General features: G+C 37.4%; 1 protein-coding gene across 1 annotated transcript in view; it reads left to right on the forward strand.

Moving 5' to 3' along the window:
- Positions 1–681, forward strand: part of LOC143627997 (uncharacterized) — a 30,391-nt gene extending 29,710 nt beyond the window's left edge. Inside the window, exon 3 of the mRNA XM_077097695.1 lies at positions 428–681. Coding sequence (XP_076953810.1) covers positions 428–681 — 254 coding nt within the window. The remainder of the gene's footprint in view (positions 1–427) is intronic.
- Positions 682–72,089: the final 71,408 nt, after the last annotated feature.

Here is a 72,089-nt window from a genome sequence, read left to right on the forward strand (position 1 = left end):
ATGACAGCTATTAACTCACTAAAAGACAAAAAACATTTAAAACCCACTTTCAAAAGGTATATAAGAGGGAGTGAAAGATGTTTTTCAACATTATTTTCCCTCTCTCTCTCTCTTTCCACTGATTGCTCTCAGAAAACCTAAACCGACTTATCGCATTCACAATAATCCTAACCCTAATTTATCAGCCCTTTCAATGCGACTCGGTAAGCTTTAATTAAATGTTTTCCAACCAAAATTAGGTGATAATGGGCTCTGATTATTCATGATTACTAAACCTCTGTTTGGTATGTAGGTAATAAACTTGTCGAATATCAAGTTCTTAATAACATTTCTTTCATTCTTTTTCAACTTTATAACTTGAAATTACTTAAAGTTGTGAACTTTAGGACTAATTTCTACTTTGAATGTGTTTGATTATGTGTTTCAGATATGGCAGATGAAGATCAACTGACCTATCCTTTTGAGCACAAGCACAATATGTGCGCTCTGTTGCAAATAACACCGGATAACGAAGAAGTGGCTTCGATAATAAGATGGCTGCAACGGTCGAATTTCAGTTTTGCTTTGACAGAGAATCCAGTGATTTACAGGAATCACTCCCTTGACTTTTGGATGTCAGCGAGGCTTTTTGATGATGTGAATGGGAGAAGAACGATGCCACAATGGCGAACCAAGAGATAAGGGTAAATGAAGCTGTGATTCGGAGGTGCTTACAGTTGAACGATGATAACCCCAACCCGATTCACCTTATAATAGAACAACTACAAATGGTGTTTGTTAAAGCTATGGGTTATCAGGGGAATATACATGATGGGCAATTCTAAAACGGAATGTTTCCCAATATTTACAAGTTTTTGATCAACCATATAATTCATGGTTTTGCTCCAAGAAAGGGTTCATGGACTCCAATGAGTTGGGATCTAGCCAACGCCACTATTTCTGTGTTATTTGATCAACCATTCAATTTCTCCAAGATGATCTTTGAAGGAATGGTACAAAATATGAAAAAGGCAACCAAGAAGAAATTTTTGGCTTATCCCAGGTCCTTATGGATTATTTTCAACCAGGAGTTGGAGGGATTACCTACGGTTGGAACAACACACGTTTTGCAGAACCCGGATACCTTCAAAAGAATTAAAAATCTGGCTAGTACAAGCAAATTCAATCCTAATGAAGTGTATGAAGATTTACCATGGTTGATTATTGATGATATTGAAACTCCTCATTTGAATGAGTTGTTGACTGATGAAGAGGAAGAGGAGAGTAATGATGGTGAAGGAGATAATGGAGATGATGATAATGATGATGCTGGAAATGCAGAAGGGGGTGATGCAAATTTTGATGACAATGTACAACCTCATGGGGAGTTTCAGGTTATCCCAATACCACCATCCACACCATTTGGTACTCCACCACAAACACCACCCTACCCACCATCACCAATTGACCACACTTATCAAACCCCACCACAAACACCACCTTTCTCTCCACAACCAAATGCCCAAACCACCCAATCCCCACCCACTCACACACCCATCTTAACCCTAAACCAAACCGAAACCACAACCCAAACCCCACCTCTAACCACAACCCAAACCCCACCTCAAACCAGAACCCAAACCCCACCTCAAACCACAACCCAAATCCCACCCCATACCCAAACCTCAAATCCTATACCAGAACCATTTCACATTTCACCATCCAATACCCCTCCCTCAAATTCCTTCCTATTACAAAGAAACTTCAACCATATTTGCCAAAATATTGATTTGAAGGGAGAAAACTCTGAATTAAGAAAGGAAAATGAGGTGTTGAAGGCTCAGTTGGCTCTTGCACAATCAATGATTCAAACCCTGGAGCAGGAGGTTGAGAAGACCTTAGATGCCCCAACTAATACTGCTGGTACTTATGTTGATGTGATGGTAGATGAGGTTGTTAAGTTAACTGATGATGTTGGTTTAACTTATATTTTAAATGCATATGAAAGTGATGATGAGGACAGTGGTCCAAGATCGATAGAGGAGGATGATTATGAGGCTGATTAGTCTGAAGGAGAAAAGCAGAATTATGATGTCAATGATGAGGTGCTGAATGCTGTGAATAGAGATGATGATGGGATGAGTGGAGAAAAGGAGACAGAGGATGGAGTTGAAAAGATAAACATTGATGAAAATGTGGCTACCACTAATGTTGCCACTAACATGCAGACTGATGTGTTGAAAGATGTGTTAACTGCAACAGAAGTACAAACTGATGTGATAAATGATGATGATGCTGCTACTGAGGAGCTAGTATTCACAGAACCTGAAGCTGATCAAGCAAGCTCCAAGAGGGTAGAGCATGATGAGGAGATGGATAAATTGGATAAAGACATTGATGACTTTCCCTCGGAAACTGAAAGTGAGATGAAAAGAAGACTTGATAAGGGGAAAGCCATTATTGAAGAGGAGGAGGAGGAGGAGGAGGAGGAGGAGAATGAGACTGAGGAAGAGAATGTTGAAGAGGAGAAGAAGATGAAAACAATGTTGCTGCCAAGAGGCTTGAAAAGGTTGTACAAGAAACAAGGGAAAGGGAACACATTGCCTAAACCTATCAAAGAAGGAATTGGCAGAGCAGGAAACACTCATTGAGCAAGCCAACATTGCCAATGTTATTAATGAAGAAGAGGCTGATGATCAAGGGGTGATAGAAACTTTGATAAACTTGAAGAAGGCTGAGGAAATTGACAATTCTCTAGCCATTGTTGTAAGTATGTTTTCACAATCAACAAGACAACCTCAAAAGGAACCTGAAAAGGAACATGAGAGGAAAACTGAACAAACACTTGAAGAGATGATGGCAAAAGCTTCTAAGATCCGTGATAATGTAAGCAGATTTGAGAAATTTTATTCAAGGAAGAGAAAAGCTTATGATCAGGCTGAAGAAGCTGAATCAGTGAAGAAGGGGAAAGGGTATGAGAAGAACCAATGCTTTGTTGAAATCCCTGATGAGCAAGCAATTCCATTAAGGCCAATCCCTCTACAAACTTTGAGGCTTGATGAAGTAGTTCAAGGAGTTCCTAATATTCCAGTTCCTGATATTCCAACTCCTAATGAACCTAAAATTGATGCTGTGAATGAAACAACAGAGGAGGAGGATGAATCTGATGATGAGGATAATGACACTGATCAGGGTCAAGTAAATGAAAATGTTGATGTTGTGTCCCCACAAGTAACAATGACTGAAGATCAAAGGGCAAACATTCAGCAGAGTTTGATTTATGCTAAAAGAAAAATCCTTTGGTAATCAAATTGATTAGTAATGGCTTTAGTTTTGAAGATCTAGTCTCTTTGAATGATGATGAGCCGCAAAGAAAGTTGAATAAAGAGAGGGAGTTCATTGACAAACAAATGCAACAAAAGAATAAAGACAGTCAAAAGTATAGAGATTATTTGAGGCATCATGGATTCTCTGAAAAGGACTTGATTCACTTCAAATTTGAGAAAATGAGAGAGGCATACAACACAATCAGGAAAGCTGTGGAAAGAGAAGAAAAGGAAAGTCTTGTGAAAGAATTAGCTTTGACTGAGATGATTAATGAATTTAGAAAGAAGTATATTGGCAAGTGTGGATACTCACTGGATAAGGGGATGGCACCAGAGATGGTAAATAGGTTAATAAAAGCTGCTGTTGAGTCACACTATAATAAGCTTCAAAAGAAAGATCAATTGGAAAGAATGCAACCTGAGCCTTCCACTGTACAGTCAAGGGGAGATCAACATGAACCCCAGTAAAGAAAAGAAAAATCATGACATTAAGAGAGAAACAAAGGGCAGAAAATGAAAAGAAAAGGTCAAAAATATCAAATGCCCATCACACACCAATCCCAGTGGAAGTGAAACCTAAACCTATGGATGAACCAACTGACCGATGGTAGAATGATGAGATGATCCAGATTTTGAGAAATATCATGGTGAATCAGAAAGGTATGAATGTGAAAGTGTTTGATAATTTGGGTAAAGCTCAACTCAAGGAACTCTTCTTTATACAAAAGGCTGAATGGGAAAGAGTTCTGTTGGAGGGTGTAAACCCAAGGAGTTTTATTGGAGGTAGGTTTGTACCGGTTGGACAACTATATAATGAAAGAATTATGGAAATGATTGATAGGTTGTTCAGAGAGGGTAATGAAAATTTGACTGAGTTAATCAACTTACCTGCTGAGAGGATTGTTGCTATGTTTAGAAAAACTTTTGGAGTCACAGGGCCCTCAAAACCAATGAAGTCAATACCAACCAGGCCCTCTGCTTCAAGAATGCATGCCTCAACAAGCAGAGGAGAGTCAAGCAGAGTAGGAGCACAAAGAGAAACAAGATCACAATCTGATGTGGATCTACCAATGACTATGTACTATGACTCAATCTCTCAAACATTGAAAGTAATTATGCTGAGTAGACAGCTGAGAGAGATTATATTCAGAGATGATTTTGAGGGAGCAATTGGAGAAGATGGCCAAACTTAATTTGTATGACTATCATGATACTAGGAAATTGACCGGAAGACAGCAGAATGAGCTCTCAAAGTATCTCAGAAATGAAGCTGAAAAGGGGTTCCCACTTCTTAATCAAAAGAAAAATGGAACTTAACCAACTATGAAATGACAAGAAGAGCTACAAGGATGAGGAACATCAGAAATGCTGAATATGAATTTGCATCCAGAGTCAAAAACAAGAATCCTTTGTCAAAAATGAACACATGCATCATCATTGGACGAAGAATGAGTCGTCCCAATTATGAGGTTCAGAAAAATGGCCGGAGAATGAAGGCAACTAAGTTCTACGAAATTCAGATGGACTCATTTTGGGAATCATCAAAACTGAAAAATATTTGACTTATTTGCACCGGGAGGATCTGAAGGACATTGTTGGATTAAGAATTCCTACAAACCACCCTCGCTATCATATCCTTTCAATTTTCCAGCAAAGAGCAGGTACAGTTCTAGTAGCAAGAAAACAAGCAGCCCACGGTGCAAGAAGAAGATAATTCATAGAATAGGGATTTCTTTGTAAAGTCTACGGACAGAATTTTGAATATGTAATAGTTTGACTTTTGATATGTAAAAGTTTGATTTTGATTTAATATGTATTTTGACTAAGTGTATGTAACGTTAGAAATGTTTTTGGACATCTGAGATGTTCCAATCTAGGGGGAGATTGTTGAGTCAAAGATTAGACCTAAAAGAAGTATAAGGAAGATTGGAATCTTCTCAACCTCCACAGAAATCGCTAAGTATATAACTGAGCACACTTGGACATCCGAACAAGGTTTTACTTGGCCGAGCATGATATTTTGCCTATCGGGCAGAGTTATCATCATGAAATCTTATTTAATGTATATCCAAGTAGGGTTCACTATGTCTAGAAAGATTGTTCTTCACTACCGAACATAGTTTGCTTACTAGCAAACCCTTGGCTGAACCAAGCTTTTGAAACCAAGTATTTGGAAGATCTAGCAAGGTATTCATTAATAAACAATGGTCCGAGCATGCTTGATGGAGGTTAATGAATTATCTAACCAATCGAGCAAGGTTCAAATCCAAGCAAGCTATAGTGTTACCAAGCACACCTTGCTTTGTTAAAAAGTTTCTAACAAAGAGTTGGATGGCCCTCAGAAAAAAAATTTGCTCGTTAGATCATATCGGGAAAAGTTTGATATGATTAAGAAGATTGAAGTCTGGTAGGTGAGTATTTTCTTAGGAAAATACTCTAAGTAAAGTCTACCCGAAGAACTGTTCCCGAGCACACTTCAAGGTTTCCAGGTCTACTCGTAAAGGACAAAATAGCACAAAGCCTACTCGGAGAAGAAAAATGTTACAAAGACTACCCGAAGACCTGTTTTACATTTAGTATAGTTTTGAATATTTAATTTGAATATGTACAAATCATTAGGGTTTCTCGAAGGAATAACAGTTGCCTTATGGTGGCTCGCCTATAAAAGGAATAATTTAGGGCACGCCTACCACGGACGATTGGCTGCATTACACTTTTCAGATAAGATCGAATATTCCTGATTGAGTGTGGCGGCTGTCCTAGATTATTACTGAAAATACATTCCCGACGAGAAACCCTAATCGATTAACATTTGTATGAATCAATTTATATAAATGGAAATCTTTTGAGTTATTGTTCGTGTCTGTTACTTTTATTAACTTCTTTAGCAACAAGCTTGTTTTGTATCTGATTCCGCCTTTAACAAACAAGAATCTTTCCTAATTTAGCAATTTGTCATTAACCCTCTTGTCAACAAATTTAATGAGTGGGTTATGACATTGTTGTGAGTATTGAGTGACTAATCGGGAACGACACTGAAATTATCACATTTGTTTGTAATGGAGTGAAGGGATTTACACATATTATAAAAAGGTGTCCCCGTGCCATGCTTTTTGTTAGGGTACGTTTGAATGTCCAAGAGTTATGTTGGGTTTTAGATCGGTTCAAGCAAAGTTATTAGATCTACTGTCAAGGTTAATACATGATTTGATGGGTTTTGGGTCATGGTTAGGGTAACGGTGGCCAATAGTGCGATACGATGAGTTGTCACTTCACGAGTTGAGTTTTGAGAGCAACGTCGAGGGTAACAAGACGATATGTTGCGATACGGGGTGATTCGCGTGACATGGGACGTAAATATGAAATTCGTATTAATTGTCAAAAGAAAGATCAGAATTAATCCATATAAATCTAAAATAAAAATAAGTAAAGAAATAAAATCACATGAATTAAAATTTGAAATTGAAAATGGAATGCTCATTTCCATAAAAAAAATTCACAAATTTTTGAATAACAATTTGAAAAAAAAATATCAAAGTTAATATAAGTAATGATATCGAATTGTAAATCATGCGTTCATGTACCACCATGACTCTTTGTATTTCCAATTCAAACCTTAAAAATAAATGAATAGATACAAAATAGAAAACAAATTGAAACTCGACAATTCATGTATCACCATGACTTTTCGAATAATCAATTTTAGTTCATAAATGAATATGTAACTAAAATAATCACATTGAAACTTGAGTATTCTCTTATTACGACACAAAATCAAAATGCGTAATTAAATCGAACTGAAAGCTGGGTATTCATGTATCACCACGACTTGGAAGACTTTCAGTTAAAACACATGGTAAAACATTGAGGGTCGGAGTCACACGTCGCATGAACCACCATGACTTGCGTGGCATCTTTAGTAGTGCAACCATATTCTTTTCACAAAGAGAACATGGGTACGTTTGAAAACTTAAAGTTGTGATTCATATGGCGTTGAAAGTGGTATGCTTTGGTTTAATAGAGTTCATGCGCTTTCCTAACTCTCTAGGTAAGGAACCGGGTCCCGCATCTGATTTGGATCAGAGCCGTGACTATAAGATAGGACATTAGACGTAGTGTTCTAGTTGTTTATAACTTATTTATATTTATTTAGTGTTGCATGATTAAAAATTATGTGTGCCTTATTTGATTGTTCAAAGAACTTACTTGTTACTATTTTACTGATGATTCAATTACTTCAATTACACAATCACACACAAGTCAAAGGCTTATGCCTAAAAACAAAGATTTTCCAAACATTTTCAATCATCTATTTTTATTGTGGTGTTACGATATTTCTTCTTCTTAAAGATGGTTCTATATGGCAGGTATGTAGTAAACTGTAAGGGGGCGTGCTTGTTTTCTGAAACTCTTGACAGCAAGGTAGTGAAACCTAAGTATAAATTCATAATAATAAATGAATATGTAACTAAAATAATCACATTGAAACTTGAGAATTCTCGTATTACGACACATAATCAAAACGCGTAATTAAATCAAACCAAAAGCTGGGTATTCATGTATCACCACAACTTGGCAGACTTTCAGTTAAAACACATGGTATAACATTGAGGGTCGGAGTCACACGTCGCATGAACCACCATGACTTGCATGACATCCTTTGGAGTGCAACCATATTCTTTTCTCAAAGAGAACATGGACATGTTTGAAAACTTAAAGTTGTGATTCATATGGCGTTGAAAGTGGTATGCTTTGGCTTAATAGAGTTCATGCCCTTTCATAACTCTCCAGGTAAGCAATCGGGTCTTACAGATTGGTATCAAAGCACATGTGACACTATTAAGTGACAATATTACCATTAATTCATTCAAACAACAAGTATACAAGTTTAGAAGTAAATGAAATATAAAGAAATACACATTTAGGCAATTTATCCATTTATGATGAATATTCTAAGTACTAATGTCATCGTCACGGCAACATCCTCCAAATAACGTACCTGTAGCATATATATAAAATAAAGTCAACTAACTGAATAGTTGGTGAGTTCACACAAGTTTTTGATATAAGTACATAAAAATCATGTAATTCCACGAACAAGTGTAAATGAGTGAGTAAGGTCCTTTCCAGTGGGGATTGTGCACCAACGTACTCAGATAAGCGCAAGTAATGTATTTTCCAATTGGTAACAACCAATGTACTCGGATCGGGGGTCCCTATTCCACTCATAACATCGAGGTCCTGAGTGAAAAGGGGGCGTATATCATACTTATTGAGGAAACCATGAGCAAGTAATCTTTGAGCAAGTAATAATTAAACACATAAGTCCATGTAGCGAATTGTAGTTTGTAAATAATGAATAAACGAAATTGTAATTTGGATAGGATATATATGCTACCCCCAAAAGTAGCAAAAGAGTAAAAAGGGGGTGTGAGATACTCACCTTTAAGATTGAAGACAACTTGAAATAGTTTAATGGGGCATTCAAAAGGTTTAACTATTTTAATAAACTTTCTTTACTTAAAACATTCATTAGTTTTTTTTTATTAGTTAAGTAACATAATACGAAAAGATGATGATAATGATAATAATAATAATAATAATAATAATAATAATAATAATAATAATAATAATAATAATAATAATAAAAGTAGTAGTAGTAGTAGTTAAATAATAATTCTAGTAAATTGCATGGGATACGTACATAAATATTTGATCTTGATGATGAATGTTTTAAATGAGTATGTAATACTAAAAGGGTGGTGAAAAGTATAATTGCATAGAAATGATTACATAAAATACATTAATGAAAATTGAGATTAATTAATAGTATTATAAAAATATGTAAATTTAAATAGAAGCAAAACCGAAAATTTAAAACGGGTCGGGTTTTCGGTTTTGAAAATTAACGAATGTTACAACTTGTGATTTGGATGAGTAATATGAATGTTTTTATAAGTATATGCTATTGTTTTTATAAATATATGATTTGGCTAATCTTGTTAGTTCTACCTAGGTTTGATGATAATAGTTCAACTTTGATGAGTATGATGGATTGTTTGATCAAAAGACTTGAATTGCTATAGTAAATTTTGAATTATATTTGAATTAGGTTGTGTTTAGTTACCGTGATTTTAGTAATACTACTTCATAAACCTCATGCTTTGATTGATTGATCTTTGCATGTTTGATTCTAGACTTTGTGCTTAGGGTTTCTTTGCGGTTGGTACAATCATAGGGTTTTGATAAGTGATTTAATTGATGAAAATCAGCGGGTAAACACCTTCACAGAGACCGAGAGGTGATAAGAAGTAAGGCCGTCTCAATGCCTTTGCATTCTCGGATTAGAATTGCGCGAGACTGAGTTATGGTCTTGTTAGGATTGGGTTTGTGAGCGATTAGTTGGTCTAATTTGTGTTAAACTAAATTGTTCCTCTATCGTTGTTTGGGTAGTATTCATTTCCATTAGGCTCGAGTGTCGTGGAGTCCGAGAGGAGAGTTGCATTAGAACACCTTAGCAATTGTTTTTTGGTTTGGTTTTAAAATCAATTAAGTGTAAGTTAGGGTTTGTTAGGATTGGGTTTGTGAGCGAACCTTAGTTGTGTCATCTTTAGATGTCGGTGCCGTGTGATCATTCAATCCATTTACTCTTCAGAACTTCAATTTGAGTCTTACCTACGTAGACATTTTCTTCATTGTCAGTTACAGTCAGTTAAGTCTCTAAGTTAGGAAAGTTTTGTCACTCAGTTCAGTTAGTTAAGTTAAAATTAATTATGTTAGTTTAAAGTAAACTGATTCAAGTAGTTTTTAATAATAAATTTAATTAAAATATTATTCTTAGGAAGGTCTTGTCTAGGGTTTAGTGATGAAAAGCTTTTTCACGTGTCAATGTGTTTGATACTCGGACTTCTTAGGTCTATGCTAATTACGATCGGTACACTTGCCGGTTGTGTGTGGTGTTATTAAGAATATCCGTTTTAATATTAAAGCTTACTTGTTATTCCCATAGAATGAAACACCCGTTAGACACACATCAAGTTTTTGGCGCCTTTGTCGGGGACACGGTTTGAGGTGTATTCAGAACGACTCGAGTTAGGACCAACCTTATTTTCTACTTGTATTTTTTGCTTCGCTTAGTGGTTAATTTAGTTTAGCTAATTTTAGTTTCTTTTGTTAATTTTAATAGTTGTATGCGACATACTCGATCTTTTGGACCACCAAAAGACGAAGTACTTCCCGTACCATAGAGAGAGTTGCGTGAGAGGTGTCGTACCAGTCCACTTTCCAGTTATTCTTCGTTTGTTGGTAATACATCTTCTTCTCTTACTTTTTATGAATTCATCGTTAGGGATAGGATTATGGCTGACGCACCACTAAATTGCAGACTGAGCCCGTCCAGTCGATGCGGGCGCGAGATCCAGCATCGCTCCACCAGCCATCGTAGTTAACAAGTATTGGCAGATTCCATCGAAAATTGTGAACACCATCTCACATTCTACTCAATTTCAGAGGTTGCTCAATGAAAACCCACATTATCATCTCACTCGCCATACACATATTTGCGACACTAACCATCTTGCCGGCGTATCTGAAGACGCCATCAAACTTCACGTTTTTCCATGCTCACTCGTTGATCATGTGAGAATGTGTCTTGACTCCTTCCCACAGGGCTCCATAGCTACTTAGGCCACCATGCAGACCCAGTTTCTTGAGAAATACGATCCTTCGACTAAGGCCGCTCGTTTGGGTAATCAGATTCATTCTTTTCAGATGGAGGACACCGAGAGTTTCTAGAGGCATGGGAGAGATTCAAAAATCTACTTGCTTTATGTTTGAACTATGTCCTGCAAGACTGGGCAGTTGTTGAGAAGTTCTATAACGGGGTGACGTGCGTGACGTAGAGTATGCTTGGCACGACAACGTGAGGTAATTTGTTGACCATGAAGGATACGGATGAGTGCATTTCTATGTTTAATGGGTTATACATGAGTGGATACCAGCAACCACAACCTAAGAGTTATAGGAGCGTCCATTCAACAATACGAGGTATGCATTCGGTCGAAACGAGCACCGCACTTGCTGAACAGGTTGAGGCGTTAGAGAAGATTGTGAAGGACTTGCAGGTGAAAAGCAAGTTGTGCTAGATTTGTAGAGGAGGGCATGATACTGTTCAGTGCCCCATAGGTTTTACAGGATAAGGAGTTTAACTTTGTTAGTAATCAGAACCAAAATCAAAATTCTTTCAATTCTTATAATTCGTGATGGAGAGGCAATCAAATTTCCAACTGAAGGAACGAAAATAATTACGGCTTCCTGCAGCGTCAGAGTCTATTCGAGGATTTCGGTGAGGGAGAGATCGGGGAGAAGAAGCCCAATTTAGATGAGATGATGGCACAACAGACACAGATGTTTCCACAACTCATGACTCGAGAGGATTCCTGTTACAAAGAGACCCAAGAGAAATTTCAGGAGCACGAGTCATTCATGATAAATTTCGGGAGCGTCATTTCAAAATCTTGAGCGGCAGATGGGACAAATAGCAAGTCTTCTGAATGAGAGGTCGCCGGGTACACTTCAGAGTAATACCGAGCAGAACCCGAAGGGATTCATAAAGACTCTGATGATGAGGAGCGGTGCAGGGGCACGCAATGAGCCAGTTATTCAGGAGATGAATAGAGGAATCGTCGAGGAGCATGCGATCGATGATGAGAAGTAGGTGGATGATGAGATTCAGATGTACTCTCCGTCAGCCAAGGTGCAACAGAGGCACAACCCAGCAAATACAGCATAGGCCGAGAAATTGCATTCATCCAACACACCAACAAGAGTCTATAAACCCAAAGTTACATACCTCGGGACACTCCGCAGGGATTGAGATGAGAAGCAGAATTCCCAATTTCTTGATCTTTTGAGGAAGCTTCACTTTAAAATTCTGTTCCTTGAGGCACTCACTCAAATGCCGAAATATGCAAAGTTCCTTAAGGATATTCTTTCGAATAAGGATAAGTTAGCTGAGGTCTCTTCCATCCCATTAATGCTACTTTCTCTGCAATCTTGCAGAGAAATTTACCAGAAAAGATGTCCGATCCTGGGAGTTTCACGATTCCCTGCATCTTGAGTGATGATACGGTTATTCATGCGCTTGAGGATTTTGGTGCCAGTATTAATCTCATGTCGTATTCGGTGTATCGCATATTGGGTTTAGGCGTGTCAAGGCCTACGAGGATGAGTATCCAGCTTGATGATCATTCTACGAAATACCCTCGAGGGGTGGTCAAGAACATACTCGTTCGTGTCTACAAGTTCATCTTCCTAGTGGACTTTGTCAACTTGGACATGAACGATGATGATAGTGTCCCGCTTATCTTAGGTCGACCATTCCCAGCCACTTCATAGGCGTTGATCGACGTCTGCGAGGGTAAGTTGATTTTAAGATTTGGGAATGAGAAAGTCACCTTTGATGTTCGACAGTTACTGAAACACCCCAAGTCTACGGATGACTCCTTATACTTCATCGATACAATCATGGAACATGTTGGGGAGTTTTTCAGCGAGATTTCTGGAGGATTTGCCTCTAACACCCAGATTCTTGATAGGGAGATTGAGATGGTTTCCATGACCAACCAGTCCTTGATGACGACACCGAGTTACATAGCCCTGAATCTTTTGAGTCAAAGATTTGATCTAAAAGAGATATATGGAAGATTGGAATCTTCTCAACCTCCTCAGAATTCGCTAAGTATGGATTCGGTCACACCTTAGACTTCCGAGCAAGGTTTTACTTAGCCGGGCATGATATTTTGTCTATCGGGCAAGGTTATCTTCAAGAACTATTCTTTAGTGGATATCCGGGCAGGGTTTGCAAGTTTGTGTATAACCGGGGAAGGTTCACTAGTTTGTACATACTCGGGCAAGGATCACTTTATCAAGCAAGACTGTTCTTCATAGCCAAGTAAGGTTTACTCCCGAGTAAGCTTTTGGCTAACCAAGATCATGAAGCCAAGTGATTGGAAGACCGGGAAAGGTATTCTTTAATAATACATTGGTCCAAGTAGGCTTGCTGAATAATGGAATATCTCAAGTTTAATCGGGTAGAGATCAACTCAAGCAAGGAATAGTGTTACCGGGCATACTTTGCTAATAAGCTATTTTCTAGTAAAGAATTGAAGGGACCATTAAAGAACAAGGTTGCTCGTAAGAGTTAGTCGGGCAAAGTCTGATAAAGTCAAGAAGATTGAAGTCTACTTGGTGAGTATTTTACTTAGTGAAATACTCTTTAAGTAAAGTCTACCCAGAAACTGATCCCGGGCACACATCTATGTTACCAAGTACTGAAGGAAGGCAGAGCACACAGTGTACTAAGAAAGTCATATTGTTACAAAGCCTACCCGGAAGACTTGTTTTACACTTAGAATAATTTTGAACATGTAATTTGAATATGTTTTAGCATTTAGGGTTTCTAGAAGGAATGATAGCTGTAAAGGAGGTGTCAGGCCTATAAAAGGAATAATTTAGGGCACGCCTCCAAAGGACGGATTCAGGAAATCACACTTTTAAGATAAGAAGGAATATTTCTGAGTGTGACAGCCGTCCTAGGAATCGTACAGATATAACTTTCCCTTCAAGAAACCCTAAATCGATTATCGTTTGTATGATGAATATTATATGAATGGAAATCTTTTGAGTGACTCTTGAGTGTGTTAGTTACTTTGATTTATTGTTAGCAACTACCCTATTTGTTATTGATTCCGCCTTTAACAAACAGTTATCTTTCTAAATATAGCAACCCGTCATTAACTCCCTTGTCAACGCATTTATTTATGCGTGTTATTACTTGATTTGTGTAAGATCTACCTGAAATCGAGGACCTAACGAGTGGTATCAGAGCTTGTTGTTGCTATTTTAGTAAGATACTTGTTACTGATTGAAGATTTGAAGAAAGATGACGTAAGCAGACCACTGTTCCATTGGAGAGTGACGTCAGCTGCTCTGTTCTTCATTTTTCTTCCAGATCTACAATCTCTTGGTGTTTTCTCTTCCTTATTTCAATTAAATCTTGAATTTTTATTTCTAAATCTTGTTCTAATCGCACCAGATACATCAGATCTAAACAACCGGTTCTGAGATCAGATTATTTTTAAAACTCTGTTTTTACAAATAACTGATTTTGATTTTCAAAATATCTGGTTATGAAGAACAATAAGTGTCTACTAACAAGATTCCTAGACTGTATGGGCAGGAAAATTTCACAAAATGGAAGCTCTTTTTGAAGCATCTGTTTGCTATAATGATGTTGATATGTGGAACTCAATCAGGAATGGTCCTCAAGACACCACTAAAGGTGCAAATACAGCTGCAACGGCAGCTGTGCGTTAGAGAATTAGGAAAGTGGATGACAGGGCCTTAGCCATGATAAATCTAGGTCTGTCATGGGAAATATTGACCAAAGTTGCACATCGTGCCACTACAAAGGCTATGTATGATGCAATTCTTAAAATGTTTAAGGGAAACACAGAGCTGAAGAACATCTAAAAGCAAAGGCTTAAGCAACAGTTGGAAAGGTTTAAGTATAAGGAAGGAGAGAGATTGAAGTCATTCTAGAAAGATTTCTAGCAATTGTGATTGAGTTGAGAACCACTGACTATGTCATGACTGATTATGACTTGAATACCAAGTTGCTCAACTCAATGCCTAAGGAATATTACACTGCCTGCAAGTTCATCCTTCAAAAGCCCAATTTCAAGATTTGAAAGTGGATGATGTAGTGTGCTTCCTTCAGGCTGCAGAGATAGAAATGATTGAAAATGATATGATAAATGAGGAGAAGGCATGTTTCCAGGTCACTAATGCTCTGATTGCACCCATGAGCAACTTGTCAAACAAAAACCAACAACACACCAAAGTCTTTTGTTGGTGGTAGCACAAGTCACCATAGTAACCAGCAAAGGTTCAATGTCCAGTTGATAGATGATAATGATTCTGTCTCCATGGCAAATGGGCATGTACCTTACACTGGTGGTGGAAATGGCCAAGGAAGTGAAACACATGCTTTATTCTCAATGTTTACAGAGTCATATAATGCTTTTGTTGCAAGAATCAAATTCATACAAGTGTGATACAAGATGACCTTAAGCCGATAGATGCTGATGATTTGGAGGATATGGATTTGAAATGGCAAGCAGCCATGGTAGCTTTTAGAAGCAAAAGGTTGTATACAACAGGACTAGTAGATCACTTTTATTAGGACCCAATGAAAGAATTGGTTTTGATAAGTCAAAAGCCATTTGCTATAACTGCCAACAGCCAGGTCACTTTGTAAGAGAGTGTAATATGCCAAGAAACTATCAAATGAACCAATTCCAAAATCAACCAAGAAACCAGCAGCATCAATATCAACAGAACCCGATGAGAAGCAACAATCCCAACAATAACAACTTCAACAACTATAATCCCAATTTCAACAACTTCTAGTCTCAAATGAACAATCACAATCAAATTGTGACACAGAATCAAGGTTTTCAAAGAAATGACAACCAAAATCTTCAAAATATTCCAAATAACTCAGTCCCAACCAATCAAAACCAACCCAGAAATCAATGAAATGTAGCTGTAACTACCCAGCATGAGGGTAATTTTGACTGGAGCAATCATGAAGAAGACATTGCTGATGACATCAAGAGAGCAATTGTGGCATTCATGGCCTTGATTGAGAAAGAAGCTGGATCAACATCTCAGGTACACTCTACTCCTACTTTTGATTTAAATGAAATTATCAATGACTTGAAAAAAAAATTAGGCAAGCTGGAAAGTGAGTGTTTTAAGAAACAAAGTATTATCAATGGGTATGAGGCAAGTGAGATGATAAGTGAAGAAAGAATGAAAAGTTTGGAAGAAGACTGTGTAATTAGTTACAGAGCTCAGAAAAGGTTTACAACAGAAATAGATGGGTTGAAGAAAATGATTGTTGAAGAAAAGGTGCAAAACACAAAACTGCAGGTTGAAGAACTTGGTTTCCACAGGAAACATCTAGGGTATTCTAAACCAAGTAAAAGAAGGAGACAAATACAAGGCAGTGCCACCACCATTCAACAACAACTTTATGCCAAAAGTTGATAAAGAGAAAAGAAATGCATATCTACAACAATTCAAAGATGTCTTTCAAGACAAAGAAGAGTTTGTGGATTTGTATAACAATGTTGAAGTGAATGAAGAAGGAGAACTTGTGGTAAAGAAAGATGTGAAAGAAAAAAAGTCAATTGGAGTTCAAGTCTCTGAAGATGACTTTGATTGTGTTGATTTGAATCAAGATGATTTAAGTGATTTGAGTGATCAAATTATGGATGAAGAGATTAAAGCTGCTGAAAGAGGAAGAAGGTACAAGAAACCTGATTCAATTAAGAAACTGCCACAACTTTCACCAGTGACACCGAAGATGAAGAAGATGAATGAAAGACTCAGAAGAGAACATGTATCCTTTGATATATGTGAGAGAAAGAAGGTAAACTACAATGCAGTCAAGCCACCTAGTATTGATGTATTGGAGTGGATAAGTAAAAACAAAAAGAAAAGATAAACTGAAGAAGTTAATATTGAGAACATTATCCCAGTTTACCCTGTTTTCTCAAGTCATGAGGTGTTTGACATTGGGGAAGTGGAAACATTGGAAGAATACGAAAAGAGGCAATCAAGACACAGAGAGAGTCAAGGTGAAGAACCACTGAATATGCAAAAAATTATCTTTGTAAAGAGCAAGACTGAAAGACAAGACATCAAAAGTGAGGAGTTTGTTCCTTTCTCAACTAATTTTGATAGTTTAAAAAATCAGAAGACAATTGGTGTCAAATAACCTAGACCAAGTGAAAGGTTCAGAAAAGGAAGTGATAATGAAAAATACAAAGGAATTGTTTGGTGCAAGAAATTTGATGAGTATGGCCATCACAGATATTCTCGTAATGACAGACTCAAATTCAAGCCTTTTCATGTCCCAGATAAAATAATGTATGGACAAGGCTTTGTTATGTACAAGCAAAAGTATGACAAATACCTAGGAAAAGGAAAGGTGTATGAGAAGTAAGCATTGAATGAGGATTGCCTAAAGTCATCAGTGAAATCCAAGAAACATTTGACCGAACAAGCTAAAAGGAGTAAATCTCCTATGAAGCTTGAGAAAGATGTCAAGAAGAACTTTCAGCCCTTGAGAATCATTCCCAAAAGAGATACACAATCAGTCAAATCTGATAGCTCTCAAGGAACACCAGATAGTGAGAAGAAAAGAATCAGAGGTATCTTTCATTGAAAGAAACCAACTGGTGATGAGTAGTTTCTGATGAAACATGGTTATGAACCTGAAGGATTCCTTTGGAAACCTAAGGTTAAAACTAAGGTGGTGACAGTTGCTGATGTAAGAGATTACTCAGAAAAGAAAGATTATGTGGTGCAAGAGTATGACACTGCATCAGAAGAATGACTAAGCTCAACCTCATTTGTTAAAACCCCAAGAGAGTGTGGTTATGAAACAGATAATTCAGACAATATAGAAGTCACTCATGAAGATCCTGAACCAACAACACTCATTTCCCATGCTACCACTGAAATTCAAGTTGATGAGTTGCAAGCTGAACTAGCTTGCACTTCATCACTCAACTAATCAAATTCTTTCTTTTGTGCAGGAACAATCCACTCCTCTGAATGACATATGGTACATGGATAGTGGTTGTTCTAGGCACATGACTTGTAACAGAAGGTCACTTGTTAATTATGAAGAAAAGTTTGAAGGTCTGTGGCTTTTGAGATTGATGAAAATGGTGGAAAGATTGTTGGAAAGGGAATTTTAACAAATGGAAAAGTTTCATTTGATAATGTGTTTCATGTTGAAGGTCTACAGTATAATCTGTTGAGCATATCACAAATGTGTGATAAGGGTTACAAAGTTGGGTTTGATGACTCATATTGTTTCATCCTAAAACCTGAATTTGTTATCCCATCAGAAATGATTATGATGATAGCCCCAAGAAATGGAAACTTATATGAGTTGAATATGCTGTTTCAAAGGGAGGTGCATGTTTTGTTTCCAAAGCCACTGAAAATGAGTCAAAATTATGGGATAGGAAATTGTGTCATGTGAATTTGAAGAACATGAATAGACTTATCAAAGGTGAGCATGCAATTGGCTTACCTACAAGAGAATTCAAATTGGAAGATCATTGTAGTTCATTCCAGAAAGGCAAACATCACAAATCCTCTCATAAGACAAAGCTCATCAATTCAATTGATCAAGTACTTGAATTAATTCACATGGATCTCTTTGGTCCTGTTAGTGTGCCAAGTATAGGGAAGAAGAGATATTGTCTTGTGATCATTGATAACTATTCAAGATATACGTGGGTTTATTTCCTAAGTACCAAGGATGAGACTGCAGAATTGATTAAGGGATGTATAACAATGATTGAGAACAAACTGAGTAAGAAGGTTAAAATGATGAGAAGTGACAATGGTACAGAGTTTAAAAATGGAGTTATGGAAGAATTTTTGTAGGAAAGGGAATAATTCAACAATTCTCAGCTCCTAGAACTCCTAAAAAAATGGTGTTGCAGAAAGAGGGAACAGAAGATTGATTGAAGCTGCAAGAACCATGTTAGCAGATGCTAATCTACCAGTTACATTTCGGGCTGAAGCCATAAATACAGCCTGCTATGTTCAGAATAGGGTACTAGTCAACAAAAGGCACAACAAAACTCCATATGAGATTTTCTTTAACAGAAAGCCTTATATCAAGTTTTTCAAACCTTTTGGATGCAAATGTTTTCTTCTAAACACTAGGATTCCTTTAAGTGGAAGGAATAGACTTTGAGGAAGTCTTTGCACCTGTTGCAAGACTTGAAGCTATCAGGGTTTTTCTTGAATATGCTGCCTCAAAGAACATTAAGGTTTTCCAGCTTTATGTTAAGTCTGCATTCCTAAATGGCAAGATTGATGAAGAGGTGTATGTTGCTCAACCTCCAGGTTTTGAGGATCCTTTGTATCCAAATAGGGTATATAACTTAAATAAAACGCTATATGGATTGCATCAAGCTCCTAGAGCTTGGTATGATAAGCTGTCAAATCATCTTCTTGAAAATGGTTTTCAAAGAGGAGCAATTGACAAGACACTCTTCTATAAAAGAAAGGGACCAAACTTGCTTCTGTTACAAGTTTATGTGGATGATATCATCTTTGGATCTACAAATGAACAAATGTGTATGGAATTTGAAGGGATAATGAAATCCAAGTACAGCATGAGCTCTATGGGAGAAATGAACTTCTTTCTTGGACTGCAAGTTCAACAGAAAGCTGAAGGGATTTTCATCTACCAAACAAAATATGTGCAGGACATTTTGAATAAGTTCAATTGTCATTAGTACAAAACAGCTTCAACTCCAATGGACACAAAAGAAAAGATGATTGCTGATGAAAAGGGGGAGCATGTGATCATGAATATAGAGCCAAAATTGGATCCCTGATGTACCTTACTGCAACAAGACCAGATATTATGTTTGTTGTATGTGTGTGTGCAAGATTCCAATCAAATCCAAAAGTCTCTCATATGAATGCTGTGAAGAGAATTTTTAGATATTCTAAGGGAAGACCAGACTTAGGAATTTGGTATCCAAAGAATCAGTCTTTTGATATGATTGCCTACACAGACAGTGATTATGATGGCTACAACATGAGCAGAAAGTCAACCTAAGGTGGATGTCAATTTCTAGGTGACAGGCTAATGTCATGGCAATGCGAGAAGCAGACCACTGTCTCAATCTCAACTGTAGAAGTTGAATACATTGCTGCATCTGCTTGCTGTGCACAAGTTCTATGGATTCAAAACTAGATGCTGGACTATGGTTTGAATTTTTTGAATACCCCTATTCTTATTGATAATATTGCTGCATATTTAACTGTTAAGAATCCAGTTCAACATTCTAAGACTAAGCACATTGAAATCAGACATCACTTCATAAGAGATTGTAGTGAAAAAGGTTTGATTGAAATGCCAAGAGTTGATACAAGTGATAATTTGGCAGACCTTTTCACCAAACCACTTGATAGAACCAGGTTCAACTTTCTTTTGAAAGCTGTTGAGTCAAGATTTAACGTAAGGATGATATATGGAAGATTGGAATCTGCTCAACCTCCTCAGAATTCTCTACGTATGGATCCGGGCACACCTTAGACCTCTGAGCAAGCTTTTACTTAGCCGGGCATGATATTTGGTCTATCGGGCAAGGTTATCTTCAAGAGTCTTCTTAAGTGATTATCTGAGCAGGGTTCACTAATTAGTGTATTACCGAGTAAGGTCTACTAGTTAGTATACTACCGGGCATGGATCACTTTGTCTAGCAAGTTAGTTCTTCATAGCCGAGTAAGGTTTATCTCCGATTAACCTCTTGGCTAACCAAGCTCATGAAACCAAGTGATTGGAAGACCGGGCAAGGTATTGATAATAATGATTGGTCCGGGCAAGCTTGATGAATATTGATAATAATGTTGTTTTGAGGATTCCCACTGTTTCATTCTAAAACCTGAATTTGTAATTCCACCTGAAATGATTATGATGATGGCACCAAGAAATGGCAACTTATATGAATTGAATATGAAAGAAGCTGTTTCAAGGGGAGATGCATGTTTTCTTTCCAAAGCCACTGAAAATTAATCAAAATTGTGGCATATGAAACTTTGTCATGTGAACTTAAAGAACATGAATAGACTTATCAAATGTGAGCATGTAATAGGCTTACCTACAAGAGAGTTCAAATTGGAAGATCATTGAAATTCATGCCACAAGGGAAAACAACACAAATCTACTCATAAGCAAAAGCTCATCAACTCAATTGATCAAGTACTTGAATTACTTCACATGGATCTCTTTGGTCATGTGAGTGTGCCAAGTATAGGAAAGAAAAGATATTGTCTAGTGATCATTGATGACTATTCAAGATATACTTGGGTTTGTTTTCTAAGTACAAAGGATGAGACTGCAGAGTTGATTATGGGTTGTGTAACAATGATTGAGAACAAATTGAATAAAAAGGTTAAAATGATGAGAAGTGACAATGGTACTGAGTTCAAGAATGGAATTATGCAAGAATTTTGTGCAGAAAGGGGAATACTACAACAATTCTCAGCTCTTAGAACTCCTGAACAAAATGGTGTTGCAGAAAGAAGAAACAGAACTCTTATTGAAGCTGCAAGAACCATGTTAGCAGATGCTAATTTACCTGTTACTTTTTGGGCTGAAACCATAAATACAACATGCTATGTTCATAACTGGGTACTTGTCAATAAGAGGCATAACAAGACACCTTATGAAATATTTCACAACAGAAAGCCTTATATCAAGTTTTTCAAGCCCTTTGGATGCAAATGTTTTCTTTTGAACACGAGGGACTATTTGAACAAGTTTCAAACAAAATCGCTATATTGTTTCTTTGTTGGATACTCTACACACTCAAAAGCATACAGAGTATATGTGAAAGACCATTTGAGTGTTATAAAATCATCTTACATCATCTTTAATGAGAATCAATTCAATACAGTTGATGGTGTAGCATGGTTGTTTGATCATGAGAAGTTGATAAGGTCTTTCAAGATTTATCCTGAAGACTTTGATGACTCTTTCTACAAGACCAGTGTAATAGAAGAGAAAAAGAAGAAAACATTGGACTTGGAAGAATTATGGAAGAAGGTTGCTAGAAAATAAAAGGAATATACATTTGTGGAGAATTCCTCAAGTGATAATGTTGATCAAAATCAAGAAACAATCACAATCCTTAACATAATCATACTGAGAACAATCAAGACAATCAAGAAGTACAGAATGATTCAGTTCAGAATGAGGGAAACACAAGTAACCTATTGAATGAAGTAGAATCTGCATCTACTGCAAGATTTCAATATCTGTTTCAAAGATTGAATTTAGAAAACAATAGTGCATATACTTCAGGACAACATAATGATGAAGCACTAGAATTTCATGATGCAGAAACTGATTTGATCATTGAAGAACCAGATCTCAATGAAACAAATCTTGACACAAATTTGTCTACAAATATGATAGTACAAACTCCTTATGTGGAAAAGAATCATCCTTCTGAAAACATCATTGAAGATTTGTATGAAAGAGTCACAAGAAGTCATTCTGGTATTGCAAACATCTGTCTTTACTCATGCTTTCTATCCCAAATAGAGCAAAAGAACAGGTCAGATCAGATGAAATCCCAACCCCACAAGAAGTCAAACCTGAACCAGAAGATGAACCTATTATCCCTTGGGAAAATAAAGAGATGATCAACATTCTGAGGGGCATCATGATTAATCAAATGGGGATGGATGAAGCCTCATTCAATGTCTTGGAGAAGGAAGACCTAAAAGATCTTTTCTATATACAAAAGGATGATTGGGAGAAGCTTTGAGGGAGAATGATAACAATAGAAGCTTTGTTGAAGGAATATTTGTTCCTACAGGACTGTCAAATAGTCCTGGGATAGCTAAGATGATGCTAGCTCTTAAAGAACAAGCAGGACAGGATGTTGTTGAACTGGCCAACCTCCCACCTAAAATGGTAACTTCAATATACATCAAAACCTTTAATTTGGAGCCTTGCAACCAAAGAAGTCCATTCCATTCAGGCCTCCAATCTCAAGAAGATATCCACAAGGTGGAAGAGGTGAATCAAGTAGATCTACACAACAAAGAACAATAAGACCACAATCTGATGTGGATCTTCCAAGAGAAATCTACTTTGATTCTGTAACTGAATCACGGAAGGTGATTATGGAAAGTAGGCAACTGAGAGACTTTGTTGTCAGAAGTGACTTTCATGAATACACTGAAGAGCAACTGGAAAGGATGGTCACTCTTAATTTGTATGATTATAGAAATAGAAACAGGATGGCTGGAAGACAAATGAATGAACTCTCAAAATTTTTAAAGCAAGAAGATGACAGAGGATTCCAGTTCTTAAAAGAGAAAAGAAGCTGGAAAACAATCCAACTTCAAAGGTTAAGAAGTACAGACAAGTTGAATAAAGTGGACAGTGCTGAAAGGTACTACAAGATGAATGTCAGAGACAAGAATCCAGTGTCAAACATGAACACATGCATAAGTCTTGAAAGAAGAATGACACGCCCCAACTACACAGTATAAAGAAATGGCATTATGACTGAAGTTGAATATAAAGAAAATGATGACCATTACCTGCTGAGAAACTCTGATGGAAAAGTACTGTGGATTATCAAGAAAGACGAAGACTTGACCTACTTGCATGATGAGGATCTGATGGATTTAAGGGATTTGCTCATACCAAAAAGTCATACTCACTACCGAATCCTTGATATCTTTAAAATGAAAGTTGCATCAGAAATAGTCAACCGAAGACAAGCCGCCCACAATGCAAGGAAGAGACAATATTCATAGAATAGGCTTTGTTATGTAATGTCTTCGGACAGAATTTTGAATATGTTACTTGTTTATGTTATGAATATGTACATTGATTATGATTTGATTTGTATTTTGACTAAGTGTACGTAACCTTAGAGGTGTTTTGGGACAGCTGAGGTGTTCCAATCTAGGGGGAGATTGTTGAGTCAATATTTGACCTAAGGAAGATATATGGAAGATTGGAATCTTCTCAACCTCCTCAGAATTCGCTAAGTATGGATCCGGGCACACCTTAGACTTACGAGCAAGCTTTTACTTAGCCGGGTACGATAATTTGTCTATCGGGCAAGGTTATCTTCAAGAAGTCTTCTTAAGTGATTATCTGAGCAGGGTTCACTAATTAGTGTATTACTGAGTAAGGTCTACTAGTTAGTATACTCCCGGGCATGGATCACTTTGTCTAGCAAGTTAGTTATTCATAGCCGAGTAAGGTTTATCTTCGATTAACCTATTAGCTAACCAAGCTCATGAAACCAAGTGATGGAAGACCGGGCAAGGTATTGATAATAATGATTAGTCCAGGCAAGCTTGATGAATATTGATATATCTTAAGTATCATCGGGCACAGTTCAACTCAAGCAAGGAACAGTGCTACCGAGCACACTTTGCTAATAAGTTATTTTTTAGCAAAGGAGTTGAAGGGACCAGTGAAGAACAAGGTTGCTCGTAAGGGTTTTTCGAGCAAAGTCTGGCAAAGTCAAGAAGATTGAAGTCTGCCCGGTGAGTATTTTACTTGGTAAAATACTCCTTTAGTAAAGTCTACCCGGAAACTGATCCAAGCACACTTCTATGTTACCAAGTCTTGAAGGATGGCAGTGTAAACAGCGTACTCGAGAAATGAACATTGTTACAAAGCATACCCGGAAGACTTGTTTTACACATAGAATATTTTGTGATTATGTAATTTGAATATGTATTTGTGTTTGGGGTTTCTAGTAGGAATGACAACTGTCTTAGGTTGGCAGGCCTATAAATAGATTGTTTTAGGGCACGCCGCCCAAGGACAAAGGAATCCCAGCCTTTACACCTTTTTGGATAAGAAAGAATATTATTGGGGGTGACGGTTGTCCTAGGATTCGTACGGATAAACCTTCCTTCAAGAAACCCTAAATAGATTATCGTTTGTATGAGTAATATTATATAAATGAAAATCTTTTGAGTGAATCTTGTTCGTGTTGGTTACCTTTGAATATTGATTAAGCAACCGTATGTTTGTTATTGATTACGCCTTTAACAAACGGTGATCTTTCTAAATATAGAAACCCGTCATTAACTCTCTTGTCGGGACATTAATTTGTGTGAGTTATGGCATGATTTGAGTAAGATCCAGCTGAAAACGAGGACCTGACAAATGGTATCAGAGCATGGCTGTTTTATCATGAGAAGTTGATTAGGTCTTTCAAGATTTATCCTGAAGACTTTGATGACTCTTTCTACAAGACCAGGGTAATTGAAAAGAAAAAGAAGAAAACATTGGACTTGGAAGAATTATGGAAGAAGGTTTCTAGAAAAGAAAAGGAATATACATTTGTGGAGAATTCCTCAAGTGTTAATGTTGATCAAAATCAAGAAAATAATCACAATCCTTAACATAATCATACTGAGAACAATCAAGACAATCAAGAAGTACAGAATGATTCAGTTCAGAATGAGGGAAACACAAGTAACCTATTGAATGAAGTAGAATCTGCATCTACTGCAAGATTTCAAGATCTGTTTCAAAGATTGAATTTAGAAAACAATGGTGCATCTACTTCAGGACAACATAATGATGAAGCACCATAATTTCATGATGCAGAAACTAATTTGATCATTGAAGAACCAGATCTCATTGAAACTAATCTTGACATAAATTTGTCTACATATATGATAGTACAAACTCCTTATGTCGAAAAGAATCATCCCTCTTAAATAATCATCGGAGATTTGCATGAAAGAGTCACAAGAAGTCATTCTAAGATTGCAAATATCTGTCTTTACTCATGCTTTCTATCCTAAATAGACCCAAAGAACATTGCTCAAGCACTAAAAGACAATAGTTGGGTGGAAGTAATGCAGGAAGAACTGGCACAGTTCAGAGATCTACATGTGTGGGATCATGTTGATAGGCCAATAGACAGATATGCAATAGGAACCAAATGGGTTTTTAGAAAACAAAAGTGATGAGAGGGGTTTTGTGATTAAGAATAAATCAAAACTTGTAGCACTGGGTCTTCAAGAAGAAGGAATAGACTTTGAGGAAGTCTTTGCACCTGTTGCAAGACATGACGCTATCACGATCTTTTTTGCATATGTTGCCTCAAAGAACATTAAGGTGTTCCAGCTTGATGTCAAGTCTGCATTCCTAAATGGAAAGATTGATGAAGAGGTATATGTAGCTCAACCTCCAGGTTTTGAGGATCCTTTGTATCCAAACAGCGTGTATAAGTTTAACAAAGCCCTATATGGATTGCATCAAGCTCCTAGAGCTTGGTATGATGAGCTGTTAAACCATCTTCTTGAAAATGGTTTTCAAAGTGGAGCCATTGACAAGACACTCTTCTACAAAAGAAAGGGATCAGATTTGCTTCTGTTACAAGTGTATGTGGATGACATCATCTTTGGATCTACAAATGAACAAATGTGCATGGAATTTGAAGGGGTAATGAAGTCCAAATACAACATGTGTTCTAAGGGAGAAATGAACTTCTTTCTTGGATTGCAAGTTCAACAGAAAGCTGAAGGGATCTTCATTCACCAAACTAAATATGTGCAGGACATCTTGAATAAGTCCAACTGTCATGAGTACAAAACTGCTTCAACTCCAATGGACACCAAAGAAAAGATGATTGCAGATGAAAAGGGGGAGCCTGTGGATGAACATGAATATAGAACCAAAATTGGATCTCTGATGTATCTGACTGCAACAAGACTAGATATCATGTTTGCTGTATGTGTGTGTGCAGGATTCCAATCAAGTCCAAAAGTCTCCCACATGAATGATGTTAAAAGAATATTCAGATATTTGATGGGAAGACCAGACTTAGGGATTTGGTATCCAAAGAACCAATCTATTGATTTGATTGCCTATACTGACAGTGATTATGATGGCTATAACATGAGCAGAAAGTCAACCTCAGGAGGTTGTCAATTTTTGGGTGAAAGGCTAGTGTCATGGCAATGCAATAAGCAGACTACTGTCTCAATCTCTACTACAGAAGCTGAATATGTTGCTGCATCTGCCTGCTGTGCACAAGTTCTACGGATTAAAAATCAGATGCTGGACTATGGTTTGAATTTTCTAACACCCCTATTCTTATTGACAACACTGCTGCATATTTTACTGTTAAGAATCCAGTTCAACATTCTAAAACTAAGCACATTGAAATCAGATACCACTTCATAAGAGATTGCAGTGAAAAGGGTTTAATTGAAATGCAAAGAGTTGATACAAGTGACAATTTGGCTGACCTATTCACCAAACCACTTGATAGAACCAGGTTCAACTTTCTTCTGAAAGCCCTGGGAATGATCAACTCTGATGAAATCTGATTAAGGATGTGTGCCTAGTTGTGTACCTCTATGTGCAAACTAATTATCCTGCTAGAGGTCACACACAATGAATGTTTAGTGAATATGTTTGATTATGTTGCTGAATATGTAAATTGTTATGTGCTTTAACTGATTATGTGTGAAAAATTAGACATGATTGTTTAATTGATAGGTTTGCATGTTTATCAGTTGATGTGCATTTGTGAAGTTAGAATAAGTGTTCTTGTTAAAATTTACTAGTTAGAGTAAGCTTATATGACATCACTGCTTAATTGCTTGAATATGTGTTTTATCTGATCCTTTGATGTTATTAGGATAGACTAAATCTTGAATGTTAGTATGGTTTGCTTATCTTGATAATGTTATGGTTGATTAAGATTTGATTATGTTAAAACTGTTTATGTCAAAATGAGTCATATGTCAAAATTAAATGATAAAAATGAAGTTTTCTAATGAATTTTGCATAAATACTTTATTTTGGTCAATACATGAGCAAGTTGATTAATGGTGTTGAGATACGATTAGATTATTCAGTTCAAGATTTTAAGAAGCTTAAAAGAAGGATTTTTAAAGAAAAGTTTCAAGTAGTTGTTTTTGATAAAAAAAATATGGCATTTGCACAGTTGAAAGGACATGCACTTGTGTATGTTTGGTCCTTAAATCTCTACAGATTCAAAGGATAGCCATTGACCTGAAAAACTGAATGCATTTGGGCAAACTATGTCAATAGCTCTGACTTTGAAATGACATATACTCACATGTATGTTTGGTCCTGTTGACCACTTGTAGTCAAATACGATAGCCATTTACCTGTCAATGAAGAGATATTGGGGTGATTGAGTATTGAACTATATTTATATGGGAAATGATAGTACATTGACTACTTAGCCAATCATATGGATTTAATAGGCTAAAATGACCTTAGTATAGTCATTAACATGTATGGATGCTTTCCCATGATGATGTAAAATCTAAGGTGATATAAACATAATGATCATGCTAATCTTTATGTGGAGATACATAGTTGTCTTTGCATGTCTCAATATAAATCCCTCCAAATGATAGGCAGAAAAGTGATTACCCAGTCATACACGCACTGTTGTTATTTGGTCAACCAAAAATGAAACATCTTTAAATATGACAAAGAACATGTGTTAAAAAATCTGAGAAAATATCAAAAACAAGGGGAAGAATGAATAAATCAACCAAAAATTGATAAGTGTTTTAAATATTTCATCAAACAAGAGGGTTACAACTAAGAACTACAAAGATGATAACAAAATCTGTCTCATCTTGAATGAAAGGCTTGTTATTTAACAGTAAGTCCAACGTTCAACCTCTATATATGTTTGAAAATCAAAAATACAAAAAGATCCAATAAGTTCTGTCATACAAAAACAATTTTTGACCAAATACAGGAGGTTGGAGTCAAATTGGGGTGATCTAGGTAAAGCCAAATAAGCTTTGAGAAGAGATATGAGGCATCACAGAATTGTGCTGACCATTAATGCATTATGCTACTAAATGAACCTTAATCATATCACCAAAGAGATGAAATTCATGATAAGTTTATACCTTCTATTAACCAATCTATGTTGTCATAATAATGCTGAGAATGAAGTATTGAGAAAGCTACTTAGTCAATATGATCTCATTCTTGAGATCTTTTCAGAAAGTGGAACAAACTGTTTTGAAGAGAAATACAACTGAAATTTGATCTCTAAATACACCATTTGCTCTTAAACTATGATATTTAATGAAAAATATATTTTGACAATTGGTTTAAGTCAAAAAGTGTTGCATTTTGCCTTTAATAGGTTGAATATATATTTCCGAGCAAGCTTAGTCATTTTTGACTAGGTTTATGATTTTCGGGAATGCTTTGAAGTGTTTACACTTTCCGGGTAGAGTACACTGTTGTACTAATTTCCCGAGCAAGCTTGAAGTCTTGAGATGAATATGTGTTATAGCAAACTTTTAACAAGAAATTCTTGTTCCGAGCAAGCTTTGCATTGTATATGTTGATTGTTATACCTAGCAAACTGTGTGAACTTTGTTTAAGTACACCAAGTAAGATTTGTGATTTGTGTGAATATGTTGTTAGGAAAGGTTTGATAACCTTTCCGGGCACGCTTAGATACTATTGTTTAAGTTTGTCATTTTTGGGTACGACTTGACATGTTGAAGTCTCTCGGGTAGACTAAAATGTTTAGTTTAGTTCACAGGCATACCTGATGATTGAATATGTGTATCCTAGTAAGCTTATTGCTAACTTAGGTGTTTCGGGCAAGCTATTTGAAATTCTAAACTGTAGAACACTTAACTGTTTATGTGGTTTAATTTCATTCCTAGCATGCTCTGTGATATTTGTGTTTATGTTTTCTTTGAGATTACAAGTGCTTCCGGGAAAACCTTGTTTTCCGGGCACACTTTATATTCTGGGTACACTTTTGTTCCCTCAATATACTTGGTAATTTCAAAACTTGACATTTCGAGTACACTGTGTGCTAGATATCATTTCAGGCACACTTTGTACTTTAGGAAGGTTATTCGGGTATACTTTGCATAAGAAGGTTGTTCGGGCACATTAAACATTGTGAAGATTGCTCGAGCGCACTATGCTTCCAAGTATGCTTGATTGAATATGTTTTTAATATGATTGATTGATTATGTTTCTTATTCCATTAGGGTTTATGCTAGATTGAGCTTTTAATTTAAAATTAAGAAATTAATATGGGTATCTTAATTGATTCCTAGTAAGGATGTTTATTTGATAGTTTATACTTGATTATTTGCCTTGTGATTAATTTCTCAATAAATCTAGTATTTCGGGTAAGCTTTCTTCACAGTATCTTGATTTAAATTACTTAGCTTGACCAAGCAAGGTTTGTAAGTATCAGAGATCGGGCAAACTTTGTAAATCTAATAATGAAAATCTTACCAAGCAAGGTTTGATGTTTTTATTTCAATCGGGTAAGCTTTGTGTAAGTGGAAGTTTACCGAGTAGACATTGCAAAGGTTTGCTTTTCCGAGTAAGGTTTGCTAAGCCTAAAGTGATAAAGAATTATGTGTTTCAAAAATGTTTTTAATACATCAAGTGGATAATGTTACTGTTTGACAGCTATTAACTCACTAAACGACAAAAAGCATTTAAAACCCACTTTCAAAAGGTATATAAGAGGGAGTTAGGCAAAATTTTTCAACATTATTTTTCCCTCTCTCCTTCCACTGCAACTGCTTACTCATAAATAAACCTAAACCGACTTATCGCATTCATTATCAATCCAAACCCTAATTTGAATTAGCCCTATAATTCTGACTTGGTAATCAATAATAATATGTTTTCCGATCACGATTAGACTATAATGGGATTTAATTATGTATCTGATTACTAATACTCTGTTTATGTGTTTAGGTTATAAACTTGTCAAAGAACATGTTCTTGATGATATTTCTCTCTTTCTTCTTCATTTTTATACCTTGAAATTACTTAAAGTATTGAACTTTATGACTAATTTCACATTGAATATGTTTGATTGTGTTGTTCAGATATGGTAGAAGAAGAAGAACAACCCAAATACTTCTTTGAGAAGAAGCATAATATGTGTTGTAACGCCCTGAAATTCGATTGGTAAACTAGGATCGTGAAATCATCGGAAACTATAGACTTTCGGATTCTGGACGATAAGTTCGGAACCCATATCATTGGAAAAAATCTGCTTTTATCATTTAAAATGTTTATTTTATAAAACGACATTTACGCCTGAAAAATATTAATTTTTATGCTTTCGAAAAATTAAATGTTCTTATTTAAAAAGATTTCAAATAATTATTCGGAAACTGGTTTTATAAAAGTTTTGCTGAAAAAGTTTTAGTTTGTTTAAAAACTTATGAACTCGACTAGTCTTGACCCGTCGGTAGCCTAAACCCGAACCCGAGTCACCCGAGTATTTAAGCGGAAAATCAAGTATTCTTACACCATCTCTTCCATTTCCACCAACACTTCCCACCCAAACACTCTCATTCTAGAGAGAGAAACTAGAGAGAGAAAGTCTTCAAACTTCAAATCCGAGTCCACAAATCTGTTTGTTGTTATTCTTGGTAAGATCTTCTTGAAAATCATCCATTTTCATAACCATTTTCGGCCTCAAATCGAGCAAAAACACCCATTTTCGTTTCTAGAGTTTTCGGGTCAAAAACCGTCTTGTTTTGGTGTCAAAATGCAGGCTTTTGTGTTTAAAATCACTAGGAATCGATAGCCCTTTCAATCCCGAGCATTTCCATGTCAAAAACTTCGATTTTGGGTCAAAAATCTGGAAAATCTGAAAAACCCGTAGGTTTCTCCGTCGCCCAGCTTGAAGGAGTCGAATCAGACTCATTCGATCGAACCAGTCGATCGAATCAGTCCAGTCGATCGAATCAGTCCAGTCGATCGAATCAGTCCAGTCGATCGAATAGGAAAGCAACCGAATGGTCTCCAACTCATTCGACCGAATGAGTTTCGTATTCGATCGAACGAGTGTCTATTCGATCGAACAAGTTCCATGTTCGACCGAACGAGTTTTTCCAACTGGTTCGACCAAATGTGTTTCTAGTTCGATCGAGCGTGTCACAGATTCGATCGAATGTGTGTCTATTCGATCGAACGTGTTCCTATTCGATCGAATCAAGCCAGAACCAAGCTGTTTCGTCTTTAAAACCCAGTTTTTGCTCGAGGCCGCGTAAGCTCGTTTTCTTAGACTTATAGCACGTTGTTAACCTTATATATATATGTTCAACTCTAGGCTAAGGAGATCTATTGTAGCACCATCCTAACCCGAGATCAAGGTGAGTTCATAGCCCCTATTTAAGCTTTTCAAAACTATGGGGTGGAAACATGGTAACTTTACACGTTTGGATAAAATCATTTATGCAAACCCTCTTTAAACTATAAACTTTTGGATTTCTACACACGTGCGGAAATCCACAAGCTTTTTAAGAATCTATAAACTTTGGAAAATCTATGAACATGGGGAAAACCCATCAACTTATGGAGATCTAAGAACATTGGAAATCAATGAGTATGGGAAATTCTATGAACATTGACATCATGGGAATGGGAATCATATTCATATCATCATAGTCATTGTGTCAGCATGGAAATCTAGAGATCAAAGCATCATGAGTTGAATTGGACGCGAGAGTCTATTCTACTCTCGGTAGAACTCGCGACCATGAGTGGCATTCTATTCTCGGTGGCACTCGTAACTCATGGGATTTCATACTAGTCTCGGTGAAATCCATAACTCTTGAGGACCTATACTAGTCTCGGTAGGGACCAAGGGAACCCAGGATTCTTTGGGGAGTCTATCCTACTCTCGGTAGAACCTAGCTGAGTCCTGAATGACAAAGAACGAGGTAGTCTTGGTTTAAGTCTTGCGTGGGATCAATCAAGTCTTGTGTGATCATTGAGTTTCATCTTCATTCATCATCATCATCATTTATTCACCATCATCTTGGATACTAGTAAACAGTGGGATCTTGGTGTTGGTTTATCTAGTAAACTTAGCATGCTCAAATCTATATGTCCTTATTTATGCTTAACTGCTATGTGCTACAAGTACCGTTGGGAGACCACAAATCTTTGAGTAATCTTATCACAAACGACTCTAATGGGAGAATAATAAGCCCGCTGAGAGTCCAGGAGAACATTTCATGTTTTACTTACTATAAAAACCTCTTTGGGAAAACCAAGAGACCTTTTCTTACAAACCATCTTAAAACCGGGTATTATATCCAAACATAGTAGTATAAGTTGTAGGAGTGGTGGGTTAGCCGCAGGTACACCCTATATATAAACCCCTACAACCTATACTAGTATGTTTGTGTATAAACTCTTTTTCTTTAAACCTATGAATTCACTCATCTACTTTATGTAGTTGACAGTTTGTTACATGTTTTCAGGAAATAATGCAGCAAGAAATCCCTAGCAAGTTTAGAGGCCTTAGAGAGATGAAGGCTAGTCTAGGAGTTATTTGGAAACTTGATATTTTGTATTAAAACAATTTGTTTCATGTTACCTGGATGGTGTAATATTTGACATTTTGGTTATGTTTATGCATTTAGACTTTTAAACTATTGTGCTCAACAATCACGACTTAGTCGCCGCGCCTCGATTATTCCGCCATCACGATCGGGGTGTGACAGATTGGTATCAGAGCCAGTGGTTATAGGGAATTAGGAAACCGACCTAGACTATAACCTAGGATCCTTGACTCTAGATAGCTCATGCATCACAATCACATGTCTACACTTATATACGTGCTGCGTGCTTATGTGTTGCATATTAACTGTTAATCTCTTGAGCCATGTCATTCTGTGTTCTTGGTATAATCTATGTCCTCTATTCTTAATCTTTGGCGTGTCATTGATTCTATTTAACACTCGTTTTTTTTTCGTTTTCGTTTTGTCAAGAATGCCTCCCAGACGTGCACCCGCCCCCTTGGACTCCGCTGATCTAGCCAACCTTATAGCCCAGCAGATCGCGGCTGTGTTACCAGGCATGGTAACAGCCATCAGCCAGGGGCTGAGGCAAGAAGGAACCTCTGGGGCCAACCAAATTCCAGCTCAGAACGCAAACGAACCAGCAAATAAGCCATACAAGGACTTCATGGCTACCAAACCCACCAGCTTCAGCGGTTCAGAAGGCGCCGTTGGTCTCCTCCAGTGGATCGAAAAGATGGAGGCTGCCTTTGTTATTAGCTCGTGCCCTGAGACACTGAAAGTCACGCACGCGGCAAGCATGTTGTCTAAACGCGCGCTGACCTGGTGGAACAACGAGATAAGAACCCGCGGGCGTGAGGCTGCCTTGGCCATGACCTGGTCGGAATTTGTAGCTTTGGTTACCCGCGAGTTCGTACCTCGCAGTGAGGTGCAGAAACTTGAAGCTGAGTTTTGGGTGCACAGAATGAAGGGCGCTGATCACCAAGGGTACACGGAGCGTTTTCACGAGCTCTCCCTTCTCGTACCACACCTGGTCACCCCTCCCTCCCGGGCTATTGAGCTTTACATCAATGGCCTACCTGACACTGTCCGTGGAATCGTTATCGGGGCTGACCCATCAACCCTACAAGCGGCCATTGAACTAGCTGCCCGACTGACCCAGGATCAGGTTAAGACTGGGGTCCTAGCCAAGGACACGGGCAAGGCCGCTGAGGGCTCATCCAAAAAGATCAACCGCATCAAAAAGCGTAAGGCTAGCAGTTACGCGATGGTTACTCCCGCAACCCCAATCAGCTCTGTCGCTCCTGCTCCCACCCCTTCTGGAAGGCCAAAGAGGGAGTACACTGGGGTTCACCCCAAGTGCGGCACTTGCCAATTTCATCACCCTGCCGGAACCCCGTGCTGGAAATGCACGAACTGTGGACGTTTGGGGCACCTAGCGGAACGCTGCAGATTTCAAGGTAATCAACTGGCAATACAGAGCAGCAGTTCCCAACCCAGCAACACTCGAGGCTGTTTCGAGTGTGGAGCCACGGACCACTTCAAGAGCAGGTGTCCTCGTCTTGCAAATCTTCCTCCGGCCCGAGGCCGAGCCTTTACTATTGGCGCTGCTGAAGCTCGCCAAAATCCTGACGTCATTACTGGTACGTTCGTTCTCAACAATCTCTGGGTTTCTATTCTATTTGACACGGGTGCAGATAGGAGTTTTATTTCTAGCGAGTTGGTCCCATTGCTTAATCTAGGAACCTCTGTCTTAGACCCCGCTTTCTCTGTCGAAATGGCAAACGGAGAGTCTACCCAAGTGAACAAAATCGTTCGCAATTGCACGCTTACGTTTGATCAGACGTCTCTTAACATTGACCTCATCCCTATGCAATTGGGAAGTTTTGATGTAATTGTTGGGATGGATTGGTTGTCCATCAACCACGCGGAAGTGGTGTGTGCTGAGAAGCTCATTCGCGTTCCTTGTTCTTCTGGCGAGTCCATAATTATTCAAGGAGAAAGATCAGGCAGATGTCTGAAATTAATCTCCTGCTTTAAAGCTCGGCGATGCCTTCGAAAGAAGTGTCTCGCCTTCCTAGCTCATGTCTCCATCAAGAAATCTTTGGGGAAGAAGCTCTCTGATGTCCCCGTTGTGCGTGAATTTCCAGACGTTTTTCCTAAAGACTTACCCGGACTACCTCCTAGCCGACAAGTCGAATTTCACATCGAATTAGTTCCCGGTGCAACCCCCGTGGCAAAATCTCCGTATCGTTTGGCTCCGTCAGAAATGCAGGAATTATCGAGCCAGCTACAGGAACTACTAGACAAGGGTTTTATTCACCCTAGTTCATCTCCATGGGGAGCCCCAGTCCTCTTCGTCAAGAAGAAGGACGGATCTTTCCGGATGTGCATAGACTATCGGGAGCTTAACAAACTCACGGTCAAGAATCGGTATCCATTACCAAGGATTGACGATCTTTTCGACCAGCTGCGAGGAGCCATTTACTTTTCCAAGATCGACCTACGCTCAGGTTATCACCAAGTACGCGTCATGGAGGACGACATCGCGAAAACCGCTTTCAGAACTCGTTATGGACACTACGAGTTCCTAGTCATGCCTTTTGGTTTGACGAATGCCCCTGCGGTGTTCATGGATCTCATGAATCGCGTTTGTCGTCCATACCTGGACCAGTTTGTTATCGTCTTCATTGACGATATTCTCGTTTATTCCCGCTCTAAAGCCGACCATGAGCTTCATCTCAGGCTTACCTTGGATCTGCTGAGGAAAGAGCAACTCTACGCCAAATTCTCCAAATGCGAATTCTGGCTAAGGGAAGTTCAATTCTTAGGTCACATCATTAACAAGGAAGGCATTCATGTCGACCCTACCAAGATTGAAGCCATCAAAAATTGGGGAGCGCCTACAACGCCAACCGAAATTCGTTCATTTCTTGGTTTAGCTGGGTACTACCGTCGATTCATCTCGAACTTTTCAAAGATCGTATTGCCTCTCACAATGTTAACTCAAAAAGGGGAACCATTCATTTGGAACCAAGAGCAAGAAGAGGCTTTCCAAACATTGAAACATAAACTCTGTCATGCACCAATCCTGTCACTTCCTGAGGGTAACGATGATTTTGTTGTTTATTGCGACGCCTCGAGCCAAGGTCTAGGCTGCGTCTTAATGCAACGCGGTAAGGTCATCGCTTACGCCTCGCGTCAACTCAAGAGTCATGAGAGGAATTATGTCACTCATGACTTGGAATTGGGTGCTGTGGTCTTTGCCTTAAAAATATGGAGACACTACCTATACGGTACGAAATGTGTCATCTTCACCGACCACAAGAGCCTACAACACATCCTCAACCAAAGGGAGCTAAACATGCGACAACGTCGATGGGTTGAACTCCTAAGTGACTACGACTGCGAAATCCGCTACCACCCTGGAAAGGCTAACGTAGTGGCTGACGCGTTAAGTCGCAAGGAAAGGACCCAGTTGCATGCGATCCGTATTCAGTCCAATCTTCCCTCCTTGGTTCTTGAAGCTCAAAAGCAAGCGATTGCTGGTGGTGATCTCAAAAATATGCTATCTTGCGGTGCCGAACGGAAGTTTGAAACCAAGTTTGATGGTATACTTTACTACTTAAATCGCATGTGGATTCCAAACTCTGAACCACTTCGAGAACTTATCCTGAACGAAGCGCACAAATCCAGATACTCTATTCACCCGGGCAGTGATAAAATGTATCAGAATCTCAAGTCTCACTTCTGGTGGCCGGGTATGAAGAAAGACATAGCTTTGTACGTCGGTAGATGTCTAACATGCTCGCGGATCAAGACTGAACATCAGAGACCATCTGGCCTGCTACAGCAACCGATCATACCGCAGTGGAAGTGGGACGAAGTCGCTATGGACTTCATTACCAAACTCCCGCGGACACCCAGCGGTTATGACACGATTTGGGTTATCGTGGATTACTTGACCAAGTCTGCCCACTTTCTCCCTGTCCGCGAGGACTACACTACGGAGAAGCTGGCGCGGATTTACATTCGTGAGATCGTAACCCGTCACGGTGTGCCTAAGGGCATCACGTCTGACCGTGACCCCTCTTTTGCGTCAAGGTTCTGGAAGTCATTTCAGAAAGCCTTTGGGACAAGTGTGAAACTTAGCTCTGCCTATCATCCTGAAACGGACGGACAGAGCGAAAGGACCATACAAACCCTGGAGGATATGCTCAGAGCCTGTATCCTTGAATTCGGTAGTAGCTGGGAGACTCACCTTCCTCTTGCAGAGTTCTCATATAATAACAGCTATCATGCTACCATCAAATGCGCACCATTCGAGGCACTCTATGGCAGGAAATGTCGTTCTCCACTGTGTTGGTCCGAGACCGGAGATTCTCAAATCCTCGGCCCGGAACTGATACAGGAAACCACTGACAGTATCGCCATCATCCAGCAAAGACTTAAGGACGCCCGCTGTCGACACAAGTATTACGCTGACAAACGCCGCAAACCTCTGGAGTTCCAAATAGGCGATCACGTAATGCTCAAAGTTTCCCCCTGGAAGGGCATTGTTCGCTTCGGGAAAAAGGGAAAGCTTGCTCCAAGGTACGTAGGACCTTTCAAGATCATCGAAAAGGTCGGACCCGTAGCCTATCGCTTGGAATTGCCTCCAGAACTCAGCCGTGTTCACAACGTTTTTCATGTGTCGCAACTCAAAAAGTGCCTCGTTGACGAGACCGCTCAAATCCCGATCGACACGGTTCGCATCGACGACAAACTACACTTTGTTGAGGAACCTGTCGAGATCCTAGATCGAGAAGTCAAAAGGACTAAGCGAAGCCGGATACCCATAGTCAAGGTACGTTGGAACAACCATCGTGGACCCGAGTTCACATGGGAGCGAGAGGATAAGATGAAGGAGGAATACCCTCATCTGTTCGCATAGTCATCATCTTTGTAATTCTAGAAATCTTGGAGTCTATGTAATCGTAATCATGTAATCAGGGACCAATATCAATCAATGAAGTATCATGTTGTTCCTATTTGCTTATAAATATTCTCTTATTTGCATAACACCAAGTTTGGCTACCCATGACTCGTGCTGGAAAACACAAGTTGTGCATACTTAATCATGTAAACATTGGGGTAAACTATGTATCATTGAGCCAAAATTTGTCATCATTCTAGCATTCATGAAGCATGGTTGTGTGTGTGTGTGTGGTGTCGTGTCGATTTTTCTAGCCGCACACAATGGAGTTTATACATTGATACAAGGTGAACTCGTAATTATAGTCCGGAATATAATTACATCAAGTTCACAGGTGTATACGTGTATAAACAATATGCTATTGTGTAACTATGAGTCATGAACTCAAGCTTCGTGTAGGGAATTAATCAATGAATGTTGAAGGAGTGGTGGGTTAGCCGCTGGTACACCCTATACATAAACCCCTTCGGCACAAGTTGATTATGTCTGAAGCGAGACTTGGAATTAGGGACTCATAGTTAGCGTGGCAGCTGTGAGGCGTTAAATTCAAGAGTTATTGAGGGAATTATTCATTGGAGATTGAAGGAGTGGTGGGTTAGCCGCTGGTACACCCTATATATAAACCCCTTCAATCCGAAATGAATATGTCTGATGTAAAGCTTGAAGGTGATGCCTTGTAGTGGAAAATAGTGTGTCGTCCTGTGTGTCATTGAACTAATAGGAGTCGAAAGAAACACCCAAGTGGAGTTGAGGGAGTGGTGGGTTAGCCGCTGGTACACCCTATATATAAACCCCTTCAACTTGATTTGGGTGGTATCCAAGACGAAAATTAGGGGTAGTGGCGCATAGTGGTCATCATGGGATCATTTGATCTAAAACATCATTGCATCAACTATACTAAGTTCTAAATTTCGGGACGAAATTCCTCTAAATTGGGGAGAATGTAACGCCCTGAAATTCGATTGGTAAACTAGGATCGTGAAATCATCGGAAACTATAGACTTTCGGATTCTGGACGATAAGTTCGGAACCCATATCATTGGAAAAATCTGCTTTTATCATTTAAAATGTTTATTTTATAAAACGACATTTACGCCTGAAAAATATTAATTTTTATGCTTTCGAAAAATTAAATGTTCTTATTTAAAAAGATTTCAAATAATTATTCGGAAACTGGTTTTATAAAAGTTTTGCTGAAAAAGTTTTAGTTTGTTTAAAAACTTATGAACTCGACTAGTCTTGACCCGTCGGTAGCCTAAACCCGAACCCGAGTCACCCGAGTATTTAAGCGGAAAATCAAGTATTCTTACACCATCTCTTCCATTTCCACCAACACTTCCTACCCAAACACTCTCATTCTAGAGAGAGAAACTAGAGAGAGAAAGTCTTCAAACTTCAAATCCGAGTCCACAAATCTGTTTGTTGTTATTCTTGGTAAGATCTTCTTGAAAATCATCCATTTTCATAACCATTTTCGGCCTCAAATCGAGCAAAAACACCCATTTTCGTTTCTAGAGTTTTCGGGTCAAAAACCGTCTTGTTTTGGTGTCAAAATGCAGGCTTTTGTGTTTAAAATCACTAGGAATCGATAGCCCTTTCAATCCCGAGCATTTCCATGTCAAAAACTTCGATTTTGGGTCAAAAATCTGGAAAATCTGAAAAACCCGTAGGTTTCTCCGTCGCCCAGCTTGAAGGAGTCGAATCAGACTCATTCGATCGAACCAGTCGATCGAATCAGTCCAGTCGATCGAATCAGTCCAGTCGATCGAATCAGTCCAGTCGATCGAATAGGAAAGCAACCGAATGGTCTCCAACTCATTCGACCGAATGAGTTTCGTATTCGATCGAACGAGTGTCTATTCGATCGAACAAGTTCCATGTTCGACCGAACGAGTTTTTCCAACTGGTTCGACCAAATGTGTTTCTAGTTCGATCGAGCGTGTCACAGATTCGATCGAATGTGTGTCTATTCGATCGAACGTGTTCCTATTCGATCGAATCAAGCCAGAACCAAGCTGTTTCGTCTTTAAAACCCAGTTTTTGCTCGAGGCCGCGTAAGCTCGTTTTCTTAGACTTATAGCACGTTGTTAACCTTATATATATATGTTCAACTCTAGGCTAAGGAGATCTATTGTAGCACCATCCTAACCCGAGATCAAGGTGAGTTCATAGCCCCTATTTAAGCTTTTCAAAACTATGGGGTGGAAACATGGTAACTTTACACGTTTGGATAAAATCATTTATGCAAACCCTCTTTAAACTATAAACTTTTGGATTTCTACACACGTGCGGAAATCCACAAGCTTTTTAAGAATCTATAAACTTTGGAAAATCTATGAACATGGGGAAAACCCATCAACTTATGGAGATCTAAGAACATTGGAAATCAATGAGTATGGGAAATTCTATGAACATTGACATCATGGGAATGGGAATCATATTCATATCATCATAGTCATTGTGTCAGCATGGAAATCTAGAGATCAAAGCATCATGAGTTGAATTGGACGCGAGAGTCTATTCTACTCTCGGTAGAACTCGCGACCATGAGTGGCATTCTATTCTCGGTGGCACTCGTAACTCATGGGATTTCATACTAGTCTCGGTGAAATCCATAACTCTTGAGGACCTATACTAGTCTCGGTAGGGACCAAGGGAACCCAGGATTCTTTGGGGAGTCTATCCTACTCTCGGTAGAACCTAGCTGAGTCCTGAATGACAAAGAACGAGGTAGTCTTGGTTTAAGTCTTGCGTGGGATCAATCAAGTCTTGTGTGATCATTGAGTTTCATCTTCATTCATCATCATCATCATTTATTCACCATCATCTTGGATACTAGTAAACAGTGGGATCTTGGTGTTGGTTTATCTAGTAAACTTAGCATGCTCAAATCTATATGTCCTTATTTATGCTTAACTGCTATGTGCTACAAGTACCGTTGGGAGACCACAAATCTTTGAGTAATCTTATCACAAACGACTCTAATGGGAGAATAATAAGCCCGCTGAGAGTCCAGGAGAACATTTCATGTTTTACTTACTATAAAAACCTCTTTGGGAAAACCAAGAGACCTTTTCTTACAAACCATCTTAAAACCGGGTATTATATCCAAACATAGTAGTATAAGTTGTAGGAGTGGTGGGTTAGCCGCAGGTACACCCTATATATAAACCCCTACAACCTATACTAGTATGTTTGTGTATAAACTCTTTTTCTTTAAACCTATGAATTCACTCATCTACTTTATGTAGTTGACAGTTTGTTACATGTTTTCAGGAAATAATGCAGCAAGAAATCCCTAGCAAGTTTAGAGGCCTTAGAGAGATGAAGGCTAGTCTAGGAGTTATTTGGAAACTTGATATTTTGTATTAAAACAATTTGTTTCATGTTACCTGGATGGTGTAATATTTGACATTTTGGTTATGTTTATGCATTTAGACTTTTAAACTATTGTGCTCAACAATCACGACTTAGTCGCCGCGCCTCGATTATTCCGCCATCACGATCGGGGTGTGACATGTGTGCACTATTGCAAGTCACACCTGACAACGAGCCGGTGGCGAGAATGATTACATGGATGGCTCGATCAAATGTCAGATTTGCTTTTACAGAATGCCCAATCATCTATAGAAATGATTCACTAGATTTCTGGAGATCTGCAAGATTTTTTTATGACATTAATGGGAAAAGGATCGAAGCAACAGTCGCAAACCATGAAATTCATGTGACAGAAAGAATGATTTGAAGATGTTTGCGGTTGAATGATGATGATCATAACCCAATAAACTTCAATGCAGCACACTTGATTAGGATATTTGAGCAGACGATGGGTTATCAGGGAACTATACATGATGGACAGTTTCAAAAGGGGATGTTCCCTATGCTGTATAGGTTTCTTATCCATCATGTGATACATGGGTTTGCCCCAAGGAAGGATCATGGACATTGATGAGTCATGATTTGGCAAATGCCACTGTTGGAATTATGTATGATCTACCCTTCAACTTTTCAAAGATGATATTTGAAGGATTGGTAGCAAAATTGAAGAAGGCCGAGAAGGACAGATTTTTACAATATCCAAGGTTTCTATAAATAATCTTCAACAGTGAATTACAAGATCTACCCACTGTTGGCATTACACACCTACTGCAGAATCCTGACACATACAGAAGAATCAGAAATCCGGGTGTTGCCAAAAGATTTGACTCAAACGTCCCATTTGAGATCATGCCATGGTTATTGGACCATCACTTGAATGTGATGTCAGTACCTGAGTTAAGCTCAGAGGAGGAAGGAGGAGAAGATGAGTCTGGAAGTGATATTGATGACTCTGATGGAGATGAAGGAGGGCTGGAGGAGCTATGATTGTTGATGCACATGGTCAGGGGGAGCAACCTGAGCAATCAGAACAACACATTCTAACACCACCACAATCGCCACCACTCATTGAACAACCCATTATACCATCACCACCACAAACTCCACCACATCAAACCACCAATCCCAACCTGATACGTCATGTCATATATCCCCAACACCACCACTTACAACACCACTCACTTACACATATTTATTTCAAAGAAATCTGGATTTAATGTTAGAAAATGCTGAAATGAAGAAAAGGACTGAGGAGGTGACAAATGATAATGTCATGTTCATAAAGAAGTTTGTCAGAGCTGAAATGAAGATTAAATCCCTGGAGCAGGAGGTTGAGAAGGCCTCAGATGCCCCAAAACAGGGGGAGAATGAGATGATGCCAACTGACACTGTTGAACATATTGAAACAGAGAAGGAGTTGGATACAAGTGTTGAAACTGTGGATGCTTTGAAATTGATTTTGAATGTTTATGAAAGTGTGGATGAGGATAGTGAGGAGAGGAGAATTGAAGAGATGGATTATGAAGCAGCAGCAATAGCATCATCTTTAAATAACACATATTTTTATGGATATGCCTTAACAGGCTCTTCTTCTGTAACCTTTTCTTTGCCTTTATCAATTCTTTTAGGCACTTCTTGTAACGATTCTGACGAAACCCGGTATACCCTAACCGGTAGACAATAGTTACGTCATATTTAATGTCGGGTACATGAATTACCATAGTAATTATACGAGAATACATGGTTCACTGTATTGATTGTACGTGAATATATAATTCATCGTATTGAATATGCGATTAAACGATTGATAGTTATTGAAACCCGAACGAATCGAGGGTTCAATTATAGACGATATCTATAATATTTAGTGATTTTACGAAGCATCAATGCTTCGGGATAAGTAAAGTACGGCACAGAAAAAGAATTTCGATTTAATGGTACGTCGGTACATTAAACGAAACCTTTAATACCAAACCAAGCAAGAGACGATCGATCAAGCCGAAAAAGATGCGCAATTATTAATAATATGATGTTTTAAGTTAATAAATGTCATGGTTTAAGTTTTTAAAGTTTTTAAATCGGTTTTATATAAATTTTATTTTTAAGACGAAAAAGACCGTTTTAGCCTCGTTTTAAGCCGACTTAAACATTTAAACGAAAAACGAACTGAACCAGATTATCCAAAGCATTATCCAGATTGCGGATATCCAAACATGTGGCTAAGAATGAAGAGGTGGGTCCCACCCCACCCCCTCAAACTTCCGATCGGACCATGGGTTCCCCATTCCTTTATCATTTTCTTTTTTCAAAACAACATGGCAGCATTCCATCTTCTCTTCCACTTTCATGAACTCAAAACCGATATTTGGAGCAAGAAAACCGAGGTAAAAACCGAGTTAATCACGTGTTCATCTTCGTTTCTTGAGGTTGTTTGCAAGAAAATGAGGTTTCAAAGATGAAAACCGATTCTTGCATGATCAAGTGATGTATACGGGTTATACAAGGGATCTTGGTCCAAGAAAGGAGTTAAACGAACCAAAAACGAATTTTTACGGTTTAAATCTTTGTTTTTGAATCATAACCGAAACTATAGTGTAAGAGGCTTGATCGTGAATGTAACTTGCTTGGTATTGTGGTATGTTGGTTGTAGGTTCTGTATTTAGTGGTAAATAAGGCGGAAAGATGAGTTTGTAGCTTGTAGTGGCGGAAAACAAAAGGTATATTCGGTTTATGTTCGGTTTTGGAGTTTTTGGACAGAGTGTTGATGGTTTAGAGTTGGGTCATGAAATTTTACAGGGATGTTCTACACATGAAAATAAGAGTTCTGTGAAATTTTGTTAATTTTTGGATAAAGGATGAATATTTGGTGAATTTAATGCTCGGTTTTGGCTAAAAATGGTGAAAAATAGTTAAATATCATGAAATATTCTGGGAAATTACAGATAAGCTTTTTATAACATGTATAAGTCACACACAAAATTTTAGGTCAGTTGGAGAAGTCTAAGTAGGCTTTTCGGTTAAACGGGTTCTAGGGTTTTCTAGCTCGGTTTTAGTGAAAAAGGCATTTAAAAAGGGATTTCGGTTCTGGAAAAATTACAGGGGACTAGGTGTATGGCAGGGGTCATCCAGGAAAAATTTGGGATTTTTCTAAGGTCGTTTGGTATTTACGACATATTTAGAGTTTAAATGGTGTTTAAAAATAGATAAATAAATTTAAAATATAAGAATTTATTCTGGAAATATTTTTATAAAATTCCCCGCTGTCAAAAAGTGATTTGTGCAAAATTTCAAGATCCGGGATTAAACGGATAATTATTGGTGCAAAAACAAACTTTTAAAGCTTAAAACGCGTAAACCGGTAAAGTTCGCATAAGCGAGCTGGCTGGTGTATAAAAACCGTAAAAATGAACTATTTTCATATAATTGAGTTAAACAAGTAAAAATAAATCATCCGAAAATAATTCGGATGATTTGGGTACCTTTTACCCGATTTAACAGTTTCCGGTACACTAATGACGGAAACGGGTCACGCGGCCAAACGGGGCGTCTAAACCGAGTTCTAAATTCACAACTATAATTAAATTATCAGTCAACAACTATTTTCGGGTCGTGTGTGACCAAGCTCATTTTTGAAACGTAAAAACGGATAACCGTGCTAGGCACGCAAAACGGGAAAAACGACTAATAATAATTTTGACCATTGAACTCTAAACGAAATCACAATCTGAGTCCGGAGAAGTGTTCTGGGTTAACATTGCCCCTGGAACGGTTACAGTACTGGGTTAACAGTGTCCCCAGATGTACCGGTTAACACGGTTAAAGTTATATTAATAATGAATGTATAGTAACGATCGTAGGGATCATATTACAGATTGGACGTGTTAACTGATAATGATTGTTGTTACCTGCTTGCATGTGCTAAGGTGAGTTTCACGAGCCCCTTTTTCTGAATTGTTTTCAAATATTTTCCCGGGGCGGAAGCATGTTACTACTGAAATGTTTAAGTACATACTGAACGCATGGATTTGCGTGGATTTATATATATTTTTTTGTACGGGAATCGTACGGAAATGTACTAAGATGGTAATTGTCTGAGTTGCTAACATTCTAAGGCCCCGGAACACGAGTGATTAACTGAAAGCCGGTAGAGTGTGGATAGTACTATTGGTCTGACAAACCCAACTGGTTCGGCATGGATTTGTTGATGTTTCCCAGCCAGTTGCACATGTCTATTTTGTTGTTATATATATTTTGCTATGTAATGTTAGACATAGCGGCTTGGGGCAGGTTCGTGGGCGGAGTATGCCACGGGGTTGTGTGTGGATAGTCAGAGGTTTCACTTGTGGGCTCAGCATAATTACATCGATAATATTATATTATGATATGGTTTTATCATGGTTTACTCAAATTGTGAAACTCACCAACTATTCGTAGTTGACCCGTTTTCTCACATGCTTTTCAGGTACAATTAAGATGAAGTGATTGCTTACGTGCTAAGTGCTTGATGTGTGTAAGATTTGCGTGTGGGATGTTAGGATACACTATATTACATAGAATTATGTATCGTATTGTATGATGTGTGTATATCTTAGACGGTAATGAATTATGAGATAATGTAATTTGAAGTATATTAATGTATTCAGTTTTCTTTATAAACAATGTGGTTGATATCAGAGGTGTCTGTTGCATCCCGTTTACGTTTCCTCTGCGGTTACCGGGTGTTACACTTCTTCCTCATCTTCATCAGGTTGTCTATAATCATCAATCTCCTTCTCAACTGCTTCTAATTCAGGGTCATACTCTACCCTCTTGGAGCTTTCTGGTTGTTCAGTTTGAGTGATTGGCTCCTCAGTAGCAGTACTTCTCTAAATGATTTCATCAGTGACCATATCAGTGGTAGTCACTATCTCTTCATCATTAGTCTTTTCAAGTTCATTCTCAAGTGCTTACCCTCTGTTCATCAGTCATCACAACTTGTGGGGACATAACATTAGTAGCTTTGACAGTTTTTCCTTGATTATTCTCAGGGTCATCATCATTATCATCTGAATCCTCAGACTCATCCTCTCCTTCAGTTAAATCATTCACTGCATCAATCTTTGGTTCATCAGAAGGTGGATGATCTGGTTCACTTCTGTTTGGCACATCAGGGACACCTTGAACTCTTTCACCTGGTTGCAAGGTTTGTAGTGGGACAGCCCTTATAGGACTAGCTTCATCTTCTGGTGTTTCAACAAAATACTTGTTCTTATCATCCCACTTGCCCCTCTTAGCAGCTTTTTCATGCTCAGGCTACTCATATGTCCTCTTTCTCCTCGTGTAGGTCTTGGCAAACCTATTGACTTTTTCAGCAAATTCTTCATGAAGTTTAGAAAGTCTTTCTCTTTTCTGGTTAAGTGTTTCATGAGGCTCAGGAACATTCACCCTTTCTGACCAGCTGTCAGTAGGATTCTTCTTCAGATCTTCTTTTACTTGCTCAGTCCATTTCTTCGCAGCCATTGAAGCAATGGCTCACCAATTTCTTCTTCAATAATCAGACCAGTATTCAGATTTGTTGGTTCAGCAGTTTTTGATTGTTGAAATCATATTGAAACTTGCTAACCACCATAGCCAATGATTTTTCAGCCTCCTCTTGCTTTCTCAGCTTAATCAAGGCTTCAATTACTTCTTGATCATCAGAAATATCTTTTGCAAGTTTGGCTTGTTTGATCAAGATCTCCTGTTCTGCAATTTCTTCAGGAGTCATGGACTGGGCTAGAATTTCCATATACCTTGTTTCTCTTAAGATGTTCTCTTGTTCTCTCAGAGCATTAGCATCAGCAGTATCATCATCTGTAAACAACACATCTTTTTCTAAATATGCCTCAACAGGCTCTTCTACACTGATTTTTGCCTTACCTTTCTCAATCCTCCTCCTTACATCCTCTGACTGTACATGGTCATCAATCTCCTTTTATAATGCTTCTAGCTCAGGATCATACTCTGCCCTCTTGGAGCTTTCTGGTTGTTCAGTTTGAGTGATGGGCTCCTCAATAGCAGTATCTCCTTCATTTAACACTTCAGTTTTCTCAAATCCAATCATGTCAGTTAAAAAATCAGTAGCCATATCAGTTGCAGCTACATTCTCTACACACTTCTCAACATTCTCCTTATCAATTCTTTCTTCATTGTAATTATAATCTTGTTCACCAACATCTGATATGTCACCATCATATTCATCATCATCAATCCTCCTCTCTTCACTACTTTTCTCTTCATCATCATAATCAATCATAATCAACTTCAAACTATCAGCAGTCTTCACAACTGTTGCAGTATCTTTAATATTCACACCTGAGACAGTTGGCATAGATTCATTCTCCCCCTGTTTTGGTGTAGCTGAGTTCTTCTCAACCACCTGCACCAGGGCTTGAATTCTCATATTAGCTTGTACCAATTTCTCAATCAGCATAACATTTTCATTAGTCACCTCTTCATTTCTTCTTCTCAACTCAGCATTTTCTTTCAACAAGGTTAGAAGGTCAGCGTCAGTGGGTAGTGTTGAAGGTGGTGATGTGGTGAAATGTTCAAACTCAGGTTGTTCTGTGGTGTGAGTTTGGAAAATGGATGGTGGTGGTGATTGTATATGAGGTGGGCTTGAAATGAATGGATCAGAATGACTTGGGCTAAATGTTGGTGGTGTTTGTGGTGTTGGTGGTATAATTGGTTGGTCAAGGTGTGGTGGTGACTGTGGTGGTGTTGGAATAGGCTGATCAATTTGCTCAAGTTGCTCCCCCTGATCAGTTGCAACAATGTCCATAGCTACCCCAGCTCCTCCATCATCTCCATTCACATCATCATCTTCATCATCAGAGTCTCCATCATCACTCTCATCGTCATCAACTCCTTCCTCCTCTGAGCTTAACTCAGGCACTGGAATTATCTCCAAGTCATGGTTTAACAACCATGGCAGAATCTCAAAAGGAACTCCTGAGTCAAATCTATTGGCTACACCTGGATTTCTAATCTTTTTGTAAGTGTCAGGGTTCTGGAGTAGGTGGGTTATGCCAATAGTGGGTAGATCTTGCAATTCTTGATTAAAAATTATCTGTAGAAACCTTGGATACAGCAAAAATCTATCTACCTCAGCCTTCTTTAAATTTCCCACCATGCCTTCAAATATCATCTTTGAAAAGTGAAAAGGCAGATCATATACAATACCAATAGTGGCATTAGCTAGATCACGGCTCATTAGAGTCCATGACCCCTTCCGTGGAGAAAACCCTTGTATCACATGGTGTATCAAAAATCTGTACAACATAGGGAACATTCCCTTTTGAAATTGCCCCTCATGTACTGTCCCCTGATATCCCATCGTCTGTTCAAAAATTCTCATCAGGTGATCAGTATTAAAGTTTATATGGTTATGATCATCATCGCGCAACTGCAAGCAACGTCTAATCATTCTTTCAGTGACTTGTATCTCTTGTCTCGCAACTGTTGCTTCAATTCTCCGACCATTAACATCATCAACTAGTCTTGCAAATCTCCAGAAATCCAATGAATGATTTCTGTAGATAACAGGACTTTCAGTGAAAGCAAAGCTGACATTTGATCGAGCCATCCAGGTTATCATTGGTGCCACTGTCTCGTTGTCAGGTGTGACTTGTAAAAGTGCACACATATTGTGTTTCTTCTCAAAAGCAAACTTAGGTTGAACTTCTTCTTCTTCTGCCATATCTGAACAATACAATCAAACATATTCAAAATGAAATTTGTCAAAAAGTTCAGTATTTAGATAATTTCAATGTATAAAATTGAAGAAGAAAGTGAGAAATTTTATCAAGAACCTGTTCTTCGATAAAGTTATAACCTAAACACATAAAATGAGTATTAGTAATCAAATACATAATCAAAGCCCATAATAGTCTAATCGTAGTCGGAAAACACATTAATGTTGCTTACCGAGTCGGAATTAGAGGGCTGATACATGTTAGGGTTTGGATTGATGCAAAATGTGATAAGTCGGTTAGGTTTCTTTGCGAGTAAGCAGTTTGCAGTGGAATGAGAGAGAGGGAAAAGTAATGTTGAAAATTTTGCCTAACTCCCTCTTATATACCTTTTGAAAGTGGGTTTTAAATGCTCTTTGTCTTTTTGTGAATTATTAGCTGTCATACAGTAACATTATCCACTTGAAATATTAAAAACAATATTTATCTTTTGAGGTAGTAAAACCTTACTAGGAATTATTCTTTTCAAAGTCTACTCGGTATACATCCACTTACAAAGCTTACCCGGTCAAACTTTGCTTGGAAAATTTTCATTTTTGAATATACAAAGTTTGCCCAAATCTTTCTATTTATAAACCTTGCTCGATCAAGCTAATTAATTTAAAGTTAAGACATAATGAAGAAAGTTTACCTGAAATACTAGATATCTTGAGAACTTAATCACAAGATAAATAATCAAGGATAAACATCAAATAAACATCCTTACTAGGATTCAATCAAGACACCCATATAGATTTCTCAATTTCAAAATAAAACTTATCTAGCATAAACCTTAATAAGAATCATAATCAATTTTATCATACTAAATAACATATTCAATCAAGCATACTTGAAAACATAGTGTGCCCGAGCAACCATTCAAGAGAATAGTGTGCCCGAACACCTTTCTAATGCAAAGTATACCCGAATAACCTTCATATAGTACATAGTGTGCTCGGAAAAGGATTTCTAGCAGACAGTGTACTCGGGAAGCTAAGTTTTGAAATTACCAAATATATTGATGGAACATAAAGTGTACCCGAAATATAAAGTGTGCCCGGAAAACAAAGTTTGCCCGAAAACACTTGTAATTTCAAAGAAATCATAAACACACATATCACAGAGCATGCTCAGAATGAAATTAAAACACATAAACATTTAAGTGTGCTATAGTCTAAAATTTCAAAGAGCTTGCCCCAAAATCCTATGTTAGCACTAAGTTTCCTAGGATAAAAACATTCAATCATCAGGTATGCCATTACTCGAGGGAATTTCAACATGTCAAACCATACCCGAAAATAACAAAATTAAATAATAATATCTAAGTGTGCCTGGAAAGATTAACAAACCTTTCCTAACAGCATATTCACATAAATCATAAAGCTTACTCAGTGTACTAACTTAAGTTCATAAAGTTTGCTTGAACTCAAAATCAGCATATAAAATGCAAAGCTTGCCCGAAACAAGAATATCTTGTTAAAAACTAGCAATACCACATAATCATCTCAAGACTTCAAGCTTGCTTGGGAAATGAGTACAACAGTGTACTCTACCCGGAAAGTGTAAACACTTCAAAGCATGCCCGAAAATCATAAACTTAGTCAAAAATGACTAAGCTTGCCCGGAAAGGTCATAAATCATCAAACCTTACCAGAAGTAACATATTCAAACATATTCATCTGTTTTGTGCCCGGAAAGGTTATAAAACATCAAACCTTACCCGAACTTACATATTCAGCCAATTAAAGGCAAAATGCAACACTTTTTGACTTAAACCACTTGTCAAAATATATTTTTCATTAAAGATCATAGTTTAAGAGCAAATGACATTTAGAGATCAAATTTCAGTTATATTTCTCTTCAAAACAGGTTCTTCCATATTCTGAAAAGATCTCAAGAATGGGATCATATTGACTAAGTAGCTTTCTCAATACTTCATTCTCACCATTATTATGATAGCATAGATAGGTTAATAGAAGGTATAAACTTAGCATGAATTTCATTTCTTTGGTGATATTATTAAGGTATTAATCATAATGCATTAATGGTCAACACTGTGCTATGATGCCTCATATCTCTTCTCAAAGCTTATTTGGCTTTCCCCATATTACCCCAATTTGACTCCAACCTCCTGTATTTGGTCAAAAATTGTTTTTGTATGACAGAACTTATTGGATCTTTTTTTATTTTTATTTTTGATTTTGAGATTCAAACATATATAGAGGTTGAACGTTGGACTTACTATTAATAACATGCCTTTCATTCAAGATGAGAACTGATTTTGTCAACATCTTTGTTGTTCTTAGTTGTAACCCTCTTGTTTGATAAAATATTTAAAACACTTATTAACTTTTGGTTGATTTATTCATACTTCCCCTTGTTTTTGATATTTTCTCAAATTTTCTTAAACATTGTTCTTTGTCATATTTAAAGATGCTTCATTTTTGGTTGACCAAATAACAACAGGCTCGTGTATGACTGGGTAATCACTTATCTGCCTATCATTCGGAGAGATTTATCTTGAGACATGCAAATACAACTATGTATCTCCACATAAAGATTAGCATATTCATTATGTTTATATCACCTTAGATTTTACATCATCATGGGAAAGAAACCATACATGTTACTGACTATACTATGGTCCTTTTAGCCTATTAAATCCATATGATTGGCTAAGCAGTCAATGTACTATCATTTCTCATATAATAACAGTTTAATATTCAATCACCCCAATATCTCTTTATTGTCAAGTTAATGGCTATCCTGTTTGATCAACAGTGGTAAACAGGACCAAACATACATCTGAATATATGTCCTTTCAAAGTCATAGCTATTGACATAGTTTTAAGTGAAAGAATAAAAAACAAGTCATAATTGCCCCAAATGCATTCAGTTTTCAGGTCAATGGCTATCCTTTGAATCTGTAGAGATTTAAGGACCAAACATACACAAGTGCATCTCCTTCCAACTGGGAAAATGACATAATTTTCAGCAAAAACAACTTCTTGAGACTTCTCTTTAAAAATCCTTCTTTTAAGCTTCTTTTAAAGCTTGAACTGAATAATCTTATCATATCTCTTCACCATTAACAACATGCTCATGTTTTGATCAAAATAGAGTATTTATGTAAAATTCATTTGAAAATCTTGATTTCATCATTTAATTATGACATAAAACACATTTTGACACAAACAGTTGTAACATATTCAAATCTTAATCAAACATGAAATCATCAAGACAAGTAGACAGTACTAACAATCAAATTCCAAATTATCTTAATAACATCAGAAGATCAGATAAAGCACATATTCAAGTAATTAAGCAATGATATCAGATAAGCTTACATCAACAAGTAATTCATAACAAGAACACTTATCCTGACATCACAAATTCACATTAACTGATAAACATGCAAACATATAAATCCATTCAATCATGTCAAATTTTTCACACATAATCAGTCAAAGCACATAACAGTTAACATATTTAGTAGCATACTCAAGTAACGTAATTAAGCAACATAATCAAGCATATTCACTAAACATTCAATATGTGTAATCTCTAACAACATAATCAGTTAACACAGAGAGACACACAGCTAGGCACACATCCTTAATCAGATTTCATCAGAGTTGATCATTCCCAGGGCTTTCAGAAGAAAGTTAAACCTGGTTCTATCAAGTGGTTTGGTGAATAGCTCAGCCAAATTGTCACTTGTATCAACTCCTTGCATTTCAATCAAACCTTTTTCACTGCAATCTCTTATGAAGTAATGTCTGATTTCAATGTGCTTAGTTTTAGAATGTTGAACTAGATTCTTAACAGTAAAATATGCAGCAGTATTGTCAATAAGAATAGGGGTGTTCAGAAAATTCAAACCATAGTCCAGCAACTGATTTTGAATCCATAGAACTTGTGCACAGCAGGCAGATGCAGCAACATATTCAGCTTCAGCAGTAGAGATTGAGACTATAGTCTGCTTTTTGCATTGCCATGACACTAGCCTTTCACCCAAAAATTGACATCCTCCTGAGGTTGACTTTCTGCTCATGTTGCAGCCAACGTAGTCACAGCCAGTGTAGGCAATTAGATCAAAAGATTGGTTCTTTGGATACCAAATCCCTAAGTCTGGTCTTCCTTTCAAATATCTGAATATTCTTTTAACAACATTTGTCACACCCTCAAAATCCACTAACGGAGTTTTACCGTCAGAGGGTGTGAACTGGCAGGATCGGAATCATCAGTTATAATCAAACCATAAAATAAAGTTTCAAAACCATGAAAACGTTTACGAGTAATTAAATGCGGAAGCGTAAAAACCTTTAATCAAAAGTTGCGTCACGCAGGACGACTTAAAACCAAAGATAATCGTTAAAAATAAGTTTGCAGGACAAAAGCGTTTTCAATCAATGCATGTTCCTAAACCGCGCGCCCGCCTCGGCTACCTGAGAATAACATACTAAAAGTGTCAACACAAGGTTGGTGAGTTCACAAGTTATATAAAATAAATCGTTTAGCGATTGCGTTCAGCGTTTTACGTTAAGCGTTTTGCGTAACCTCGTTACGGCGTTTTGCGTTAGGCGTTTTGCGTAACCTCGTTACGGCGTTTTGCGTTAAGCATTTTGCGTAACCTCGTTACGGCGTTTTGCGCTAAGCGTTTTGCGTTACCAGATAGTGTTATGTCAAATTATATATCGATAGGTAGCTAGTTTATACAACATGTATTACTAAGTGTTCGACACCGAAGCTGACTCGTTTAGTAAGTGCCTTGTCACCAGGTCCTCCAGACCATGGTACGTGTTAGCCAAAATTACACCCGCTCGACCTCCAGTCGAGTTTAGCGTTGGGTGGGGTTTGTCAAACCCAGTAGTACTACTCAACAGTGACTCGCTATTCTAAATATTAACCGGTTCGATGTGTAGGACTTCAAATATTTTGTTTGCCACTTAGCCTTTACAATTGATATATAATTTATAACAAAATCTCAAATGCGTTGTGGAGTATGTTATCTCCCCCAAGTGAAAAACGTTTGAAAACAGTTTAAAAGAGGGGAAAGTGAAACTCACTATTTGCGAAGAATTTCCCAAAATAATCACCAAGATGCGCGTCACCTAAAAACTCTCTCTAACGTTCTAAAACAACAAAGAGATTTTTCTAAGTGTCGGAATATTATCGAGTCTCTAGACCCGGCACATAATACCTATGCACATAAAATGTTTCGTGTTTCGTTCGTGAATCGTGTGTGACTTTAACAAGTGTTTTTGTGACACATCACATGTGTAAGCAATCATATACGTGTCATGTATTCATAACGTACATTACTAGCATTTTTTCCCGTAAGGGCATTTTGGTCAACAAATAACAATTAACTAGCCATTATTCCCCATAAGGGCATTTTGGTCAAATTATGACAATCAATTAGCAGTTACTCCCCGCAAGGGCATTTTAGTCAAAACACGACAATTATCTTGCAATCATTCCCCTCAAGGGCAATTTGGTCATAACACGATAATAAATTAGCAAGTATCATATTTCATGCATTTTCACAAAACTCAGCAGCTAGTTTCACCGAGACAGAAATCCTACTAGAAAGATTGTACTATTTCACCGATCATAGCATCTCAATTAATTTACCAAAAATCATCACAGAAGCACATATGTCTTAGGTTTCCAGAACATATTTTATTACATTTTTATTCCTCATAGTTTTCTCACAATCATCAAATCATTACAGCAAACTCATAACAGTCAGATTCATGCACAACAGAATGTTATTTGCAATTCCTGTTAAATGAAAAATCCAATAAATGCAAGACCACTTGGGTTTGGTTCCTAACTCAATGAGTCAACTTCCAGAAGTGGAACCAACCCAATTGGTCTCGTAGTTCATGAGATATAACATTTACAACATAACCTAACAGCAGGTCTAACAGCTCAGCTTTGCACAACGTTTTTATAAAATCATAAAAGTTATCTTCTACTTGTCCAAAAATTACAAACTTATACTTTATAGAAACTAGACTCAACCTAGTTTATGCAGTTCCCACAATCTCAACCAACTTTCACGTTTACACTTCGTTACAGTCACTTAAACATCGTATACACATTCTGTCCAGAATCTGTTTGCATCCAAACTCAACATAATAACAATCTATGAACTATCTGTTGGAATTACGTATGCCCGAGACACATACTTATACTAATGTGGCTAACTGTGTTTGATCCAAGTCGGGTCATACCCAATAACAAGCTAGACAACACCAAATGTATTCTTTTAATGATTTGATCATTTAAACGAATACCGAACACTAAGTATTTAGAAAATTGGTTTTCTAAACAAACACACTTGAGGATTTAAATAAATTATCTAGATAATTTGTTTATATAAATTAATTATTTAATTGGTTAAATAATTATATAAATGTATGTACATTTTATAAAAATGAGTTTTATAAAATGAATGGAGATGTTTTAATGGTTAAAACAAAACAAAAAAAAAAATAATAATAATAATAATAATAACCGTCCACCCCATGTGGGTGGAGGTTTTTGGTCCAATCAAAAGCCTTGTCTTCTTAAGTTGACCACTTGATAAACCTCCATTCACAACACATGCATTTGTGTCTTGTTTTTGAATCCTTTCAAGTGTATTCAAGCTTCAAAATCTCTCTCTTCCTCTCTAATAAACTCACGGCAGCAGCAGCAGGAAAAAAGAGAGCTTGGTGAGCTTGTTTTGTGTTCATAAATCCTAGCAAAACAACTTGGTGTTGTCACAAATAGCTTGGGGTATCATACTCTTGAGGTCTTCTTCTTTGGAGGCTTGTCATTCATCCACCATCCCCTTCAACAACCCACTTGTTCTTCTAAAGGTAGAAGAAGGTACAATTTACATTTTGTGAGCATCTTGTTCTTGTAATTTTGATCCTTGGCTTCGGGTTTTAGTTTTAACATAATGGTATGTTCATTAACAAGTTTTAAAATCTAAGCTTCCGTTGCGTTTTCTTGTTAAATATGGTTAACTTGAACTTTGATAATCTTGTATAAAACCCAACAATGGCATCAAGAGCCGGTTACAAGGACTTATGCTCCCTACATGTTCATAGATTTCGGGTTTTTTCATGGGTGAAAAAGGGAGGTCCGAAAATTTGGTGGATTTTACCCCTCATGGTTTTGTAAGATCTTGACATGCATGGAAAGATCTTAGGAAACCATTTAACATTTGGATGTTGAAATATCAAAATTGTAAAATTTTGGGGGGAGTGGCCGTAGCCTCTTGGGGGGGGGCCGATTCTTTTTTGGGGGTATTTGGGCATTGGTTGCTTAGGTTGCATGCTTAGAACATTTGGTATGTTTGATTGTGTCATAACCGAAACCTAGACCTTGGATGTGTTGATTGTTGTTTGTGTATGTTGATTATGTTTATTATTCAATATGGTTGTAATAATTCATAATCTTAGGCTTGTGTAATTTATTTATTCATAAATTGGTATGTAATAAATAGATTAGTTGCATTTTCCTTTTTTTTAGAAAAATATGTATTAGGATACATTTTGTAAAAATTGAAGATGCAAGAATTGGTGGATTTGGGCCTTGGACCGAAATTTTGGGCTTGTTGGGCCTCACCGGCCCATCATGGGATTCAAGCCCATTAGGCCCATAAATTTCACTCTTGGGCCCAAGAAGACTTTTGGAAGTTTGGAGCCCATTAACAAGCCCAACAAGAACACAACAACTTGGAGAGGATACTTGAAGCATTTGGATGCAAGGTCAAGTGGGAGTCAACATTCCATCCTTGTGTCATGTTTTGTCCCTTAGGTGTGACTTATGACCTATACTTGTTTCGGCTAACAAGTATGGTCAAATTTAGCGGTTTTCGGTTATGACTATATTTTGCATGTGTATGCTTGGTTGTTTGTTTTACTTAATGTAATGTGTGGTTGATAGATATTAGGATATCCAAACCGTCACATAGGAACGACAACAAGCATAAAACGGGTTCTAATATATATTTGGTAATATCGCGTCAATTAGTTTAATTAAATGGGTTTATTAAAACTAAGCGATCACTCACCTATAATAAAATTGGTTTTATTATAACTAGAACCTTGAAAATTGGTTTTCAAAATCGCCATATTTCTAAATGCATGTTAGGATATGGCATAATGTTTTTCAACTAGAATATTTGAAAAATTTAAAATCCCTTTTTTCATAATTACCAAAGAAACAAGTCTAACACCATCCTTTTGTATGACACTTAACGTATTAGGAAACTTTTAATGGGATAAAGGTCACCTAACCATTTTGAGCAAACTAATATACTTAGGGTAATATTAACATATTTGTGGGATAAAGGTCACCTAACCACTTGTATGTTAATCTTACATGTTTATACAAGTAGGACGACTTGAATTGGAAACCATGTGATAAAGGTCACCTAAGCATGGGATCCAATGGTGTTGATGGGATAAACATGCCAACATGAAATAAGGATTTCGAATGGTCCCATACCTCTAGAAGTTGCAAAGGGTTGCAATTGTCAAGGTTGACTACCTTGTTAAATCAAATAACGGGATAAAGGTCACCTAACCGAAATTTGATTTATCGTTGGATTCTAGAATTTAATTATTATTTTAAAATCTGGAATAAAAGGGTATTAATAATTAAATTAATTATAATACTAAATAGAACTTTGTTAAATTTTGTAGATGGCCGCTAACAATGCAAACACCTCTACCCATAACACCCGTAACCTATCCTTAAGAACCATCCTTGAAAAGGATCGTCTAAACCATAATAACTTTATGGATTGGTATCGCAACTTGAGAATAGTTCTCAAACAAGAAGAGATATCATATGTCTTAGACGATCCCATTCCCGACGAGCCTAACGTGGAAGATGAGGAGGCTTATAACGATTGGGTCAAGTACACCAAAGATTCGGTGCAAGCCTCTTGCCTCATGTTAGGGACTATGATTCCCGAAATCCAAAAGGATTTCGAGCATCATGGGGCATACGACATGATAACTCAATTGAAGGAAATGTTCCTTCAACAAGCTAGAGCGGAACGTTTCGAAACGGTTCGAGCGTTTCATGCATGTCGTATGGAGGAAACCCAAAGCGTCTCATCTTATGTCCTAAAGATGAAAAGCTACATCGAAAAGCTTCGTAGGTTGAATTGTCCCGTGTCTAATGAGTTGGCTACGGATTTGATCCTCAACTCTTTGACCAAAAGGTTTGAAACCTTTGTCATGAATTATAACATGAATGGGTGGGACAAAAGCATTGGTGAGCTTCACGCAATGCTAAGAACGGCCGAAGCCGGAATGGGTAAAAGGGTTTTACCCGTTCTAACAATCAATGAAGGAAAAAGGGGACATAACTCCAACCCCAAAGCAAGTGTTGCTAAGGGCAAGGGCCACGTCCAAGGAAAGGGAAAGAGGAAAGCCATCACGCCCATCAAACCGAAGGAAAAGAAGCAAAAGGTTGCGGCGCAAGATCCATGCTTTGAGTGTGGAGAGATAGGTCATTGGAAAAGGAATTGTCCGACCTATCTCAATGCGTTAAAAGATAAGAGGGATGCGGGGCATACCTCAGGTATTATCTTTACTATACATATTGAACTAAATGTTATTTCTTCAAATACATGGGTACTTGATACCGGATGTGGAACTCACATTTGCAATTTGTTGCAGGGGTTCAAAAGAAGTAAACAACTCAACAAAGGGGACATTAGTCTCTTTATGGGCAATGGAGCAAGAGTTGAAGTCCAAGCCCAAGGAGACTACTTGTTAAAGCTTCCAAGTGGTTTGGAAGTAATTTTGAAGAATGTTTTGTATGCTCCTAAGTTAAGGAGAAACATTATTTCCGTGTCTCTTTTAAAACAATGTGGCTTTGATCTTAAGTTTATTGATTATGATATTCATGTTTTGATGAATGGCATATTTTATTTTAAAGCTATACCCATAAATGGTATATATGAAATAGATCAAATTGGTGCGTCACATAGTAGTTCAATGTACAATGTCAACACCAAGAAACTCAAGAAGGACTTGGGTGATTCCTATCTTTGGCATTGTCGCCTTGGACATATAAGCAAGAATCGCATGCAAACTCTTCGCAAGAATGGTATTCTAGAAACAAATGAGTATGATTCATTTGATGTATGTGAATCTTGTTTACAAGGCAAAATGACAAAGCAACCCTTTAATAAAACTTTTGAAAGGTCAAAAGAATTATTGGGTATCATACATTCGGATGTATGTGGTCCTTTTAGACCAATGACTAGGAATGGTGAAAGATACTTCATTACCTTTATTGACGATTATAGTCGATATGGTTATGTGTACTTAATGAAACACAAAGATGAAGCTTTTGAAATGTTCAAAGACTTCAAAACTGAAGTAGAAAGACAACTCAAGACCACAATCAAAGTACTTCGTAGTGATAGAGGAGGTGAATACCTAAGTGGTGTTTTTCAAGATCATCTTAAGAGTTGTGGAATTATTTCACAACTTACTCCACCTGGAACACCACAACATAATGGTGTGTCTGAAAGGAGAAATCGTACCCTATTAGATATGGTTCGATCGATGATGGCTAGAAGCACTTTACCTCTATCATTTTGGGGCTATGCTTTACTTTCCGCTGTTCGCATATTGAATATGGCTCCAACCAAGAAAGTGGAGAAGACACCTTTTGAAGTATGGCATGGAAAGGCTCCATCGCTATCATTCTTAAGAGTTTGGGGTTGTGAAGCTTATGTAAAGCAATACACCCCAAACAAATTAGAAGTCCGATCCACTAAGTGTATCTTTATAGGTTATCCTAAAGATGATTTAGGATATTACTTTTATGATCCTAGTGAGCAAAATGTTATTATTGCTCGAAAGGGTAAGTTCTTGGAAACTAAGTTCCTTAAGGAAGGAACTAATAGTAGAACAGTGAAACTTGATGAGGATCAAGAACCACAAGATGATACACAATTGGTTGATACTAGCACTCAACAAGAGGTTGTTGAAAGCGATCAAGTGGTTGATCAAAACACACAAAACGTTCGCAGATCTGGTAGAGTTAGCAATCCACCTGAAAGATATGGATTTTTTATAGAAGGTTGCTACGTGGTAGATTCGGATGAACCAACCACATACCGTGATGCAATGTCCAAGAATGATTGTGACAAATGGCTTGAAGCCATGAACGTTGAGATGCAATCCATGTATGACAACCAAGTTTGGGAATTGGTTGAACTACCACTCAACTCCAAAGCTGTTGGAAGTAAGTGGGTTTTCAAAAGAAAAACTGATATGCATGGAAACTTGGATACTTATAAAGCAAGACTTGTAGCTAAGGGTTTCACTCAAACTCAAGGGGTTGATTATGATGAAACTTTTTCGCCTGTGGCAATGCTAAAGTCTATTAGGATATTATTTGCCATAGCTGCACATTATGATTATGAAATTTGGCAAATGGATGTCAAGACCGCTTTCTTAAATGGATATCTTGAGGAAGATGTCTATATGGTTCAGCCTGAAGGTTTTGTCGATCCAAAACATCCTAATAAAGTATGCAAGTTAAAGAAATCAATCTATGGATTGAAACAAGCATCTAGAACTTGGAATCATCGTTTTGATGAAGAAATCAAAAGTTTTGGGTTCATCAAAAACGCTGATGAGGCTTGTGTGTATAAGAAAGCTAGTGGGAGTATAATTACCTTCTTAGTATTGTATGTCGATGACATTCTACTATTTGGAAATGACATTCCAACCATGGAAAGCGTTAAGGCTTGGCTTGGAAGTAGATTTTCCATCAAGGATCTTGGTGAAGCTGCCTATATTTTGGGAATAAAGATCTATAGGGATAGGTCAAGGCGCTTGATAGGTTTGAACCAAAGTACATACATTGATAAGATCTTGAAAAGGTTCAAGATGGAAAACTCCAAGAAAGGTTTTGTACCTATTCAAAGAGGGACCATATTGAGTTCAGCTCAATGTCCAAGCTCAAAGGGTGAGCAAGAGATGATGAAACAAATCCCATATGCTTCTGCTATAGGATCCATCATGTATGCGATGATATGTACTAGACCGGATGTGTCATGCGCTTTGAGCATGACAAGCAGATACCAACAGAATCCAGGAAACAGTCATTGGATGGCTGTTAAGAACATATTGAAATACCTTAGGAGAACTAAGGATATGTTTCTGATATATGGATCTGGTGAGGAGGAACTCGCTATAAAAGGTTACACGGATGCGAGCTTCCAAACTGATCGAGATGATTCTCGATCACAATCTGGGTATGTGTTCACTCTTAATGGAGGAGCTGTCTCTTGGAAGAGCTCAAAACAGGAAGTGGTAGCATTGTCCACTACAGAATCAGAATACATCGCCGCTTCATTGGCAGCTCAGGAAGCTGCATGGTTGAAGAAATTCATTACTGATCTAGGGGTGGTCTCTTCCATTCAAGACCCCCTAGAAATCTTTTGTGACAACGAGGGTGCGATTGCACAAATCAAGGAACCTCGTTCGCACCAAAAGACAAGGCACATAGAGCGGAGATTCAACTACATAAGGGATGAAGTTGAAAAAGGAAAGATATGTATTCGCAAAGTTGGAACTGATCAAAATCTTGCGGATCCATTCACGAAGCTCCTAGAAAGACCGAAACATGAGCGTCATGCGAGTGGCTTAGGACTCCGATATTCTAGTAATTGGATTTGATCTATTTTGTATTTACGTTTAAAAGACTTTTGTAATTTAACTCTTTTATATGATTATGGAATCTTGAGTTAAATTCTAATTTTGCATGTTTAATCCATGAATAAGTTATCTTATTCTAAAAGTCCGTAGTCGATCACATTTGTGGGAACAAATATGAAGCAAGACTATTATGAACTAGGATTGGTGGATATTCATAAGGAATGAATATGGAGCATAGGTTTGCTGCCAAGGTTCATAGATATTTGTGGGATACAAATATTGGACTGACCCGCTCTCAATATTACTACATGGAGTCAATGGACCTGATCATTAGTAATTTTGAGTAAAGGAGAATTTCATATTATCCTTAGACCTGAGATGTATACTGGGTCTTGATTTTCACCAAGTATTACACTTTGACTCTGCCCTTCGCTATTCGTAAAAGATGGTACATAAGGATGAGCTCAGGTGGAGTATAAAGTGATAGTGAGAGGCGTATACAGTCAAGATGGAATTTGTTCCTCTTATGTGTTGAGAGTTTAGATGTCTAAGGCCTGATAAAGTTGAATTGTAAAGAGAATGATCGCCTATGTCTCTTAGATCCAACATGACATCTAGTAACAAAGGGATATAATGATAGATTCACCTAAACCATATCAAGTAAGGGACTTGAAGGGGTGATGTTATTGAATGGCACTTCGTCAAACACATTAGGGGTGGTGAACTGTTGTTAGGCGGTATTCACCACTTGCATTAATTTTCTTTGTATCTCGTGCAAGTGGGAGATTGTTGGAATTACGTATGCCCGAGACACATACTTATACTAATGTGGCTAACTGTGTTTGATCCAAGTCGGGTCATACCCAATAACAAGCTAGACAACACCAAATGTATTCTTTTAATGATTTGATCATTTAAACGAATACCGAACACTAAGTATTTAGAAAATTGGTTTTCTAAACAAACACACTTGAGGATTTAAATAAATTATCTAGATAATTTGTTTATATAAATTAATTATTTAATTGGTTAAATAATTATATAAATGTATGTACATTTTATAAAAATGAGTTTTATAAAATGAATGGAGATGTTTTAATGGTTAAAACAAAACAAAAAAAAAAAAAATAATAATAATAATAATAACCGTCCACCCCATGTGGGTGGAGGTTTTTGGTCCAATCAAAAGCCTTGTCTTCTTAAGTTGACCACTTGATAAACCTCCATTCACAACACATGCATTTGTGTCTTGTTTTTGAATCCTTTCAAGTGTATTCAAGCTTCAAAATCTCTCTCTTCCTCTCTAATAAACTCACGGCAGCAGCAGCAGGAAAAAAGAGAGCTTGGTGAGCTTGTTTTGTGTTCATAAATCCTAGCAAAACAACTTGGTGTTGTCACAAATAGCTTGGGGTATCATACTCTTGAGGTCTTCTTCTTTGGAGGCTTGTCATTCATCCACCATCCCCTTCAACAACCCACTTGTTCTTCTAAAGGTAGAAGAAGGTACAATTTACATTTTGTGAGCATCTTGTTCTTGTAATTTTGATCCTTGGCTTCGGGTTTTAGTTTTAACATAATGGTATGTTCATTAACAAGTTTTAAAATCTAAGCTTCCGTTGCGTTTTCTTGTTAAATATGGTTAACTTGAACTTTGATAATCTTGTATAAAACCCAACACTATCATGCATCCATATAACCCTCTAGACCCATAAACACCATCCATGCACATCAATTTCACATTACATACAAGATTAGGGTTTGTGTTTGAACTCAAATCAAAGACACAACAATCACCATACAACAAGATTCAATCTAGTTATCAAATCATCATCCAAATAACAACAATCATGTTAGCTATGTACATACTCAAAATCGGCAGCCTAGGGTTTGTTATTAACCCAACAAAAATCAAAATCAATCAACAAGAATGTAAAGGATGATCAATTATACCTTCCTAGCACCTAGTTCTTCAATCAAACACTTGATTTGAGGGTTGTATGTGTGTATAAGATGGATGGCAGCCAAGGAAAGGTGAGGAGAGGGTTCCGATCGGTACTTAGGTTTAGGATAATAATAAGTTAGGGTTAAGGTTAAGGATCTATTTATAAACACACAAGTTACACTCAAGTCCCTCTACTTTCAAGTGTTGTTTTTTCTAACTTAACTAACTTAGTTCTTGTTTCTTGTTTAGCATTACACACCATATAATCAAGTAACACATATGTTAACACATAATTATCCCATAATTATTATGTTGACGTTTTTCGTTTATTCCTCAATCGTTTGCGTCAACTCGTTTACGTTTCGGTGCAAATCCCGAAAGACTACACATGTAGTAAGTGTTAAGCGTCATTTAAACCCTAGTTTAAATGTAATGAAGTGTGCGTTATAGATTTAGTGATCTTAAGTTTGAATTGACGGAGTTGAGTTAACGGAGTTAACCTGAAATTGACGATTGTCACAACATTCATGTGGGAGACTTTTGGACTTGATTGGAATCTTGCACACACACATACAGCAAATATGATATCTGGTCTTGTTGCAGTCAGATACATCATAGATCCAATTTTGGCTATATATTCATGTTCATCTTCAGACTCCTCCTTTTCATCTGCAATCATCTTTTCTTTGGTGTCCATTGGAGTTGAAGCAGTCTTGTACTCATGACAGTTGAAGTGGTTCAAGATGTCCTGCACATATTTGTTTTGGTGAATGAAGATCCCTTCAGCTTTCTGTTGAACTTGCAATCCAAGAAAGAAGTTCATTTCTCCCATAGAACTCATGCTGTATTTGGACTTCATTACCCCTTCAAACTCCATGCACATTTGTTCATTTGTAGAACCAAAGATGATGTCATCCACATACACTTGTAACAGATGCAAGTCTGATCCCTTTCTTTTGTAGAAGAGTGTCTTGTCAATGGCTCCTCTTTTGAAACCATTTTCAAGAAGATGATTTGACAGCTCATCATACCATGCTCTAGGGGCCTGATGCAATCCATAAAGGGCTTTATTTAGCTTATACACCATGTTTGGATACATTGGATCCTCAAAACCTGGAGGTTGAGCTACATACACCTCTTCATCAATCTTTCCATTAAGAAATGCAGACTTAACATCAAGCTGGAACACTCTAATATTCTTTGAGGCAGCATATGCAAGACAAATCCTGATAGCTTCAAGTCTTGCAACAGCAGCAAAGACTTCCTCAAAGTCTATTCCTTCTTCTTGAAGACATCCCAGTGCTACAAGTCTAGCTTTGTTCTTAATCACCAAACCCCTTTCTTCCCTTTTGTTTCTAAAACCCCATTTGGTTCCTATTGCATATCTGTCTATTGGCCTATCAACAAGATCCCACACATGTAGGTATCTGAACTGTGCCAGTTCCTCTTGCATTGCTTCTACCCAACTATTGTCTTTTAGTGCTTGAGCAATGTTCTTTGGCTCTATTTGGGATAGAAAGCAGGAGTAAAGACAGATGTTTACAATTTCAGAATGACTTCTTGTAACTCTTTCATACAAATCACCAATGATGTTTTCAGAAGGACGATTCTTTTCCACATAAGGAGTTTGTATAATCATATTTGTAGACAAATTTGTGTCAAGATTTGTTTCATTGAGCTTTGGTTCTTCAATGATCAAATCAGCTTCTGCATCATGAAATTCTGGTGCTTCATCATTATGTTGTCCTGAAGTAGATTCACCATTGTTTTCTAAGTTCAATCTTTGAAATAGATCTTGAAATCTTGTTGTAGATGCAGCTTCTTCTCAACTTGCTTGGTTGCTTGTGTCACCCTCATTCTGAACTTGATTATTTTGTGCATCTTGATTGTCTTAATTGTTCTCAGTAAGATCATGTTGAACATTGTGATTGTTTTCTTGATCAGGTTCACCAATATCACATGAGGAATTCTTCACAAAAGTATACTCCTTTTCTTTTCTAGCAACCTTTTTCCATAATTCTTCCAAGTCCAATGATTTCTTCTTTTTCTCTTCAATTTCACTGGTCTTGTAGAAAGATTCATCAAACTTTTCAGGATAAATCTTGGAAGACCTTATTAACTTTTCATGATCAAACAGCCATGATGCACCATCAACTATATTGAATTGATTCTCATTAAAGATAATATCAGATGATTCTATAACACTCAAGTGGTCTTTCACATAAACTCTGTAAGCCTTGTGTAGAATATCCAACAAAGAAACTTGTTCAAATAGTCTCTTGTGTTCAGTAGAAAACATTTGCATCCAAAGGGCTTGAAAAACTTAATGTAAGGCTTTCTGTTGTGAAATATTTCATATGGAGTTTTGTTATGCCTTTTGTTGACAAGTACCCTGTTCTGAACATAGCAGGCTGTATTTATGGTTTCAGCCCAAAAAGTGACAAGCAAATTTGCATCAGCTAACATGGTTCTTGCAGCTTCAATCAAGGTTCTATTTCTTCTTTCTGCTACACCATTTTGTTCAAGAGTTCTAGGAGCTGAGAATTGTTGTAGTATACCCTTTTCTGCACAGAATTCTTGCATAACTCCATTCTTGAACTCAGTGCCATTGTCACTTCTCATCATCTTGACTTTCTTATTCAACTTGTTCTCAATCATTGTTACACAACCTTTAATCAACTCTGCAGTCTCATCCTTAGTACTTAGGAAATAAACCCAAGTGTATCTTGAATAGTCAACAATGATCACAAGACAATATCTTTTCTTCCCTATACTTGGTACACTTACAGGACCAAAAAGATCCATGTGAAGTAATTCAAGTACTTGATCAATTGAGTTGATGAGCTTTGGCTTATGAGTAGATTTGTGTTGTTTTCCTTTTTGGCATGAAGTACAGTGATCTTCCAATTTGAATTCTCTTGTGGGTAAGCCTATGACATGCTCACCTTTAACAAGTCTGTTCATGTTCTTCAAGTTCACATGACACAGTTTCCTATGCCACAATTTTGACTCATTTTCAGTGGCTTTGGAAACAAAACATGCACGTCCTCTTGAAATAACTTCTTTCATATTCAATTCATACAAGTTACCATTTCTTGGTGCCATCATCATAATTATTTCAGGTGGAATCACAAACTCAGGTTTTAGAATGAAACAGTGTGAATCATCAAAACTGACTTTGTATCCCTTATCACACATTTGTGATATACTCAGCAGATTGTACTGAAGACCTTCAACATGAAATACATTATCAAATGAGACTTTCCCATTTGTTAAGATTCCTTTTCCAACAATCTTTCCACCATTCTCATCACTCCCAAAAGCTACTGGACCTTCATACTTTTCTTCATAATTGACAAGAGATCTCTTGTCACATGTCATGTGCCTAGAACATTCACTATCCATATACCATATGTCATTCAGAGGAGTGGACTGTTCCTGCACATACAAAGAAAGTTTGATTAGTTGAGTGATGAAGTGCAAGCCTTATCAACTTGCAGCTTATCAGATTCAGTTTCAGACACAGCTTGGGAAGTGAGTGTAGTTGGTTCTGGATCTTCATGAGTGATTTCTAGATTGTCTGAATTGTCTGTTTCATAACCACACTCTCTTGGAGTTTTAACTAGTGATGTTGTGTTCTGGTACTCAGCTGAGTCAGTGTCACACTCTTTTATCACATAGTCCTTCTTTTCAAAGTAGTCTCTTACATCGGCAACTATCTCAACCTTAATCTTAGGCTTAGGTTTCCAAAGAAACCTTGTGGTTCATATCCATACTTTAACAGAAACTTCTCATCGCCAGTGAGTTCTGTTGGTTTCCTTTTAGATACCACATGTCTTTTTGTATTCTCACTGCTTGATGATCTTTGAGAACTATCAGATTTGACAGACTGATTATCCCTTTTTGGGATTGTTCTCAATGGATGAGAGTCCTTCTTAACAGTTTTCACATGCTTCACTGGAGATTTAACCTTGTTAACAGGTTTGATCACATGTTTCTTGACTTTTAGTGAATGCCTTTGGGTCTCTTTTTCCATAACTTCCTCTACACAATCCTTTCCCATACCCAAATATTTTTCATACATCATTTTATAGGCCACAAATTCTTGTCCATATTTTGTTTCATCTGGGACATGAAAAGGCTTGAATTTAAGTCTTTCATTACAGGAGTCTATATGATGACCATATTCATCACACTTCTTGCACCAAACCTTTCCTTTGAATACTTCATGTTCTTTTGGTTTCTTGAACCTTTCACTTGGTCTTGGTGAATCAACTCCAATTGTCTTTTTAGATTTTAAACTGTCAAAATCAATTGAGAAGGGAACAAATTTAGCTATCCTTATGTCACTTCTTTCCACTTTCCCTTTAACAAAAACAATTTCTCTTATACTTAAGGGTTCTTCCTCTATGCTTTCCCTTTGTCTTGATTTCCTCTTTTCATATTCCTCCATTGTTTCTACTTCTCCAATGTCAAAGTCTTCAGCACTTGAGAAAATAGGGTAAACAGGAATAAAATTTTCACATGCAATTGTTTCAACTTCTTTCAATTTTTTATTCTGTTTAATTCTTTCCAATAGAGCTTTGCTTGGAGGTCTCACTGTATTATAACTTGGTTTTGATCCTTCACAGGTATCAAACGACACATGTCCTCTCTTGGTTATTTCATTTTGTTTCGTCATTCTTGGTGTGACAGGTGGATACTTTGGAAGTTTGTCAATGGATTCTGGTTTCTTGAATCTTCTTCCTCTTTCAGCAGCTTTAATTTCCTCCTCAGTAATTTGATCACTTAAATCACTCAAGTCATCTTGATTCAAGTCAATTGACTCAAGGTCATCTTCAGAGACTTGAACTCCAATTGAATTTTCTTCTTTCAGTTCTTTCTTCACAACAAACTCTCCTTCTTCACTCACCTCAACATTCTTATACAAATCCACAAGTTCTTCTTTATCTTGAAAGACATCTTTGAATTTTTTTAGATATGCATTTCTTTTCTCTTTATCATATTTTGGCATAAAGTTGTTGTTGAATGGTGGTGGTACTGCTTTGTATTTGTCTTCTTTCTTGACTTGATTCAGAATTCCACAGATGTTTCCAGTGGATACCAAGTTCTTCAAGAATTCATTTTTAGTTTGCATTTTTGTGTTCAGTACCTTTTCTTCTATAATCATTTTCTTCAACCCATCAATCTCAGTTGTAAATCTTTTCTGAGCTCTGTAACTGTTCATGCAGTCATCTTCCAAACTTTTCATCCTTTCTTCACTTATCAGTTCACTAGCTTCATATGCATTGATGATACTTTGTTTCATAAAACACTTACTTTCCAGCTTGCCTACCTTCGTTTTCAAATCATTGATAAGTTCATTTAAATCAATAGTAGGAGCATAGTGTACCTGAGAAGTTGATCCAGTTTCTTTCTCTATTATGGCCACGAATGCTACATTTGCCCTCTTGATATCATCTGCAATGTCTTCTTCATGATTGCTCCAATCAAAGTTACCTTCATGTTGTGTAGTCACTGCCACATTTCCTTGATTTCTTGGTTGATTTTGGTTGACTGGAACAGTGTTGTTTGGAACATTTTGAAGTGCTTGAAGGTTTTGATTGTTGTTCATTTGAAAACCTTGATTCTGTTGCATACTTTGATTAAGATTATTCATTTGAGGCTGAAAGTTGTTGAAGTTGGGATTGTAGTTGTTGTTGGGATTGAAGTTGTTGTTGAAGTTTTGGTTGTTATTTCTTTGCTGATTTTTCTGGTATTGTTGCTGACCTCTTGGTTGTTGATTCTGGAATTGATTCATCTGATAGTTCCTTGGCAGGTTGCATTCTCTTGCAAAATGTCCTGGATGTTGGCAATTGTAGCAGATTGCCTTTGACTTGTCAAATCCAATCCTTTCATTAGGACCAGAAACCAGAGATCTACCAGTTCTATTATACAACCTCTTACTTCTCAATGCTAACATGGAAGCTTGCCACTTCAAATCCATGTCTTCCAAATCATCAGCATCTATCTGCTCAAGATCATCTTGCACTACACTTGTGTGGATTAAATTCTTTGCAACAAATGCATTATATGACTCAGTGAACATTGAAAGCAAAGCCTATGTATCACTGCTTTGACCATGTCCACCACCAGTGAGAGAAACATTCCCACTTGCCATAAAGGCAGAATCAGTGTCATCAATCAGCTGCACATTGAATCTTTGCTGATTTCCTTGATTACTTGTGCTACCACCAATGAAAGCCTGTGTATTATCAGCATTATGCTCAACAGGTTCTTCAATGATAGGAATCTGTTGCTGATTCTTGGTAGTCAAATTACCCATAGGTGCAATCAATGCATTTGAAACATTGAAGCAAGGTCTTTCCTCCTTAATCATTTCATTTTCTATCATCTCTATTTCTGCAGCTTGAAGAAAACACACTACATCATCTACTTTTAGCTCATTGAAGTTGTGCTTTGTAAGAATGAACTTGCAGGCAGTATACCATTCCTTTGGCATAGAGTTCATGTAACGATTCCGGCAAATCCAGGTATACCCTAGCCGGAATATATTATTTACGTGTTATTTAATATTGATTATATGAGTTATAGTACGTTTATACGAGTATATATGATTCACAGTACGAATCATACTTGAGTATATAGTGAATTGTATTGGAATTACAATTAACCAATGAACGATTATTGAAACCCGAACGAATCGGGAATTACATTATAGACGAAGTATATAATGTTTAAGTGATGTTCACGAAGTATTAATGCTTCGGGATAGGTGAATTATAGCACAGAAAAAGGTTTTCGATTTAATGGTACGTCGGTACGCTAAACGAAACCTTTAACACCAAACCAAGCAAGAGACGATCAATCAAGCCGAAAAAGATGCGTAATTATTAATAACATGATGTTTTAATGTCATGGGTTAAGTTTTTAAAGTTTTTAAATCGGTTTTGTGTAAATTTTATGTTAACCCGAAAAACGATCATTTTATGCTCGTTTTAAGCCGAATTACGAGTTTAAACGAGAAACGAACTGAACCAGATTATCCACAACATTATCCAGATTGTGTAATCTAGATATGTGGCCATGGTTTGAGATGTGGGGCCCCCCACACCCCCTCACATGGCCGGCCTCCCTTTACACACACATACACACTTCATTTTCTTTTTTATCTTCATACATTCAAGCAAAAACTCTCTCAATATCTCAATCCTTTCAACCTCCTCTCAAACCCTTGATCATCCTCCATTTCCATCATTTTAACCAAGATTTTGAAGGTATAAGCATGTACAATACATAATCTTTGGTGTTAATTACTTAGTTTGAGTTGTTTTTGCAAGAACAAAAAGGGTTCCAAGTGAAATATGGGTGAAAACCCGAGATGGAACCGGTTCTTGTGTGATCAAAGGATGTATACAAGTTATACAAAGGATCTTGATCCAAGTAATTAGTTAAAAGTGTTTAGAATAAAATTTTACGGTTAAAATCTTTATTGTTACTTGAAAACCGACATTTTGAAAGAGATGGCTTGATTGTTGGTATAGTTTGCTTGGTATAGTGTTGTTGTGCTTGTAAGTGTTGTATCTAGCGGCTAGCAAAGGCTAGAAACCGAGATCCTTGTGATCTAAAGCTAGAAAACACAAGATAGTTCGGTTTTTGTGTGTTTATGAAAAATGGACAGATTGTTGTGTACTTAGAGTTGGGTCACGAAATTTCACAGAGATGATCTACACATGAAAATATGAGATCTGTGAAAATTTGGTAATTTTTGGATAAAAGATGAATATTTGGTGAATTTAATGCTCGGTTTTGGCCAAAAATAGTGAAAAATAGCTAAACATGATGAAAAATTCTGAAAAATTGCAGATAATCTTTTCATAACATATAAAAGTCACCCACAAAATTTCGGGTTCATTGGAGAAGTCTAAGTAGGCTTTTCGGTGAAACGAGTTCTAGGGCTTCTAGCTCGGTTTTGGGTGAAAAAGGCTTGAAATATGAGTTTTAAAATCTGGAAAAATTCCAGAAAGTTATGAGGATGATAAGGATCATCCCAGAAAA

The sequence above is a fragment of the Bidens hawaiensis genome, unplaced genomic scaffold (assembly GCF_021521415.1).
Source record: "Bidens hawaiensis isolate Kalapana, Puna unplaced genomic scaffold, B.hawaiensis_p1.1 tig00004759_1, whole genome shotgun sequence".
NCBI classification, from domain to species: Eukaryota; Viridiplantae; Streptophyta; class Magnoliopsida; order Asterales; family Asteraceae; genus Bidens; species Bidens hawaiensis.